This window comes from Panicum virgatum, chromosome 6N (genome assembly GCF_016808335.1).
Source record: "Panicum virgatum strain AP13 chromosome 6N, P.virgatum_v5, whole genome shotgun sequence".
Taxonomy (NCBI): Eukaryota; Viridiplantae; Streptophyta; class Magnoliopsida; order Poales; family Poaceae; genus Panicum; species Panicum virgatum.
This window is the reverse complement of record NC_053150.1, coordinates 10,540,426-10,611,235: the sequence shown is the minus strand read 5'-3', so window position 1 is coordinate 10,611,235 and position 70,810 is coordinate 10,540,426. Positions and strand designations below refer to the sequence as shown.

General features: G+C 44.5%; 5 protein-coding genes and 1 long non-coding RNA gene across 9 annotated transcripts in view; 2 read left to right on the top strand and 4 right to left on the bottom strand.

Annotated features, from left to right (window-relative positions):
• The first annotated feature begins 213 nt into the window (after positions 1-213).
• LOC120677902 (lactoylglutathione lyase-like) lies at positions 214-7,962 on the top strand. Its single transcript, XM_039959093.1, has 6 exons — positions 214-336; positions 2,638-2,758; positions 7,017-7,141; positions 7,355-7,419; positions 7,496-7,708; positions 7,834-7,962. Exons 2-6 carry the CDS (start codon positions 2,640-2,642, stop codon positions 7,960-7,962), a joined length of 651 nt encoding a protein of 216 aa, XP_039815027.1. The 5' UTR covers positions 214-336; positions 2,638-2,639.
• Positions 7,963-8,711: 749 nt separating this feature from the next.
• Positions 8,712-11,172, bottom strand: LOC120677820. The gene is made up of 3 exons (XR_005676460.1): positions 9,645-11,172; positions 9,178-9,254; positions 8,712-8,917 (listed from the first exon to the last, which is right to left on the bottom strand). It is a non-coding gene; the product is annotated as an uncharacterized LOC120677820 (long non-coding RNA).
• Positions 11,173-30,262: 19,090 nt separating this feature from the next.
• Positions 30,263-34,440, top strand: LOC120677817 (lactoylglutathione lyase). The gene is made up of 9 exons (XM_039959023.1): positions 30,263-30,470; positions 31,313-31,433; positions 31,515-31,639; positions 31,846-31,910; positions 31,990-32,202; positions 32,325-32,372; positions 32,496-32,603; positions 33,122-33,274; positions 34,068-34,440. Exons 2-9 carry the CDS (start codon positions 31,315-31,317, stop codon positions 34,107-34,109), a joined length of 873 nt encoding a protein of 290 aa, XP_039814957.1. The 5' UTR covers positions 30,263-30,470; positions 31,313-31,314; the 3' UTR covers positions 34,110-34,440.
• A 3,730-nt stretch (positions 34,441-38,170) lies between these two features.
• Positions 38,171-40,839, bottom strand: LOC120677819 (autophagy-related protein 8C). Its single transcript, XM_039959024.1, has 6 exons — positions 40,590-40,839; positions 40,415-40,497; positions 39,487-39,542; positions 39,350-39,402; positions 38,574-38,692; positions 38,171-38,486 (listed from the first exon to the last, which is right to left on the bottom strand). Exons 2-6 carry the CDS (start codon positions 40,449-40,451, stop codon positions 38,392-38,394), a joined length of 360 nt encoding a protein of 119 aa, XP_039814958.1. The 5' UTR covers positions 40,452-40,497; positions 40,590-40,839; the 3' UTR covers positions 38,171-38,391.
• A 778-nt stretch (positions 40,840-41,617) lies between these two features.
• LOC120677816 (DNA-directed RNA polymerases II, IV and V subunit 12) lies at positions 41,618-44,449 on the bottom strand. The gene is made up of 3 exons (XM_039959022.1): positions 44,265-44,449; positions 43,874-43,966; positions 41,618-41,945 (listed from the first exon to the last, which is right to left on the bottom strand). The coding sequence occupies exons 1-3, from the start codon at positions 44,305-44,307 to the stop codon at positions 41,923-41,925; spliced, it is 159 nt and encodes a 52-aa protein (XP_039814956.1). The 5' UTR covers positions 44,308-44,449; the 3' UTR covers positions 41,618-41,922.
• Positions 44,450-67,845: 23,396 nt separating this feature from the next.
• Positions 67,846-70,810, bottom strand: part of LOC120677815 (putative receptor-like protein kinase At4g00960) — an 8,949-nt gene continuing 5,984 nt past the window's right edge. For 3 of the 4 annotated variants that reach the window (XM_039959019.1, XM_039959017.1, XM_039959021.1), the window contains exons 7-9: positions 69,197-69,400; positions 68,433-68,708; positions 67,880-68,162 (exon numbers count right to left, since the gene is read on the bottom strand). In XM_039959019.1, the coding sequence (XP_039814953.1) occupies positions 68,469-68,708; positions 69,197-69,400 (444 nt within the window). In that variant the 3' untranslated portion in view covers positions 67,880-68,162; positions 68,433-68,468. Of the gene's footprint in view, positions 68,163-68,432; positions 68,709-69,196; positions 69,401-70,810 lie in introns of all 4 variants that reach the window. The other variant, XM_039959020.1, reaches the window with a different exon arrangement.

Here is a 70,810-nt window from a genome sequence, read left to right as displayed (position 1 = left end):
GAAGATGGAGCTTATTCTTTGTATTACTGTATCAGTCGTTTTTTTGGACTACTGAACTCTGTGCAAGCCTCCTATGGCCTGTAGCCTGTATATATATATATATATATATATATATATATATATATATATATATATATATATATATATATATATATATATATATATATATATATATATATATATATATATATATATATATATATATATATATGGGCCGTGCCTTCACAATCTCCTCGAGAGGAGGAAGAAACCAAGACGCTGGTTTAGTGAGAGCTCACTGCTGCGCTCTTGCTCCTTGATCGAATCGAGTCGAGACCGGCTCGAATCCAATCCAAGGTGAACATCCATCTCTAAGCCCCATCATTTCCTCTCCGCGCTGAACCCTAGCGTGCTCACGATTTTGCGCCCGTTTCCTTTTCTTGATTCATTCGGGTTCTTGCCCTAAAGATTCTTCATTTTTCACCGGGGGTTCATTCCAGTGCTCCCTCCTGACCTTCTCCCAAATGCTGAAATTGCAAAGGTGAAAGGACCAGTGGCGCGTTCTAGTCTAAGAGTAGGAGGGGGTGAATTATGAAAACTAAAAACTTAGACCTATGGCTCCAACTATTTGCACAATATTAAACTAAAACATGCTATCTAGATGTGTAACTATGGTTGTTCTAGTGCGAAACCCCTATCCCAAAAGAGTTTATCAACCTATAGCCTTTCCTATCAAGAAACTACTCTTGTGAAAGTAAAGGCACACAAATTGCTAGTATGAAATGCGGAAGCTTAAAGAGCGGGATAGGAGAAAGCAAACTCTCGACACGGGTGTTTATCCCGTGGTTCGGTTAGCCACAAAGGTACACCTACATCCATGTTGTTGTAGCACTCACTAAGAGTATTGCTACTCGGCCACCAAGTCTCTTCCGTGAACACAATCACAGTCACCTTGGCCCGGGTTCCACTAAGGAGCTTCTCCACAAAGGATGCGGGTCTCCACGTCCCCCGCACAAAGTTGTCGTCGCAGCTCCACACCAAGTCGGAGGGTCGATGACGTGCCGGCGAGCCTTCAAAGCTCCAAGGTGCCAGCGCACCAAAATCTTCTTTTGGTTCACTTAAGAACCACAGCACAAAGGCTCAAGGCCTTGCAATCTCACTCACTAAGAGCTAATCCTTTACACAACACTCTCAAAGTGTGCTAAGGGCTAAGAATATGATCACTATGCTCTTGTATGGCTTGGAGGTGTTCTTGAGTATGTGTGGGAAGTCCAGCAACTCCAGCAATCTTCAAATGGCCGGGGGATGCCATATATATAGGCCTCCATGTCGTGGAGCCGTTGCTCCAACGGTCAGCAAAAATCTCCGTACCATCGGATGAACCAATGCCTCTGCCTGCGGTAGCGTTAGTTCATCCGGTCACTCTCAGACCCGAAGTAGCCGTTGAGCTTCTGACACACTGTCTGCGACCCCACCGGTTCAACCGATGACATGGCGTCGGTTCAACCGGTCACTCACAGCACTCAACTAGCCGTTGGCCTCTTTCTCTCCTGCTGACGTCATTACACCGGTGCTTTGCTCCGATGCATCACCGGTTCAACCGGTGCTGAAGGATCTTCTCCTGAGCTCTTGACATCGTGTCTGGAACATAGTATGCCCAATGCACCGATGCCTGTCGTGAAGCCGTCGGTTCAACCGGTGCCTCACATGATCTTCACTTGAGCTTCAAAGACGCTCAGACTTGCATCAAACACCAGGGCGTCGGATCTTCTGACAACCATCGGATGAAGCATCGGTTCTTCCGGTGCTACTGATTTCTGGAGAACTCGTCCAATTCAACGTTTCTTTGAGTTATTTCTTCGTGTTTTGCTTTGCATGGCCTTTTTACTTCATCCCTAGGATCTAGAAATGTTCTCTTAACAAAATCATTAGTCCTATTGATTGCGTTGTCATTCGATCACCAAAATCACTCGAAATGACATAAATGGTGCCATGTTCGTTGCAAAAGGGAACTCGAGTTACTCGAGGACTAGTTGCGTTGCGTTTTTAGAGTTCTGCTCCTTCCGTTTCAAATTACTAGTCATTTTAGTTTTTCTAGGTGTATAATTTTTGGTATGCATCTAGACATATGTTATATCTAAATACATGGCAAAATTTTATGTATTTAAAAATACCAAAACGACTAACCACTTAGGACAAAGGGAGTATCTACGAAGGGGAGCATCGGGTCTCTGTGTATCTGATTTGGTTGAGCTGTGACTTTCTTTAGTGACCTTCTGAGAAAAAAAAAAGATTTGGTTTGGGACTGCGATTCAAAGATGGAGGGAAAAAAGGAATGTATCACTGTTTTTCTGTTTGATGAGAGGTTGAGATTTGCAGGCTTACAGCAGAGAGTACAATAGTATCGTAGTACTATATCCGATAAATATATGTTTTTTAAAAAGAAAATCACTGACCAATTGGATGTTTCTGTGCTGATAAGCTTATGAAGCACTACGATTTTCTTCCACAGTTCTGAACAAATGACACAACTGTCATAATTTCGAGCCTGGACTCCACGTGCTTGGTTCTCTTTGTTTTCATCAATTTATCTTTCTGTCCCACTTATTCTTAGGTCAATCTCAGTTCATGGTTTCATCGAACGTCTTTCTGTACCAGGGATGGCAACAGGGAGCGAAGCCGCGAAGCCGGCTGAGGCAGTGCTTGAGTGGAACAAACAGGACAACAAGAGGATGCTTCACGCTGTTTATCGAGTCGGGGACCTGGACTGCACAATCAAGCATGTTTCTGAGTTTTAAGCAACATTGTCAGTATGTAGAACTAGTCAAGGTTTTCTCTACCGGCCGAGAAATTCTGAAATTTCCGAAATCTCCCCGGTATTTTGCTGTTACCGCCCAAAATTTTCGACATTTTGAAACTGTGCGCGCTAAAAATTAGGCCAAAATATTGTGCGAGCCCGCCAAGCAATTGAAACCCAATAAAAACCCGTTTCTAACCCATTATGGTGCGCTTGTGTAACACCCCAGTGTTACGTTTTGGGTTAATCATATGCTTTAGTCGCTAATCCTCGCTTAAACATTGTCATTAATGTTAACCTTTCTCGCTTAGTGGCATTTCATGTCAGCTAAGCTTTAATCCTTATTTTCTGTCAAATCTAAAGCTCAAATCAGGTGTTGCCCAACATCAAAGTTGTAGATTTTTCCTTCCTCTACAACTTTTGTTTTGACAAAAATTCAAGTTTCAATGTGTAATTTTGAATGTTGGACGGTCAAAATTGAGCTGAGTTTCGTTGAACTATTTTTTTTTCTCTCTCTTTACCTCTCCTCACCGTCCCTATTTCGCCGTTCATCGCCGTTCGGCGTCCGTGCGCCGGCGCTGCCTCACGGCCGGCCACGCGCTGCGCCCCCGACCCAAACCGCCCTGGCGCCCCTGGTTTTGGCCGAAACCGCCCCCTCTGTCGCTCCTTGGCCTTGACACGCACCCCGGCCGTCCTCAGCTTGCGCCGTCATCGTCTCGACGTCGGTGCCGAGCCACATGTCGCCGCGCCGTCGTTCTCGTCACCGTTTAAGCCGTGCCTATCCATTCGCAAGCCAACTCCGATTTCTCCTCTCCTCCTCGCGCTAGAGCCAGAGCTCGAGCACCCCTGCCCTCTGCCCACGGTGCCCCGCCCTCTCTTTCCCCAAACAGACCTCCCAAACCAGGCCGCACCACCCCTTCGCCGCCGGAGTGACGCCGCCGCCAGCTGCCTGCTCCCGCGGAGCCCCACCCTCCGGCCTCCTTCTGTCCCAACGGAGCCCGGGAACGGGATCCACGCATCCCCGCGATGCTCACCGGCCCAAGCCCGCCAGAGCGTCGCCGTCATCGTGCGCCACCACCGCCGGCCGCTGGAGCTCGTGGAGCCGTCGCCTCGGACTGTCTCCCCGCGAGCCAAGTGCACCAATAGGTTGACCTCGTCGCCCTCTAGCTTTTCCCCAACTTCTCCCACGCCGCCGGCGAGCCCCCTCGCCGGAAACGGCCGGCGCCGCCCTCCCTGTGCGCCTCCTCTGTTTTATTTCGCCCAGGGACCTCGGGCAAGAATTGAAGCAAGTTCAGGGGTTATCTGCATAGCTATAGACTCAAATGAATAGTGCTGCGAAAGGTTGTTTTGCAATAATTGGCTGAAATTTTGAAAAATCATAGTAAATCGTAGAAAAATCAGAAAAATGCAAACTAAAATTTTTTCGATTCCTTGTTCTAAGATCTACAACTTTCCTTACAGGTTGATCTTCAGTTTCTAAATAGTTTTTGCTCTAGTTTAAATGTTAGTTTAAGTGGTTGAAAGCTTTGAAAATGCATAGTAAATAGTAGAAAAATGGAAAAAATGTAAAACTTGTTGGGTTAGCTTTGTTTCGACATGTATAACTTAGGAAATTTTTTTAACATGCTAGTTGTTTAATGTTTCTGTGATGTTTTGATTTAATCATGAATAATACTTGTTTTAGTTTGTTTATTTAATATCTGCAGTTTTGGTAGTCGAAAAATTATGAAATTTATGCAGTAGTGTACTCTTGGCATGCTTAGTTCACTGTAAAAATTTCATGTCCAAAAACTATGCACATGTATGTAAATCTATTTTTGTTCAGTTTGTCTTGTTTATGCTTTATGTTAGCAATAAATGTTGGTAAATTGTTTTTACACTCTTTATCAGTATCTTATCATGCTAATTAATTTGTGCTATCAGGTCCTTGCTGCATGTCAAGTTGTTGCCCTTGTTTGGTTCCTAAATATAGTTGTTGTCTTGTGTGTTGCTAACGGTGATTTCCTACATGTTAAATTCAGTTGATAATTCTTGTTTCCTGGGTAATCATGCTAACCATGCTAGATCCAGTTTGTTGCTTGTCTTTATGTACTTTGCTTGTGTTTGCTGGTTAGTAAATAAAGTCCAGAGCTTACTTTTTTTTTGCTCTAGGTTTATGCTTAGTCTTCCTAATCAAGTTAGTCACACTTTTTATAGGAAACACTTCAGGCTAAAATACTTGATTGAACTCTCGTGTTGTAGCACCAACCCAGTTGCCTTTTGAGTGTGTATGTGGTGCTTACTCGATAAATGATTGCCCAGTCATGTCTTTTCTTTAATTGCATTGAATTTGCATCGTTGCATATCATCTAGGTACGCTAAATGTGCGACACGTGGAACCGGAGGGCAATGTTGAAGCCGAGCCAGAAGATGGTGTACGGGTGGACCAATCCAGAAGACGGAAGGACCGACTGGAGTGCATGCTTGGACTGGGATGATGTCAAGCCGGTGCAAGACTACAAGCTAACTAACTGAGTTTGTGTCAAACCCAGGCAAGCCCCGGTGCATAACCCTTAATTTCAGTATTCAATATTTGTTATATAATTATTGTGCATTTAAGTTTCTAGGAGTTGATTGGAACCTTAGATGCATGATCCCAAGGTTTCCTCAGTCACTCTACTAGTATACAGGTCGTTAGTACTGCAATGCTTAATTAGGATTCGGTAGAAGTCGAGTGATTCCTGTCACTCGCGAGATATAGGTCTTGTTACTTATGGAAAAGTTACTGGAGAATGAAACATTGAGAAAAGAAAGGGAAAATGGAGACCGGGCGGAGGAAAGTTGGTTCTGGGCATGGAATGAATGGAAAGTGAGCCTCCGCCTGTATCGATTGAGGACCGTACCGTTGTTGGCTGTGCTGACCAAGTTTGAACAGTACTAACCACATACCGGAAGTAGGAGGTAGTCGAAACCGGTAAGCTCAGTACCATATGTGCACCGGTAGGCGGACTTGATACTGTCTTTACAAGTGGAGCTAGTATACAAACTCATGGCTGACCCTTCGTTGGTATCGGTGGGGCTAGCAGTCCCGGGTCGCAGGGCAGTTCGGCTATTCGGTGTGCATATGTGAAGGGTTGCCACGTAGGGTCCGACGGGGCCTATATGTGACGTGTGTGTTAGGTCCATCTTGCAAGGTTAAATCAGATCGATTCGCCGTCTCTCTCGGTTAAGAGAACCTTGGTCACTTCGTCACATCGTAGTAAAGAAGTGGAATGAGATTGAACTGAGAATGTTTGGCTGTGGTACTCTGAAAAGATAATGTGATCAACCATGCGTGCTCTAGATGTTTAGGCAAATCTAGTTTGTACTTGATAAACTTAAATTGAGCTAAAATATTGAAAGTAAGGATCCAGTATTAGTAGTTTTTCAGCAAAACAAACTCCAGAGCCAAAAAGCTTTTCATGTCTAGATAGTGGGCTAAGTATACCCGTGTCGGGTAAGTCTTGCTGAGTATTAGTATACTCAGGGTTTGTTGTTACCCTATTTTCAGGTAGCTGCTGCTGGTTAGAGCTAACCAGGGTTCACATTGGTGGGCTCGATGTGACATCCTCACGTCTTCGTAGTATCGTGATTTTTGAAGCAAACTTCTATTTAATTTCCGCTGATTTTTGAACTCTGATATTTTAGATAAACTCATTTTGTTAAGCTCTATTTTGTAATTTAAATTTGAGAAACTTCTGTTTGCATGTAATCATCTGTGCTCGCCTTCGGGTGAGACTTCCGGTGTTTTCGATCCTTAACCCAGCAGGCTGCCGGATTACACCGTTTTAAGTGCGCGGTGGCTTGATTAATACTTAAAATGATAGTTAGCGCACTTAAGCCGGTTTAATTTAGGCGGTTCTATTACAGCTTGTTGTATTTTGGATTGTGCATTGATATTATGTAATATTTGGCACTATGGTGAACTTTGTAATATTTAGGACTGGACTATTCATATAAATATCATTGAATCGGTAGTTTATAGTATGTGTACATTTGCTTTTTTATCTAAAATGATATAGAACTGATGTACATGATTTTTTGTACAAAAAGAATATTCTTTTTTTGTAAATTTTGTCCGAAAGTTTTTTTGTATCGCTGATAAATTCCAGATATATCCGATATTCCCGTTTACCAGTGACCACCGAGATTTTAAAAATACCGGTAGAGAAAACCTTGGAACTAGTATCATGCCTCTGAGGTATACTTTTGATTCTGGTAGGAACTACACGGAATGCTTTGGGATGAAGCTGCTGAGGAAAAGAGACGTGCCTGATGAGAAGTACACCAACACCTTCCTTGAGTTTGGACCAGAGGACACCAACTTTGCACTTGAATTGACATACAGTATGTTCACCAACCTGCCAAAAAAAATTTTGTGGCACAAAAACTATTTCAACATTCTAATTCATGTTTGCATGTGTGTCAACCTGATAATAAGAAACTTATTAATGGATATGATGCTTCTCTCTTCATATAAACTAATCAATTCTTGTCCTGGAAAAGCATTTTCATTTTCTTCGACATCCATGCGCTAACAAGTTCACTCTTGTTCAACAGACTATGGTGTTGACAAGTATGACATCGGAGAGGGCTTTGGGCATATCGGGATCGTTAATGAAGATGTAAGTATTGTCCATTTGCAGAACCACGCCGTCACTGCTGCAGACAGCCTTTGTGATATCATGGATGCAAATGCAGGTGTACAAGTTTGCTGAGAACATAAAATCCAAGGGTGGCAACATTACTCGTGAACCTGGTCCTGTCAAGGAAGGAACAACTGTTATTGCCTTTGCACAAGACCCTGATGGTTACTGGTTTGCGCTTATTCAGAGGGCTGAGACACCTGAGCCTCTTTGCCAAATCATGCTTCGTGTTGGTGACCTTGAGCGTTCTATCAAGTTCTATGAGAAGGTACTTTCTTTTCTTTTGTAAGGGTAGGCTATTACAGAAGTTATAAATGCTAAATATTTTTTTCTTTATGTCTCTTGAGCTGCAGTACCGTGCTCATACATGGTGCATGTTTTATTGTCATTCAGGCCCTTGGGATGAAGCTCCTAAGAATAAAGGATGTGCCCGATTATAAGGTACCTTCAATTATTTGGTGCGTAAAGAATGTTGCTAAATTTCACAGCGATGAGAGAATGTCATGCAATTTTTTCCTCTGATGTGATGTTCTTTCAATTTTAGACTGAATATATTTTGCAAAAGAATAGGCATCTTTAGCAAAATGTGGCAGAAACGTACAATCTTAATGCAAAATTGACACCATACCTATATTCATGAATGCTATCATTATCTCATTAAAACTTTAATGCAATCTGATTGATTTTATGCCTCTTTTATGGTTCTCCTCTTACCTCTTAACACTATAAAAAATCTGTTGATCCATGACGATTGAATTTCGTCACAGATCACTGAAAAACCGTCATAAAACAGCATCTATGACGATCTCAAATAACGTCATGTATTGAGCGTCACAGATCACACCTCGTGACGTTTCTTAAATTTTCGTCATAGATTACTTGATCCATGACGTTTTGAAACCGTCATAGAATTCTCCCGGGCCCCCAAAGCCCAACCCAAACCCAATTTTTGTGATGAAAATAAACGTCACAAATAATATAATTTTCGTCACGAATTCATTTGCCACGTCACACATTGATGACATGAAAAATGATGTGGCTAATGACATGGCAATGATGTGGATGGCAATAATAATGTGTAAATGACGTGGCTGCTGGCATGGAAAGTAGTGCTGATGTGGCAGCTGACATGGATAATGCGTTAGCAGCCCATTTGTTAATAGGCCCATTTTAGAGCTAGGGCCATTTTTTGCAGCCCAATTTTGAACTGAGCATCAAATTGGGCCCAATTCTCAACCCTTTTAATAGAATAGCTATTTTAGTCTAGAAGATATACTAAAATTTTCTGCCCATTTACCACAACATCAAATCAAATAGAATATCTCATATTTACATTGAGAAGCACATCAAAATAGCAAATTACATGCTGTCATCTTGCATCAAAAGCAATACACTAGAAACAAAAATAGCAAAGGTTCCAATATTTGCCTCGAATTTCCCATGTCTTCGCATTACTTGTTCCTTGTTCCATTTCATCCTAACATGGAAGAGCACATTGCCAAATATTAATCAAAAGGCAATATTTGTGATGGAAAATACTGAAACTAGCAGATTTTTTTAAGCATTCTGCAGGATTAGAAACCATGGAAGCACTCTGACACTAGAAGCACTCGAAGGAAAAAAAATCTGTACCATCTGTGCAAAGATGGATCGAATTCCTATCACTGCTGAAACATGCAAAGGAATAAAACTGAAAGCTCAACTAATCAGAAAAAATCCCTTAGGAGTTCAATTCACCTGAACACTCGTCCAGAACATGGTTATCTTTATCCGGATCAACTGCCCATGCACCTCTGTTTTTCTTCTGGCTGCAGCTGTACAATCCATAAAAAAACTTAGATAAGTAACTAAAAGAAAACCATTCAATCATGATGCAGATAACTGATAGGTCAGAGGACGCACACCTAAATCAGAGAACTTGGATAAGCATCTATGAGGAACACTCTATTCCTAGCAATTTTAAAGCTTGGCAGAACAATTTCCTTGAACAGAATCATATGCAAAAAGTGCTAGCTCCCATTACTTTTTAGCAAGAAACGTGTGTACTAGGCAGTAGCTAACTTGGTTTAACAGGTCCAAAACTGTGCAAAAAGCATGTCCAGCTTGAATGGAACAATATCCATATTCCCAGAGATGGCTAGTGATAACATGTTGTATAGGTAAACTTATTGAGCAGCTAGTGATATGGATTAAAAATACTCCACCTTTCGTTTTTAATCTTGGTCTTGGTGTCCTGTACCTTAGCCTGAATCTTTGTTTTGACACTGAAAGTTTTGAAGCTCTGTTGCCACACTAAAAATAAAGAACACATGTTACCAATAGAATAGAAGGACTGAACATATACCCAGACCATGGACATGCAGATAGATAATGTATACGATTCTATCAAATCTGAAGCACAGTAACCTTACCTCTGCTTGATGTTCAGTTCATTCTGCATCATATGGGCCCAAAAAAGGTGTCATATACAACATTAATTCCTTCCATAAGCATTAAGTTAAAGCAGATGCGTACCCAAACCCAAACGAAGGTATGGTTTGCTAAAGAAGAAAAAGGTGAAAGGACAAATATGCTTTCTTACCTTTATTTTGGGGTTCCAGAGGTATGTAGACAAAAAAAGCTAGCTTCATTTCTGAATACATTGGCATCCCGGAATGGTAAAAACTTATGCACAGATGAGAAATATACTTATGTATAAACTTTTAGGCACCTGGATGTCACAACTTTATTATGGCAGATTATACACTTCAGTTACAGGAATGATATAAAACTCTAACTGCAGTTCCAATACCAATTTCAAGAGGTGCAAAGCATGAACTCAAGTAATGAACAAATACTACTTGTTAATTGTTGGCAATAGCAAACCAAATAAAACAATGCAGATAACTGATGAACAGAATTGGTCACACTTAGCAAAGATTAGCAAAGAAGTGGGAAGAGGAGAGAGGGAGCTGGCCGCCGCATGAAGCTACCTTGATGCCAATTGGAATTGGTGTAGCTCCATGTCTGGGCAGTCGCCCAGTGTTGCCTCTGTGGCCGCGGCCGCCGCCTCCTCCGTGCCTTGCGCCGGGACCCGTGAGGGAGGCGGAGAGAGGGTGGGGTGGGGATCCAGCAGCTCCGACTCCGAAGAGGGGAATGGCTAGCTAGGGTTCGTTCCTGCGGGGTCGACTTAGCTTGCTGGCGGCGCGGCGAAGGAGGGGGGCGCGGCTCGCGTCGGTCAGGAGACTCGCGCGGCTCGCGGGCGGGTGGCATGACGGAGGAGGTAGGGCCCCGATAGCGCAGCGTAGGATGGGGGCCGCGGCCCGCGGAGGAGGAGGCGGAGGCGGAAGCCGACGGTCCGCGGTGCTGAGGGGCGGTGGGAAGTCGGCAGGAACGCCGGAGTTGAGCGAGGTCGCGAGCGCGCAGGGGTGCGTGTCCTCGCGCCGGCGTTCGGCCAGCGTGGGCCGGTGGGACGGCGTCGGCATCGGCGAGGCGGATGTGAGAGCAGCGGCGGTGGGAGCGGCCGTGGAGAGAGGGGACGAACCAACGCCGGCGCTCCTGCCCCCGGCCGCGCGTCCGGGATGCTCTGCACACGCAGCAACCCAACTCGGCCGCCTGGGGATGCGGGTTGGAGATCCGTAGTTGCCAGGGGAGGTGGAGATCCGTCGCCACTACCGGATCTTTGGAGGTGCAGGCGCGGGGTGCTCGGGAGGAGAGGGAGCGGCGCAGCGCACGGTGAGGGGAGGGGGGAATGGATGTGAGGATTTAGGGTTTCAGCTGATTTTATACTATGTGATCACGATTACCGCCGTTGGATCAAAAATGGATGGTCAGAAATAATTGGGTCAAGTAGGCCGAGCTACAAACAGCCCGTACCTACAATTTTCTTTTTTTTTCCATTTTATTGCACCATTGTAAAGTAACATATAAAACTAATTATCTTATATATACCAATATATTTTTTATATATAATACACTACCTATAATCTTTTCTGTAGGAGTTTCAAGAATTTTCGAACAGATTTGGTATTTTCTACCATTTAAATGAATTTTGCATGCTTGATGAAAGTAATTACTATTTGAACCACAAGTATCTTAAATAATATCTAAAAAATCTCGAAAAAATATATTTAAGTATATCCGTTTAATTATAGCTCATATCTTAAAAATGGAAGAAAAATTTAAATGTTTCCTAGGTATAATTCAAACTTCTATTTGCAACCTTGTAACAAAATAATGATAATAATACCTAAAACTTCAACAAAAATTCTATAAATTGGCATAGAATCATTTTAAGGATGCATAAGCTTGACAAAAAAGATTCATAAGATTTATGATAATTGGAGGATATATTGTTCACAAAATGGATAGATCTCTCACATTGTTTCCTACAACTCAAGTCAAACTTTGAAATTTGAATACATCATAACATTTTCGAACACGTATCCACATCAAATTTGGATACAACCTTACGTTTGCTATAATATAAGAAAATATTAAGCTACATTAGCAATTGTTATGTAAAAAACATGTTTTTTCAATTCACCATTTAGGTGGAAGAAAGCAAGCCATATGATTTTTTTTTGAAAATAGCAATTAACATGCAAACAAACACTATTAAATGAAAAATCATGACTTTAGAAAAATTTAGAAAAAAGAAACATCAAATTTGGAGATCATACAAGGAAGAAATACTAGTTACAAATTTTAATTCCGGATCAAAAAGAGAAAATGAACTTTATATGTGTTCTTCATCTCACTCGATATAAAACAATAAGACTAGAAATGGATGTCTGTCACAAGAGGAACGATGGTGCAGTGGTGAGTGCCACCATTTGTAGAGGAAAGTTCCAGGTTCGATTCCTGTATCCGCTGTTTTTTTTCTCTGGCCTTCCGGTATTCATAAAACATTTATTGCCCATGACCTTCACAAGCTAAGGTTTGGCGCACTGGCAGGGCGGTCGACTCTTGTCTTGGTGACCCCGGTTCGAATCCCCAATTGCGCCTTTTTTTTTTTGAATTAAAAACATGGGCTACATATGTATTAAATACTTAATACCTGGCACGTAGTTGCAAACATTGTTGTAGTGTAATGGAAAGGTGGGTGCCTCTTACGCTTTGTGACCAGGGTTCGAACCCCTCCCCCCCTTGTGCCATTTTTTTTTTCAAATTTAAGCCATACTAACTAAAAAAATAATGCATAGCATCCCATGAATGAGAGCATAACTCATTTATTTTCCTTTTAAGCCATACTGAAAATTTAACTAAAAAAATAACACCTAGCATACCATAGATGAGAGCATAGCTTGGATAAGAATCAAACAAGAGAAACAAAAACTTGAATAAAAATGATGAATGTCAAAATATATAGTCAAAATAACTATGACGATTTCTATGACATTAATGTTAAAATATGTGGGCTCAATTATGACGAATTCAATAAAACGTCACTAAGTTTTGGGCCTAGGGCCCATACCTTCAAATTCATGACGAAAATCTGAAAATTGTCATGGATTCTATGCAATTGTGACGCTCCATTAAAATGTTATAAAATTTTCGTCATAGATCACCATATTTTTTGTAGTGTAAGATATAAGACATAAATTCAAGCTGAACTGGTGACTAAGAAACGGCAGTGTTGACCAAATGAAACACCAGTAGAAACTAGCAGTCAAATCATTTTTTTATGTGAAACGATAATGGGCGTGAAGGGCAACACAACAATACAATTGATTTCAGCTTGTCTGTTTTCGGCTTTTTCGTCTTATTCTATCTTACAGAATACTATTAAATCAGTCGAAATGAGCCGACTTTTTTTCCTGCTGAATAGATAGTTCAGCTTCTTCCAGCTTATTCTCTCTCATAGGATACTAATGATCAATTAAAGGAACTAGCCAGGTTGGCACGCTATGCACGTCTATACCAAAAAATTGATCTAAAGTAATAATAGGAAACTAATATTCCTTCAAAGCAACATCACATCTCGATGTATTGAATCAAATCTAAAAATTACAGTAAATCGGCATAGTAGTTTAAAGTTTGGGAGCACGCCAATCCCAAGCTTTTTGGTACAAAGGTACATATATTTTTTTAGAAATTCACTATTTTTTTAGTGTCAGTAGGTATAGTTTATGCATTGGCTTACATTGGTTATTGATTTTAGTAGAAAAAAAGATAATATTAGCAATGAATGAATAATTCAATTATGTTTTGTGAGTTTGGGAAGTGAAAACAAAGTATAAAAAATAGTAGAGCTACCACATGTGAATATGATATACAAAATCCAGTTATTATTTTTATATATAGAGAATAGTTAAATATATTTTGTATTTTCAAATAATGGAAGAAGCACAATGTTTTTAAAATGATAAAGGGAACCACTCAAAAGAACTGTAGGCCCCACCAACATGCGTGGATTCCGCTTGAATAGTATGTAGGTCCCACGTAAATAGTACGTGGGTCCCACATAAACAGTTTGTGGGTCCCACGTGGGGCCACGGCTCACGCCGTTGCTCCAATCTTGGAGCTTTAGTATATGTAGTAATGAACAATGTTCAAATATTTCATGGCCATATTATAACTACTCAGATAATTGGATCTGAATCATGAACAAATTGGTTCAGATATCTGCCAAAAGAAAATATGTGTGACATACTCCTTTTATTTTCTTTTTATTTTTGAAGTTTGAGTAGCAGCACCGTATTAGTTTCCAAATCTTTCTTTTGAAATAAAGCAGTTGTCCAGAAAATGTGACATTTTTTATCCTTACAGGTTCTGGTTGACCACGCCGACTTCATCAAGGAACTCCAGTGAAGAGCGGACCCTCTGGTTCCGTGTTAGGATGTAGTAAAGCCCCGATGAACTGAATGAAATAAAACTGCCGCTGCAGAGGTTGTGGGATTGGCTATGTGGTTGTGCCTGTTATTACTAGTATGGAATTGCTACCTGCAGCAACCTGTTAGAGTGAATCAGTTTCGGGTGGTTTGAATGTTGGTTTGTTTACTGTGATCTGTTCTGCTTTCCTCCTACTGTTTTGTCGTGAATTTGCTTTTTGTAACGGCCCTATGTTAATTAACAGATTAAACATGTCATCATGTGCATCATTAAGCATTAAGCATAATTAGCTCGCAATTAAGGAGAGAATTAAACCTTAGGCTAATCCACTATTTTGGTAGTGGCGGACAGTCCGCCACTATAAGGCGGACGGTCCGCGACCTTGCCACGTGGCCGACCTTGGTCAACCTCGTACACATCGACTTTCCCTGCCACGTCACCCATCCGCGGACAGTCCGCGCCTCACTCGCGGACGGTCCGCTAGAGCCTCCCCGATGCGTGTCACGCGCGCAGAGTCTTGACGCCACGTACCCCTCTCGGGCCCACTCGTCATCCCGAGCTCTCCATCTCCCCAGCACCCTCTGCTCTCTCTCTCCCTCCCACTCTCCCTAAACACTTCTCTCTCTAGCCAAGCCATGGAGGAGCTCCCCTTCCTCCTCTCTTGCCATTGAAGCCCTACCTCACCGAAGCATCGCCGGAGGACGCCAAAGAACGACGCCGGCAAGCTACACTGCCCCGATCTCCTCTTCTTCCTTGGGGTGTAGCTTCCCCAACAAGCTTCTTCTTCAACCTCATCCGCCCCCTCAAACTCTCCAAGCAAGGAAGACGACCCCGAGCTATTCCAAGCCTTCCCCGTCGCCTTGAAGCCCTTGCCGTTATCCTACTCGACGCCGGTGAGTGTACCCCCTTCCCGATCCGTCCCCATTGCCCTAGGATTTGAAGCCAAGAACTCACCTAGAGCACAATCACCATTGTTGACCTAGAGCTTCGAAACCTTAATGCATGTGAGATTTAGTTACCAAAGTGAACTCCCTAGACTTCCAAGAACCTTTAGGAACAAACCCTACCCCAACCCGTGGCCGGAATCGCCGGCGGCGAACTCGCCGGCGAGCCTCGGCCGTGTCGCGGACGGTCCGCCCGACATGGCTGGACGGTCTGCCAGATCCCGACCAAACCAACAGAGCCTCTGCACGTTTTCCAGCCTTTCAAAATTGAGAGGCGGACGTCCGCTTAACCCACGCGGACGGTCTGCGATTTAGTTAGAGAGCATGTTTTCACCCCAACACGGTCCGCGACTGACCGGCGGACGGTCCGCTACTTGGTCCGCCGTAAAGACCGGACGGTCCGCTTCCCTAACCCGGACGATCTGCCCTTACCTGTTTAGCACCCTTTCACTCATTCATGTACAACCCATCCATGTACCTTATGTCCAGCCTCTATACCATAGTTTGGCTTTATTAATACATGTACTCTCATGTCATTTACACGTCATTGCATACATTCGCATGTTCATTTCTCAAGCATCATTGCATTCGTGTAGAGACCGTGACGCCGGAGCAAGAGGAGGGTGAACCGGAGCCCGTGGAAAATGACGCTTCTTTTGAGACTCAAGGCAGGCACCTATGCATTCTTTACTCCCTATTTTGGATCAATTAAATTAAGTATATGTGTCTTGTTTGCGCATGAGTTACCGTACATTATCTATATGTATTGATGTTTGATTAGAACCTAATTGATGCATTACCAACCTTGCTTAGGATGATCCCTAATAGTTGAGTATGTTTGTTAGGCGTCACGAATTATATGCTTAGCCTTGCATAGTTACGGTAGAAGTCGAGAGGTGGCAAGGTCACCATCACTCGCGAGTCATAGGATATAATGTTTGGTTCTACTTAGTTAGTCAATGATGAATAAAATTGAGCAACTATGAATGGTGATTCGGACTTGGGCAAGTGTGGTAGAGCCATGTTGAGAGTGGAACTCAAATGGCTAGACTTGTTTAAGTTGATTAAGGACCGATGCGTAATTGCTTTGATACTTGAGCACTTTTCCGTACGAACCACATGCTTAATAATGGGAAGGTAAGCCAAATAGCATGAGTCACACCGTGCCTTGATCAGAATTGGTGCAGGTCGGGATGGAGTGTGATCGGCAGTTCTGGTGCACTTATCCTTCCCGACCGTTCAGTCATAGTCGGTTGCGTTTGTGTGAAAGGTTGAGGCATGAATCAACACTTATCCTTGGCCATGGGTATGGTCGTTGGTCTTGTCCTCGTATGGGTAAAGTTGTACACCCCTGTAGGATTTTTGATCTATTGCAATAGCCGGCTCTCGGACATTGAGCACGCTCTTGTACTTTGACTTTAACGTAGAGTTACCGATGAAGTTGATGGAAGATTGAGCTTATGATACATGATCACTTATGCAATTTCATTGATGTATGCTTAGAGATTATAGATGTTTTGTCTTTTGCTTCTTACAACTTGATCAAAGTAGATGCTTTTATACAAAACTAAGTACCATGACCTAATCTTGCTACTAACCAAATGGATTCTCCTTGAGGTCGGGATATATATATATACCCATGTTGGATAAGTCCTGTGAGTACCCTTTGTACTCATGGTGCTATTGTTAAGTTGATGCAGGTGATGTGCCGCCGGAGGCCGTGTTCGGCTACTTCTACCCCGCGGACGGAGGTGCGGGTAAGGAGTAGATGGCCGGTGGCTAGGTGAAGGGCACTATCGGCATATAGTGTTACCTTCTATTTTGCGTATGCATGGAGTGCTTTTGTCGTAGACTTTCCGCTCCAACTCTGAAAAACTTATGTAATCTACATTGAACCCCTTTTGTAATATACACTTGTGTGTGGATGTGCTAATGTGATGGTATTACTATTGTGCTAGTGGAGTGTGTTTAAATTCTGGGCGGTGCTCATGACACATTCCAAAGACTACCAGGGTTGGTCCTTTCTAATCGAGTGGATCAATGGATGATAACTCGATTAGGCGGGATCAACTTGGGCTGGCTCCTCACACTTTCAGAGACAGCAGGATCCGTTTTCACTGATCCCCTTTTATTTTACTTTTGTCCTAAGTTAAAATTATTTTGAATTTGGATAAGTCTATTGATAAGAGCATCAATATTGTTAAGCTCTTGCTAACAACGTGAGGGTGGTCACCCACTACTAGAAAACGGGCCATCGGTCCAGCCCAAAGGTACATCGGTACCGGCTGCAACAGCAGCTGGTACCTTTGGCCTTGGACCAACCTAGTGGAGGACAATTGGCACCGGGTGGTGGTTCCAACCGGTTCCAATGCATCAGCATAGGCACCGGTTTGAACCACCACCCGGTACCAAATGATGGCGGCGCTATAGGCACCGGTTGATGGTAATAACCGGTTCCTATGGTGATGAAACGTGGCAGCTGCCAGGAGCTCGGGCCTTAGGCACCGGTTGGTGCCTTGACCCGGTGCTATTGAACAAAATTTAGCACCGGGTCAAGGCACCAACCGGTGCCTTTGGCACGAGCCTATAAATACCCCAGCCCCTCCCCCCCTCAAGCTGCCGTGAACTCACTGTTCATGGCAGCTGAGTGAGGTGAGGGGAGGAGAATTTTTGTTTTTTTTGAAAAAAAGGTTAGTTATTTTTCTTTATAACTTAGCAATTAATTTTTAGAAACAGTTATTACATGATTTAGTTTATACATGTGATAATTATTTTTATTTGTAGCATCTTATTGTAGTTATATGCGTTATCAATTTATTTGATATTTGAATACTATCAAATTATTGTATTTATATGTTTTATCCATTTATTTGATAAGTGAATAGTATCTATTTATTATAGTTATATGCATTATCAATTATATAAATGTATTGTTATAAATTGGTAGTATGAATGAACTATTTGTACAGTACAATGATGTATATAAATGTATTGTGGACCCAGATGAGTCGGCAATGGATGTACATGGCCGACCGGCGTTCAAAGGAGTTCATGGATGGCGTGCATGAATTCATAGAAGCAGCCGAGAAACACAAGTATGGCGGTTTTGTTCGTTGTCCATGCAAATTCTGTAAGAATGAGAAGGATTACTCATCATCAAGAACCATCCATAGTCACTTGTCCAATAGTGGTTTCATGCTGAACTACTATGTTTGGACCAAACATGGCGAAAGAGGAATTGTGCTGGATAATAATGTAGAAGAAGAGGACAGGATTCCTGACTTTTCAGCCAATTATAATTCCTTTTTCAATGACACTGCAATGGGTGAGCCTGAAGAAGATACTGAAGGATACGTTGTAGAAGATGATCTTGGTCAGATGCTGCGCGAAGCTGAGGAAGGTTGCGAAATAGAAAAGGAATCGAGAGATCTGAAGCGTATGTTGGAGGACTACAGAACATTGTTGTACCCTGATTGCAAACAAGACCAAAAGAAGTTGGGTACCACATTGGAATTATTGCAATGGAAGGCATCAAATGGTTTGTCTGACAAGGGATTCGAGGAGTTGCTGAAACTTATAAAAAACTTACTCCCTGAGGGTAACACCTTGCCGGAGACAACATACAAGGCAAAAAAGTTATTTATCCTTTAGGATTAGAGGCACAGAAGATACATGCTTGTCCCAATGACTGCATCCTATATCGAGGTGAGTATGAAAATTTGGATTCATGCCCTATATGCAACGCATGCCGGTATAAGATCCCTCGAGATGATCCAGGCGACGTTGAGGGGATGCGTGTCAAGAAGAGGGTGCATGCCAAGGTGATGTGGTATTTTCCTCTAATACCACGTCTGAAACGTTTGTTCATGAACAAAACGAATGCTAAATTGATGCGATGGCACAAAGAAGAACGTAAGCAAGACAATATGTTGAGACACCCCGCTGATGGGTCGCAGTGGAGAAAAGTGGACAGAACATTCCCAACATTTGCAAATGATGGCATGAATCCTTTCGGTGAGCAGAGCAGTGGCCATAGTACCTGGCCTGTGATACTCTGTATATACAACCTTCCTCCCTGGTTGTGTATGAAGCGGAAATTCATTATGATGCTGGTGCTTATCCCCGGCCCGAAGCAACCCGGTAACGATATAGATGTGTATCTGAAACCACTGATTGAGGATCTTCTATTGTTGTGGAAAGAGGAGGGTGTTCGTATGTGGGATGCGCACACAGAGGATCATTTTAACCTTCGTGCATTGCTTTTCGTAACCACCAACGATTGGCCAGCACTAAGTAACCTCTCTGGACAATCCAATAAGGGTTATAGGGCATGCACCCATTGTTTAGAAGAAACCGACAGCATGTACCTCAAGCACTGTAGGAAGATTGTGTATATGGGTCATCATCGATTTCTTCCGATCAAGCACCCATTAAGGAGGAGGCATGCTCACTACGATGGAAAGGCAGATCATCGTACCAAGCCTAGGCACCGTTGTGGGAAAATGGTGTTTGAAATGGTCAAAGATATAAAAGTAGTATTCGGAAAAGGACCCAACAGCAAATCAATGCAGAGTGATGACGAACGTGCACCTATGTGGAAGAAGAAGAGTATTTTTTGGGAGTTACCTTATTGGGAAGTCTTAGACGTCCGCCACGTAATTGATGTGATGCACCTAACAAAAAATCTTTGTGTGAACCTTCTAGGTTTCCTTAGTGTCTCCGGTAAGGCAAAGGATACATTGGAAGCGCGGCAAGATCTTCAACGTATGAAACAACGGGCCGCCCTACATCTAGAAAAAAGGGATAAAGGACGTCATTATCTAGGTCCTGCGTGCTACACTCTTAGTAAGGAAGAGAAGCAAAGTATGTTTGACTGTTTGAACAGTATCAAGGTCCCATCAGGCTACTCTTCGAATATAAAGAGGCTACTGAACTTGAAAGAGAAAAAATTCACACACGTAAAGTCCCATGACTGTCACGTGTTGATGACGCAATTGATTCCTATTGCACTTAGAGGTATTCTACCAGCTAATGTTCGAGCAACAATCATAAAGCTATGTGCCTTTCTCAACACAATTTCTCAGAAGGCAATCGATCCATCGAGTTTAAGCAGGCTACAAGAGGATGTTGTCCAAAGTTTAGTCAGTCTTGAAATGATATTTCCTCCATCATTCTTCAATATTATGACGCATCTTCTAGTTCACCTGGTCAAAGAGATTGGTATTCTCGGTCCTATTTTCCTTCATAATATGTTCCCTTTTGAACGATACTTTGCAGTCCTAAAGAAATACGTTCGTAATCGGGCTCGTCCAGAAGGAAGCATTGCGAAGGGTTACGTCACAGAGGAGGTCATTGAGTTTTGTGTTGACTATGTGGAAGAACTCTGCCCAATTGGGATTCCAGTATCATGTCATGAGGGGCGGCTGATTGGAAAGGGCACACTTGGAAGAAAATCAGTAAATGCCACAGACCATGCCACGTTGAGCAAAGCACATCTCACAGTTCTGCAACAATCAGCCTTGGTGGCTCCATACATGAAGGAGCACATGCAAATTGTGCGAAGCATATACCCTTTGAAGTCTGAGACATGGATTACAAAACATCATAACGATACATTCGCCACCTGGTTGCAGAAGGAAGTCATGGCTAACGATCAAATTCATGAGCAGCTAGCTTGGCTGGCCAGGGGTCCGGCAAATTCAATCTTGATGTACCAAGAATATGAATTAATGGTTACACATTTTATACAAGAGCCCAAGATAACAAGAGCACCAATCAAAATAATGGTGTCCGTATAGATGCCACCGACTCTAGTGGCCAAACGAACTCATATTTTGGTTACATTGAAGAGATCTGGGAACTCGACTATGGGCCGTTGAAAATACCTCTATTTCGTTGTCAATGGGTTAAACTCACAGGAAAAGGTGTCGATATCGACGAGTACGGAATGACAACGGTAGACCTCAAAGAGCTTGGCTATCGAGACGAACCATTCGTCCTAGCTAAAGATGTCACTCAAGTTTTCTATGTGCATGACATGTCTAGCAAACCGAGAAAGGACAAGTCCAGGAATAAATCAAGTTTTGTAGGTGCCGGAGATGAGCCAAAGCGCCATATTGTTCTGGCAGGAAAAAGGAAAATTGTGGGAGTCGACGATGTCATAGATGAAGAAGAATACAATAAGGTTGAAGATATGACTCCGTTCGCAGTGGACGTTGACACAAGTATTCTTTTAGCCGAAGAGGAGGCTCCGTACGCACGTCATGATCATAATGAAGGGATGATTGTAAAGCGAACCATCGTTAATATTCCCTTAGTTGAATGATTATGTCTTGTAATATTTTCTGTGAACATTATTAGATTTATTGGGCAATTAAATGAGTTTCTAGGCATTTATCAGATTTATTATTCAATTAACTAATTTATTAGATGATCAAATGATAAATTTGATAAATAATATAATTATTGGGAAATTAAATGATTTTCTAGCCATTTATCAGATTTATGAGGCAATTAAATGATTTATTAGGTTGTTAATAGATTTATTAAGAAATTAACAAATTTATTAGGCATTAATCAGAAGTATTATTGAATTAACTAATTTATTAGATCATTAAATGATTTTCTAGGCAATTATCAAATTTATTATGCAATTATTAGATTTATTATGAATTATCTAATTTATTAGATGATTAAATGATTTATTATGCAATTATCTAATTTATTATGAATTATCTAATTTATTAGATGATTAAATGATTTATTATGCAATTATCAGATTTATTATGAATTATCTAATTTATTAGACGATTAAATAATTTACTAGGCAATTATCAGATTTATTACTCAATTATCTAATTTATTAGATGATTAAATTATTTATTAGGCAATTATCAGATTTATTACTCAATTATCTAATTTATTATACGATTAAATGATTTACTACGCAATTAATATATTTATTGGGCAACTAAATGATTTTCTAGGTAATTAACTGATTTGTTTGTGAACTATTAAAAAAAGAATAGAAAAGGAGGCCTAAGGTACCGGTTGAAACCTTCACCGGTACCAAAGGTACCTTTTTGTGAAAAATGGTTGCGCGGCAAGAGTCGAACCCTGGCCGCAGCTTGCAAAGTGTGTAGTGTTGCCATTGAGCTACTCTGTGAATTCGAAACAACGGGCGGCAAAAATTCTAAAGACAACAGAATTTTCGGCCTTAGGTACCAGTTGGTATTAGTTAACCGGTACCTTAGGCCTTTTTAGTTTCCCGCCCGTTGGGAACTAAGGTACCGGGTGCAACTGGTACCTTTGCGGTGCCTAAGGTACCGGTTGGGTTTACAACCGGTGCCTTAGGCTTTTCTTAGGTACCGGGTTATATTTTCACCCGGTACCTAAGGGCCAGGGTACAAAGCCCTGTTCTTCTTCCTCCCACTATGCTTCCTCTCCAGTGCCCGATCGTCGACTTCCACGACGCACACTCCACGCCCGATCTTCCGCCGCCCCCCGTGCTTGGTCGTCCACCGCCGCGCCGTCTCGACGCCGCTACCCTCAACGCCGGCCGCCCTCGACGCCCCCGCCGTCGACGCCGGCCCCGCCTCGGCACCCCCAAGTGCCCCCGGCATCGGCCTCCACGCCGCGCCGACCTCGAGCGCCCCCGCCACCTCCACGCCGCGCCGACCTCGAGCGCCACGGCATTGGCCTCCACGCCCCCGCCCTCGACGCCCCCGGCGCGCCGCCGGCCTTCCCCCGTGCCCCTCCTCGACGCCGCGCGCGCGGCCCCCTCCACTGCGACGCCGCCCCCTCCTACGCGCCGCGCGCCGACTCGCCGGCCTCCTCCCCCGCGCCGCGCCGAGCTGCTCCCCCTCCACCACTGCCACCGACCTACCCCCATCGACGTAAGCAATGGTGCCACCGCCGCTGGCTCTTGCTTTTTTTCTTTTTTTCTTAATTATTATATCTAATGTTTTTCTACGATTTCTAGTATTTAATTATGTAGTGAATAATGTGTAATTTTCTAGTTTGTAATTTCTATTTGTACTATTTAATTATGTAGTGAATAATTTAGTATAGAGAGAAGAATTTAGATAGAGAGAATGTAGAGAATTTAGTATAATGAAAAGAAATAATTTCTATTTAATTTTTGAAGTGAATAATGTACATGTCAATGTCAATTATTTGTTACTTTTTTTTACAAGTGTAATTTAGATGTACATGTATTCAAAGACTTCAATTTATTGTAAATATACATGTATTTAAAGACTTAAATTTATTGTAAATGGACATGTATTCAAAGACTTCAATTTATCAAGCTCCTCTGTAACTCATTACATGTATTCCATGTGTAATTTAGATTGATTTAAATTAATTCTCGAGCCCGAACACCTCGACGTTTTAAATTTAGAGTGCGGCCCTCTAACGGGTTACTAACACACTCACTCTCTCTCTCACACACACACACTAACACACTCTCTCTCTCACACACACACACTCTCTCACACACACACACTAACACACTAACACACACAGACACACACACACACACACTAACACCTCGGCGCTTTAAATTTAGAGCGCGGCCCCCTAACACCGACGCTCTCTCGCTGTCTACTCACCGACGCTCTCTCGCTGTCTCCTCACCGACACTCGGTCTCTCGCTCACACACACACTCTCTCACACACACACACACACTCACTCACACACACTCACACTGACTCACACACACACACTAACTCTCTCTCTCTTTCTCTGTCCCACTAACACACACACATACTCACATACACGCGCACACACACACACACACTCACACACACTCTCTCTCTCACACACACTCACACTCACAAACACATACACTCTCTCTCTCTCCCTCTAACATATACACACACTCTCTCTCTTTCAAACACACATATTCGTTCAAAGAATTGAATTCTCCTGCTTCATTTAAGGATGGACACGTACTCTAACACAGTTTAACGGTTTCAGTTAAGGATGGACCCCCTCGGTGATGACGAGGCCGCCGGACAATACATGTTAGACGCAATAAACGAAGATACGAGGGCCAACACCACCTAGCCAATCGGTAAAGAAGATGCTCGGACAGCTGGTTCGTTCCTGAATATGTCTAGAGATGCCGATGAAGAAGATGATGACTTTGCGCCGCCGCCCAATCAACAGCAGCATGTTCCAGTACGAATCTTAAAACTATATGCATGGTGACTTCGATAGATTAGTTTTGCGATTAACATATCTTTTCTGTAATTTAGTCGACCTCCGCATCGACTTCGTTGAGCCAGTCAAAAGGGAGACGCCGGCCAACCAAGAAAATGGAGGGAAGACTGGTCGTCACAGAAGTGGACGCAGAGGGATGTCCAAGTGCTCCAGAGGCTGCTAGCACAAAAATTGTCAACCAATGTGGGGTTATTATTCGGGAAAGAATTCCGATCACCACAAGACTATGGAAAACGAGCAAACCCGAAGAACAGCAACACGCCGTGCCTGCACATCAGATGGAAATGCTATGGGCAGAACTCAAGGATATGTTCACTCTTTCTGAAGGAGTTGACCAAGAACTTGTGAAGAAATGTGCCTTGAAAAAGGTGGCCCCTGCCTTTGCAACTTTCAAGAAGAAGTTGTACATCAATTACATCAAGAAGGATAAGGAGCCGAACTGGGACGATCTTCCTCAGGTTAAACCATACTGGGAGGAGTTCAAACAATACAAACTATCAGAGGAAGCCCAAGAAAAATCCGAACAGGCCAAGGTGAATGCAGCAAATAAGAAGTACAGCCACCACCTTGGGGCTGCCGGGTACAAGAAGTCAATAAAAAAATGGCAGAAGATGGAGCAGGACCTTATGGATTGTGGCATAAGGCCGATGACTTGGGATTGGCTGGATAGATCCAAGTGGTGGTTATTTGCTAATGGTGTGACACTAAACCAGTTGGATGGAAATTTGGTCATGCCCGAGCATATGCAAGAAGTGTTCCGTGATCTAGTCACTGCAATAGATGAGACCCAACAAGGAACATTCCATCCTCAAATGGAGAATGATGAGCTGACAACGGCATTAAAGAATCCAGAACACCCTAGACGAGCCCGCGGCATCGGCGTTGTCCCATGGAAAGTTGCTTGGGACGGAGATTCCTCTTACAAGACTCACCGAAAGAGCAAAGCCGAACAGGAAGAGAAACTTCATGCCATGCAAGAAGAGATGACAAGGAAGGTTGCGTCCTTGGAATCTCAGATGGACGCCAGGGTCAATAAGGCAGTGCAGCTAGCTCTAAGCCAAAGGGGCACTGCTGGGTCGCACCCGGATGTTGTGATAAGCCCGGTCTCTCAGCGACGCAGCAGCTGTGCATCCGCAGCGGCGCCCGACGTACAAGCGGAACAGCAACCCCATATTGAGCCAACGGTGGTAGATGACCAGAGGTATCCAGTGGACGATGTCACCATGCCGACACCGTGCGAGCTTCATGTGCGAGCAAGAAATATATCCATTCATGTCGCATACGGGTTAGCCCTGCCCCTGAATCCTTCTACTAAATTCATGGAAGGCCGATACCCCCTGGCTACACCTCTGTCACAGTCGAGCAGATAGTTGAAAACAATGAGGATCTTGAGCTCGACTTCGTTGGAGGGGATGGAGAGAAGACATTGGGAGACGCACTGCACGGGGTCGTTCTATGGCGCAAGGCCGACATCAAACTTACTGCAAGCACAACGGCTCCCGTGCAGACCGATCGCCCGTCTCCGCGGTCTCCCTCACCGCCGTCCCCACAACCACCTCCTTCACCACCGTCTCCACCAGCGCAAAGGGCCACAAGTACTCCAACTCCTCCTGACCCAGAAAAAGGAAAGAAAAAGACAGCATCCGGCTTCCCAGCGGCTGGACCCTCAAAGAAGAAGCAGAAAACGGTCAAAAGAAAATTAACCTACGAGAAAACTGCTGAGGAGTTGGAAGAGGAGACTGCTCAATATATAAAAGAACAATTGAAGCCTAAAGTCCCCCCGCCGAGGGAAAAGGTACCTCTAGAACTAGGGAAAAAGCATCTCGCAAGCCTAGACAACCCACCAAAACCGAAAAGCTTACCCTCGGACTATGATCGTACTCTGACAAAAGCACACAAGGTGAGAAATATGAAGAAAAAATGTGGCAAGACCATTCCTCAGCTTGGCACACAACAAAAAGGACTCGAGCCCCTCCTGGTGCCAGGGTTGCCACTCCTACACCCGACGGACGTACAACTCCAGGCGGACCTACAGGCCGCGATATTTCTTTCTGAAACTGGATTAATGCTAGAGGAGGCAACGGGGCAAGTGGAGGCGGAAATCCCTGTCGCTCCCGTTCTTACTCCATTCCAGCATGGAAAACCTTTTGTCATTGAGGAAGAGGAGAAAAGTCTAGGCACGCAGATGTTCAATTTGCATAGATGGAACCTGCGAATGTCGAAGGACCATGGGAAAATGTTTGGAGTCAAGTATCGTGACCATGATTTCTTCCGCGGGGAGGAGGACTTCTGGGTGTACTTCGAAAATTTATATCACATTTACCATCGACAAGCCCTCGACGCCGCTATCATCACCATTTGGGTTTTGTAAGTATCACTTACCTCTACATTAATACTTTTTGTTAACAAGAACATAATTATATGTGTGCATTATAAAATTTCTATTGCATCGTTTAGACAGGAGACCCAAAGAAGCCGAAAACATGGATGGCACCATCAGATCGGCTTCATGTCTCCTTTGCTAGTCAACCAGAAAGTGCTCAACAAAAATTACAAGGAAACGTGCCAAAACATGTACGATTCGTTGACTAGGCAAAATTACAAATCCCATATATTCATACCATACAACTTTGGGTAAGCCTTGGTTGACTCAATCCTCTGTTATATTACTAAATAAATACTAAGTCGTTTAATGCATGTATGTATATATCCTATCTATATCCGCAGTTATCATTGGATTTTACTCATACTTCCCGTAGAGACCGGCAATCTTATAGTCTTTGACTCAATGAGAAATCCAAAGTCCGCAATCCAACATATCATAGACCCCTTGAACAGGTAAGTTCAGTTTGCACAATCAAATCTTTTTTCTATTATTAACAATTTCTGAATATCAAACTTAACTTTGAGCGCAGGGTTTGGAAAAATTTTGTGAAAAATAACAAAGGATGTGGTCAATGGAGGCCCGAATTGAACGTTAACATGGATTATCCGGTATGTTGATTCATAAAGATTTGTCTAGTTAAGTATATAATCCCAAATTGTTCTAAATTGAGTAATTTATTTGTTTCTCCTTAAGTGTGTGAGACAACAACAAGGAACTGATTGGTGCGGGTACTACGTATGCGACTACTTGCACATCATGACTCCATGCGGGAAGGTTACTGATGAAGACACGAGAGTACGTCCAAACCGTTCACTAGTATATTTTCATAATTGTACTAACACACATGATGTTAATCCTTTTTTTCTAAATGATAGATGTCTCAAATGGTGGATGAATGCTACTCTACTGATCGGATCAACGCCGTGTGCGAGCAGCTCGCCGGGTTTATTTTGAACGAGATCTTGGATCCTAGAGCCGAGTTCTACCACGACGGTCACATCGATAGAGGACTTCCATCTACCTCCTGAGGGGACCAGTAGTTGGACTATAAACATGACTTGTACATTTGTAAATATTTTTAAACATTATGTCTTGATGTTTGTAAATTTGTAAATATATTAGTTCATCTAATTAGCTTAATTATATACTCGCATTTCACTTTTAGTTAGTTTCAAATATTCTTTGAAAACGAACACGAACGACCAATGAACGTATAGTACTGTAGAACTTGAGTGCGTTTAGCAATTATAAAAGAATAAACAGTAATAAATATAACAAATAAAACTGGATTTGGGAAAAAAGGGAAAAGTTCATTGCTACCGGTTGGAAAGACCAACCGGTACCAAAGGGGCTGCCACCTTGCGTCAGCGTGGCAGCCTTTTTGGTACCGGTTGGACTTTCCAACCGGTACCAATGGGTGCCTAAGGCACCGGGTTAAATATCCGGTGTCTTAAGGCGAGGCCATTGGTCTCGGTTGGCGGGAACCGGTTGGAAAACCGGTGCCTAAGGCCATTTCCAACTGGTTCCCATGGCCCGTTTTCTAGTAGTGACCTGCCGCGTGTGCACTAAATATTTTCCAAATAGATATACATTAAAAAATTATTTTATGAGAAATATAATTATACTTATTTGATATTATATATATAGTTTTTTCTAAACAAATTCAGTTAAACTTTAGTTGGATTGACTTAAAGACAAAGCTAGGTAGAAGAATGAAAAATGCATCAAGTCTTAAACTATTAGCTGACCGTGTGCCATCTGATTATTTTTTTTTCACAGAGAGAGAGAGAGTACTAGTGGACTCTTGGCAACTTAATTTATGTCCTGCAACAGAAACACCTTTTTTTGATACACAAGCATACCAATGTATTACACTAACATATGTGAAAAGTATGTACACGCACTATGCCCATTGTGAAAAAAGAGATCGGGTTTATGTATATTGAAATTAGGATGAAAACAGATGAGATACGAATGGTATATACAAATACAAATGTATATATTTAATTTTTACAAGAATTTAGATATAAATAATGTTATATGTGCCGGATATTGATACCCACACTATCCGTATATCATATATCCCACGCATTTGAGTGTTTGGGTACGAATAATATACATATATTGAAGGATAAAGTCTATTTTTAACCATCCAACTCTTGTCTCGGTTTGATTTTGGCCATTGAATTCCAAAACCGGGTATCCTTAACCATCGAACTCTCAAAACCGTTCACATTTGACCATCTTGGTGGTTTTGAGTGTGGTTTTGCTGACGTGGCTGCCGCGTGTCAGTGGGACCCACCTGTCATGTTATTTTTTGATCTCTCTCCTATTTTCCTCTTTCTTCCCCCTCTCTCTCCTATTTCTCTCTCCGCCGGCCCCTCCCTCCTCTCCGGCGCGTGCGGCCCTCCGCCCCCTCCCTCCTCGCAGGCGCTGGCGGCGCTGATGGCGGCCCCCCGCGTGGCGAGCATGGCGGCGCTGGCGGCATGAGGCGCGCGCTCGGCCCCGCGCCACTGCTCCTCCTGCGCCCGCACCCTGCCGCGCGGCGGCCACGACGCCCTCTCCCCTGCTCCTCGCGCTGTTGCCCCGCCCCTGCCGCTCGCACGGCCACCTAGCCTCGGCACAGACCGCGGGAACTCGGCGGCGGAGGCCAGGGCACGGCATCCTCGGAGCTCCGCTGGCAGCAACAGCTCTCTCTCTCTCTCTCCCATGTCCGGCGACCCGATTCCGGCCTCAGCCGGCGGCGCCTCCCTCTCCCCCCTCTCCCTCTGTCGCAGCGCACGGCGGGCGAGCTCGGATGGAGCTCGCGCGCCGCTGCTAGGCGAGGATGGCGGCGCTACCGAGCCGTGCAACCGGCCCTCCGCCCCCTCGGCCTCCCTCTCCGGCGCGCGGTGGACTCCAGCGTAGCCTCCCTCTCCAGGTGCGTGTGGCAGCAGGCAGCAGGGGGCGGCGGCAGCGGCCGCCAGCCCCGCCACCCCGCCTTGCTCCGCCGGGAACGGCACCGCGGCCGGAGCCGCCATGGCCGCCGAACAGAGGGACCGGGAGAGAGAGGAGGGAGGGGAAGAAAGAGAGAAGAAATGGAGAAAGATAAAAAAAATGGACTTACATGTGGGCCCCATTGCCACGTGGTGTCCACGTCAGCGAAACCGGCCACCAAAACAACCCGATGGTAAAAAATGAATGGTTTTTATAGTTGAGCGGTCAAAGATACCCGGTTTTGGAGTTCAATGGTCAAAACTAAACCGAGGCAAGAGTTGAATGGTTAAAAATGGATTTTATCCTATATTGAATACTCGATTTAGATATATGATGATCTATTCTATTTACTTTCTAAATCCCTTCTATCCTGGGAAAATAGCCATCCATCCGTCTAATCGTTCCTAAGGAAAAGCAGCCGACTTTTCTGATATTAAAGTTACGATTCCAAATTTTAAAGTGAGTGCAGAGAGAAAATTATTAAAAAAAACTGAAGAACCTTCTAGCCGGCAGCACACTCTGCACTCCTCCTGTGGACTGTAGCCAGTATATAGGTACGGTGCCTTCACTCATCTCCTCGCGAGGAGGAAGAAGCCAAGACACTTGCGGTTGAGAGCTCACTGCTGCGCGCCTGTGCGTGCTTCTTGATCGAATCGAGCCGAGGCCGGTCGGAGTTCAGCCCGAGGTGAGCATCCGTCTCTAATCTCCTCTCCTCTAACCCCTCGCGTGCAAGATTCCCCGGTTCCTGGAGGCCCGATTTGGGGGTGGGGGTAGATTTCTGTTTCTTGATTCCGTCGGTTTCTCGCTCTGTGAGAGTTGGATCATCATCTCCTTCCACCTAAAGATTGTCCCTTTCTCCCCCAAAGATTGAAAGAACGCCTGTACGGGGAGGAGTTTGATTTCAGTGCTCCACTGCTCCCTTCTCCCTAATGGTGAAATAGGAAGGGGAACTCGAGGTTTAACAACCCTGTATAGACTGCACATAACCCGCTAGAAAAATCTAGGGATTAGGTTCGGTTCTTTTCTTGCCAGGGGTTTTGGAGGTCATGTGTCCATTGTAGATTGACTACTGGTAACTGGTGTGTAGATGACTAATTGCGTCTTCAGAGTTCAGAGTTCCACAATGTGGAGCCTTGGATCTCTGTATTCTTGTTTGGTGACTCTTTGAGGGAGCAAATATTCTACTTGGTTGGGATTGCCAATATGCGATTGAAAGGTGCCAGTGAAAAAAAAGAGATGTGTCACCTTGAGTTATGTTATGTTAGTACTATTTTTTTTTTGGATGAGAGATCGAGAGTTGCAGGCTTGCAGCAGACTAGTATTTCTGATAAATGCATTTTTTTAAAAAAGACCAATTGTATGTTCCTTACCAATAAGCTTCTGAACCACTACGATTGTCTGCCAGAATTCTGTAAAAATGCCACAACTTTCATAATCTGGAGCCCGTACTCCTTGTGCTTAATCCTCTATTTACTCAATATACCTTTTCCCTCTTGTTCTTATCAAATGTGTGACTTTTTGTACCAGGGATGGCAACTGGGAGCGAAGCCACAAAGCCAGCTGAGGCTGTGCTTGAATGGAACAAACAGGACAACAAGAGGATGCTTCATGCTGTTTACCGTGTTGGGGATTTGGACCGCACAATCAAGTATGTTTCTGTATTTTAAGCAACATTTTCAACATCTAGAGTTAATGTCATACTTCTGATGTCATCTTGTGATTCTGATAGGTACTACACGGAATGCTTTGGGATGAAGCTGCTGAGGAAAAGAGACGTTCCTGATGAGAAGTACACAAATGCCTTCCTTGGGTTTGGACCAGAGACCACCAACTTTGCGCTTGAATTGACATACAGTATGTTCAGTGACCTGCCAAATTTTTTCTGTGGCTCAGTTGTTTCAATATTCTACTTCACATTTGCATAATATGTGGCCAACCTGATAAGAAACTCAGCAATGGATATGCTTCTGTCTTCATATGAGCTGATCAGCTCTTTTCCTTGGAAAGTTACATTTTCTTCGACTTCCTCATGTGCTAACAAGTTCACTCTTGTCCAACAGACTATGGCGTCGACAAGTATGACATCGGAGAGGGCTTTGGGCATTTCGCTATCGCTAATGAGGATGTAAGTATTGTATGTTTGCAATGCCTACTGTTAGCGCTACAGAAATTATGCTTATATGATATCATGTATGCAAATTCAGGTGTACAAGTTGGCTGAGAATATTAAATCCAAGGGTGGCAAGATTACTCGTGAACCTGGTCCTGTCAAGGGAGGATCCACTGTTATTGCCTTTGCACAAGACCCTGATGGTTACCTGTTTGAGCTTATTCAGAGGGCCGAGACACCTGAGCCTCTTTGCCAAGTCATGCTTCGTGTTGGTGACCTTGAGCGTTCTATCAAGTTCTATGAGAAGGTATTTCCTTTCCTTATGTAAGGGTAGGCTATTCCAGAAGTTAGAAATGCTAAATATTTCTTCATTATATCCTTCGAGCAGCAGCCCGTCTCATACATGATATATTATTTGGTATCATGCAGGCCCTTGGGATGAAGCTCCTAAGAAAGAAGGATGTGCCTGATTATAAGGTACCTTCACATATTTGGGGTTGAAAGAATGCTTGCCAGATTTCTTGGTGATGAGAGAAATTCCATGAAAATTTTGGCGTTCTTTCAATTTTAGACTGAATATATATATTTGGCCTTGTGCAGTATACCATTGCCATGTTGGGCTACGCTGATGAGGACAAGACAACCGTTCTGGAGCTGACATACAACTATGGTCGCACAGAATATAGCAAGGGCAATGCATATGCTCAGGTATGTATGGAATCTGATGGATAATTTTGTATGCTTTTGAACATCACCTACATCAGGAGTAGCTGGTGCTCTCCATTTCTTGTGGCCATGCTCAGCTTGTCAAACATGACAGCTGCAGGCAGTAACAGTAGCAAGTTGTGGGAGTATGTTTCAGCTAGTGCTATTATAGAAGTATGGTCTAGTTAGTAGTAATTAATAGAGACATCATGTACCTTACTTTGTCTTGTGCCTTCCTTTGATTTATGGAAGAGATAGGAGCAGCTGCAGCTTACTTCAGCACCACCAAACAGATTGCTCTCTGTTCTCCCTTCTCTCCTCTCGGTGTGAGTGTATTTGTGTGCTTGAGGTGTTGCTCAGAGTGGTTGGGGGCCAACACAATCTTTTTTTCCTCGAAAGATGCAGGAGACTTGTGTGTCATTTAATTAAAAAGAGATCCAACAAAATCTTTTATATGCAGTATTTATCTAATAAATCTTGCCATTTCTTGATGATCCTCATTAGTCATTATGTAAGTGCAGGTTGCTATTGGAACCAATGATGTGTACAAGAGTGCCGAGGCTGTTGATCTTGCGACGAAAGAACTAGGTGGAAAGATTTTGCGGCAGCCAGGGCCGCTACCTGGGATCAACACAAAGATCGCCTCTTTTGTTGACCCAGATGGCTGGAAAGTGGTATGCCTTCTGTCTGTACTGTATTGTTAACCAGAAAATGACCTAATGCTTTCTTCAAGTCTATATTGTCAGTAATTTTTTTTTATCGTTGTCAGTAATTTTTTGGTAGAAACTAGTAAAACTTGTAGTTTCAAAGCTTTATTCTGATGCATATGTGGAGCTGAAGCCAAGCTATTACTTGTGAAACAGAATCCTGTTTCATGGGTTTACCTTGGGAGATTAATAAAGCAAAAGAATAGGCATCATTGGCAAAATGTGGTAGAAACGGTAGAATCTTAATGCGAAATTGAAGCCATTCCTTTATTCATGAAGATAGTCATTATCTCATCAAAATTTTCTTGCATTCTGATTTGTTTATTATGGCTCTTTTATGGTGCTCATCTTACGTCTTGAGAGTTAATTAAGACATAATTTCAGTCTGAACAGTTGGCTGAGAAAGGGCAGATTGACCAAATGAAATACCATTAGTAAGCAAACGGACAGTCAATTCAATTTATGCATGCAAACTTGCAAAGTGATAATGGGCATGGATCTGTTTATAGAAAAGAAAACAGAGGCAAATCATTGTTTAAAGGATGTGCAATGCTAACTTTTCATGGCCATATCATAGCTATTCAGATAATTGGATCTGGATAATGCACATATTGGTTCAAATATATTTCAAACCAAAATATTTGTGACACATGCCATTTTGTAAAAGTTTGAGCAACATGTTATGTATTAGTTTCTGAATCTTTCTTTTGAAGGAAAGTAATTTTCCAGAAAATGTTACATTTTATCCTTGACATTGTAGGTTCTGGTTGACCACGCCGACTTCCTCAAGGAACTCCAGTGAAGGCCAGACACCCAGGTGCCATGCTACATGTAGTAATGCTTCTCCGTGATGTAATAAATGGCAGTTGGTGCTTGGGTTTGCTCCTGCCATGATGAACTGAAAATAAAACTGCTGCAGAGTTGTGCTTTTGCTAGCGAGGATTGGGGTTGACTGTGTGCTTCTGCCTGTTACTAGTTTGCAATTGCTACCTGTAGCAATCTGTGAATCACTGGACCAGCACACCTGTGTTGAATGGTGTTGCTTCACTGATATGTGCTGGTTGACTGCTGCTGTTTCTTCGTGAATTTGCTTCCGTAGGTGCCAGGATACGCCGTTGCTGATCTTGCGCTTATTCGTACGTAATGATGCATCATGTCCTAACTGAATCTTCATTGGCAATTTATGCAACTTTGCATGAGCCATCTGATCGTGTCAATTTTTCAATGTCACTCCGATCGAGTTAATTTTTCGATGTTGCCTGGTTTCCTGATGAATCACCTTTCTGTTGGAGGCGGTGAACCTATCTACATTACCAGTTTATCGATACTGAACAAGGTGATTTCAAAGCTCTGAATGCCAATTGTGATGTCATGAATGGTTATTTGACTACTCTTCTCATTGAAAGCCAAGGGTGTAGGTGTTTGTTTCACGCACCCATTCAGATTGGATCAGTGCAAAAGGAGCCGGAAACTGCAGATTTTCAGACTGACCAGATGCAGCTCAGCTCAGGCTTGCCCCTCACACCGTATGCCCTGGCGAAAGCCGAGGTGACGGTTGACGACAAGGCCTCAGCATCCCTATCAGCCTGTATCTGGCAGCTTGTCCGGTTCATGCACAAAGTTGGATGCTGATTCTGCCGTCCTAGTTGGCGCGTTGCTGTTCGTCGTCGGAGCCAACAGCTCGATCCCCGGCCCTTGAACGCGTTGTCGGGCGCCCTGACGACCGTCAGAAGTCTTATCATTCAGGCATGATTGAACTGATACCGAGGAATTTAGCGTGCAGTTTGATTCTCTCTTCAGGCTGTGTGGTACCTGGTGCGGAATTGCAGAGGGATCCTTTGCAGTTTGCACATGACCTCCGTTGTCGGTTGTGCTGATAGCCCTCTAAGTGGGTGATCTCTGAAAGGCTGGAATGAAAACAAGAAAGGTGTTACTGCTGTGCAAGTGCCTTTTGATCATGTTGTTAACTGTTAAGCTGTTGTTGCTTTTGTTTGGCTGCAGTTTTTCCTGCAAGATTCTGCACCATTCCATGGTCACCTAGGGCCAGCGTGCCTGTACTTTTCTGACAGATACTCTTGACCACGGCATCTCCCCTGCTGGTGCCCCAAAAGGAAATATTCACAAAGGGTGCAGTAAAACTTGTACCAAGGCATTTGAGTGAGCCACATTTTCAGAAATCAGGGTCAGGAAAACGAATAGTTCTTTCCAGTTCTCCAATAAAAAAGAAAGCACACATACACAATGTGCAAATACACAACCACAACAACTTTACTGCAAGATGATTGATTTGGCGCGGAGCATCAAACATCAGAATCATGGATCAAGACTTCGCATTCATCTACAACGAAATCGAAATGGAGGTCAGGGAGGAGTGACATCCATGAAGGCTTATCACAATTGTCCTTTTTTGTAAAACATTTTCGGGGAAGCAAAAACAATTGTCCTTATGGATGCTCTCTCTATGATAGCTCCAATTACACACATACAAGGCTCTGCAGCGAGCATCAGCCGCCCCCGCACGAACACTTATGATCAGCTTTTCCTTGCCAGTAGTTTTCAGGCATTGCATAGTGTCCATCCATTTGTTTGATGTTTCCACCAAAAAGTTCCTCCCTGATTTGATCGCAGGCGCGGGCCGGGCATTAGGAGCTATCTTCCGTAGCGAGCATATACAGCAAAGCTTCACGGATCTTGACTCGGATTCCTTTCATGCAGTCTCTTGTTCTGCCTGCGTCACCTGATGAATAGGCCGGGACTTCATTGCATATCTTGCAAGCAAATCTAAATAGCTCGACGGACTAGGCAAGTGGCAGAGCTATTGCACCGTAATTCTCAGGTTTTCCCTTACTAGAATGTTCAGGTGTAACAAGTTAAACAACTTAGATCAATGAGTGAGTAGCACTTATTCACCTGTTTATATTTAGTAGTACAACAGTAGCAACTGCCAACTGATGGTGATGTTTTTCTTGTGAACCATCATCAGGGTTCCTCAAACAGGTGGGAACCGGTTCGGTTTGACCGGTTACCGGTCAGGCCCGGTTCCGGTTTGGGCCGGTACCAAACCGGCTCAAATTCAAAATTCAAATTTGAATTAAAAAAATAAAAAATTCCCAAAAAATTCCTAAAAATACTTCAAGGTGCGACGAATCTAATGGTGTCAAATTTTCTTAAAAATTCATTCATTTAGTATAGTTTGCGGGGATTTGAAGTTAAACAAAAAAACGTGCATATAAAAGTATACAAATACAATATAAAAATAGTACAAAAGAGGGTTGGAGGGTTCATTTAGGCTAAAATATGTTATACAAATATTTATTTAGTATATTTTGTGGGCATTTGAATTTAAACCAAAAAAGAAAAAAATTGAATTTGGACAGTTACCAGTCAAACCGGCCGGTAAACCGGTCCAACCGACCGGTATACTAGTCCGAACCAGTTGAACGGCGAAATTTGAATTCCACCGGTTCCGACCGGTAACCGGCCAAACCGGACCGGTATACCGGTACCGGAGCCCGGCGGTTTTGGCTGGACCGGTCGGAAATTAAAACCCTGACCATCATATCTTCATCAGGTAAAAATATAGCAAGGTGTACTAAAAGAAACCATGCATATCGTGTTTTTCATGTTGGCCGTGCATTGCAAAGAATAAAGCAGGTTTTTTTTTGGTTGAAAGAACAAAGAGTAAATGTGGAGTTTGAAAAGTAGCAGCCCAAAAAACTGGTGAGTGCAGCTGTGAAACTATATATACATACCCTGATGCAGATTCAATCATGCACTGTAAGCAGATAGAGAAGTGTTCTATTCGGCCTCAAGCCATGGCAGTAAAGGAACAGCATGACACATGCAAGAACAACAAATGAACCATGGCCGGCAAGCAGATTGAGTGAAGGGCGACGTGATATTGGCACGGCTCAATCGGAGAGGAGGGCCCCCATGGCCTCCCGGGGCGCAGGCTCTCGAATTGAACCGCGCCAACACCCCGTCGCCCCGCGCACTGCTGCGGGGAAGGAGATCGAAGCTCCATGGGCAGGCATCCATGGAGCAGACAGGCACTGTACCCTTTCGCATGGATCGGGAGGAGATGGGAGCAGACTGATGGGTGAAGCGCGAAGCTCCTCTGACCAGCGTCGGGAGGAGGAAGAAGAACCGAAGCAGCAGCAGCCGGAATATGCGAGCGTATCGGGTGAGGGCTGCGGGCTGCGGGCTGCGGGCTGCCTGCAACCGGGGGTGAAGGGTGCGGTATTTATTGGCAGCATAGAGAGTTGAATGTCTGAAGGGAGCAACTGCTGCGGCCACGGCATGGGATGTTTGCCGCATCTCTGAATGAATCTCAGGTGGGCTCCTCCCGTCCTCCGCTCTCTCAAATCCTCCCTACAAGATGCTTGTGATCTTCTTAAGTTTGGTACTACGAATTGGACTGTTTACTATCTTATTATTAGATGAAGTTTTGAACAAACTAGCGAGCACAAGTTTGATACAGTTTGGCTAAATTTTACTCGAGTGTCGCAACGTTGCAACGTCGCGTAGAATGGGCGTACAATTTGCTCTATTTATTTCAGTGTTGCGATAAACATTTCGCGCATTACGCATCGAGACTACTTTGCCGGCGGTGCGCAGGACCTGGTTTGCAACTCTTGCCCTGATTCGATGCACAACGCATGCCACAGTGGTGATTCACACTGCACGAATAGGCCAGGCCCCAGGCTACTGCACAGAGTTCCACCGGCGCCGGCGGCATTAGGGTGGTCGGCATGCCGGTGCTCTTCGCCACGCACCGGTGGCTTCGTCGGCAGGGCGGCCAGTCAACGACCAAACGCAACAGCAACCTGCCATCAAACCTGGCGTTACTTTGAGCAACCAAAGTTACTGACATCAGCGACGAACACTTCATAGAATTTCTGAAGCACCAGTTTAACCAGAGGGCTACATAAATGTGCCGAGCGTTTTACGCTTCAAAGGTCTTTTTTAATAGCAGAACACAGCTTAAGAGCTGCTAGCGACAAAGGCGGACCAGATTATGTACACAGGTTCTTGAGATGTATGTATTTACAGGAGGCATTTGCAACATTCGCGACGCCATGCGCTTAGAACAGCCCGAAGGTGTTCTCGCCGCTGTAGGTCATGTAGAGAAAGCCATCCTCATCCTTGTTCTCCTCGTAGATGGCGGACATCAGAGCGGCTGCAGGATCAAAGTGGAGGCGATGTTTAGGGACAGCACGGCTGTTTCGTACGATGGTGTGTGAGCAAAGGAAACATTTCTGTGTACCTGTTGGCGGGAGGGTGTTCTTTACGAAGATGAAGATCGCCTTCTCGGCACTGAGCTTGATCCGCTTCCGTACCACATAGACAAACTGTCCAACTGTGAGGTCGGCAGGAACAAGGTACCTGTATGCAGTCAGGCATTAGGAACCATACGTATTGTATGAGAAAAATAGAAAAAATTACAGTTGGTCTTGGCTTGTATTGGTAAACTAGGCTTCATTCTGAATTAGTTAATGTTGCAAGGTGGTACAAGCAAAGTATATGCTATTGGAGTAAGCAAACAATTTCCAGATGACAACTTGCAGAAGAAACAAATACTTGATTGGGACGTCTAGTCTCTGGGATTTATTTGAGTAAACAACTTTGAAGGCATGGTTGGCACAGGGATAATGCCCAAGGCAAAGCCAACAACCAACAAATTTCCACCATCAAGAGTATGAAAAAAAATCAATGACAAAAATTGCTACAAGCTATAACTTCAGAAGCAAATAAAAGTCTAATGTCAAGAAAACTATTCGAACAAATTCTTGACCGGGATGTTAAGGATCTGGGGCTTATTAGAGATATATACAACTCTGAAGGGATGATTGTCGCGGGTAATGCCCATGGCTGAGCCAAGAACCAATAGTTTTGCACTATCAAGAGTTTGAAATTGAACAACAAAAAATCTCTACAAGCTATTGTTTCTGAGGCACAAAAGTTATATTGTCAAGAAAGAAAACCATTCAAACAATAGAAATGCAGTGGAATTATTCTTAAAATGGATAAGAACGGACTGACTTTTTCTTGTCAATGTCTGGGATATCGCTTCTCTCAGCCTTCTCAACAATGACCTGTATGACAAGAAAGCCACTTTGAATGAGATCACATCGATCATGAAAAAATAGCTGAATATACCAACAAGAATAGAAGCTTACAGGGATTCTATCGGGGTACTTCTCCCTGATGCGGTTGGCCTCAGCCTGCCTCCTCTCTATGACAAATGGCAAATGTATAATGAGAATTCAGTAGCAATGGAAGAAAAGGATACAGATGTTTACAAAGAAAAACAGAGAATACGGAAGAGCCCACACACGAAGGGCAAACAGTGTCAAGATGGTAAAGCATCACGCGAAACGAACAGGCCCAGGCAGTATCCTGCCATGCCTGTTAATTTCTCCTGTCATGATGGTAAAGCATCACGCGAAACGAACAGGCCCAGGCAGTATCCTGTCATGCCTGTAGAAATTAACGATGGAACGATGCTATCCAACTAGCTGCAACAACCCTCAATAGGTGTATTGGGCAGGCATTTCAGAATCGTAGATTCAAACTAAACCTAAAAAACATGCAGAACAGCAAAAGCAGGAGCCCAACGACTTTGCAACGCCTCTGATAAAATCAACGACACAAGCCATCGCAGATGAAGACATGTTTACTAGTCGCTGGAACCGGTGCCGATCCCGCTGCGGGTAATCGGCAGTTAAGTCGCTAGAAGCTACTGGTAAACCATGGCCTAACTAATTGCCTAGCAATTTTACTAGGAACCCCCACCATCATCTTCCGATAGTCTGCCTAGCCCGCAGGCCAGCGAGGCGGCAACGGCGAAGCCGTGGGTCGTAGCCTAGGACCAGGTCCCCACGGTTGCGGGCAACCGTGGAACCCGTAGCGCACGGGCGGACGAGCCCCGCGGGCACAAACTCCCGCCGGAACGAAGGGGTCGATCCAGCCGATCGGCTCGTGGGGCGCCACCTACCACGACCGCAAACCGCAACGGCGGCGGCCCCGACGCACGGGCTCCCCACCACGAACAGAGACGACCAAGGGCGGGCGGGCGGGGGGGCCGGGGGTAAGGGGCGCACGAACCTAGCGGGTGCTCCAGCTTGAACGAGCTCCGCGCCATTGCTCCTCGACCGCACGCGGGCGCAGGCAGGCAGACAGCGGCAGACCTGCGAACACAACCAGACGGATCGGGGTCAGGGAGGTGCGGGGGCGGGGGGTCCCGGGGCCACCGAATCGACCGGGGGCGGCAGGCGCTCACGGGATCGATCGACGGACGGACGGACGGAGAGCAACTGCGTAGGCGGAGGCGGAGCGGACGGTATCGATCGCCGGCGGATGGGGGGGGGGGGGGGGGGGAATGTAGGCGAGGTGGGAGAGGGTAGGGGGAGGAGTGGGGATTGGGGGGGGGGGGGGGGGAATGTAGGCGAGGTGGGAGAGGGTAGGGGGAGGAGTGGGGATTGGGGGGAGTTGCGGTTGGTTAAATGCTACGCGCACGCAAGCGATGGCGTGCGCCGGGTTTCCCACGGGAGTCGGGGGGCGACGAGATGAGATGAGAATGAGGGAAGAGGCTTGGAGGGTAGAATAGGAATTGCCGGCGGATGATGGATAAGTCCGTCGCTCTCCTGTCTCGGCTTGGCTTGCGTGTCCCGGGTCTTCCGTGTCGCCGTCGCTCACCACTTGGGTCAAGCTGCCCTGCTTGCTTTGGATTCCACTAGTTAAACTTTTGATTTTATTTTAACTTTTAAAATTCACTAGTTAAACTTTTGATTTTGTTTTAACTTTTAAAATGGTTGTTCTCAAACTGAATGCGTTCTTTACTGTATTGACCAAGACTCGAGGACTGTGTTTTTGATTTATATCTTTTTTCACTAGTACGTCACTTGTAGCAACAAAACTGATGAAATGTGTAGTATTTTGTTTGGAATATGAATTTAACTATATGATGATTACACTACAAAACGTACTTATTGCATAGTATATCCGTTAAAATCGGACCTTTTGAAGCAAGACCCATACTTAAAAGTAGTTCCGCAAATTTTACATGCCATCTCTGCAGGTCCATAGGAAAGGGACCGATCGCGACCTGCGACCGAACGGAGGTTCCAGTTCCAGGATAGTATCATTTGGTCCGGAACCATGACGCGTGTTGCTCCAACAGGGAGCACACAAAAAAAAAACCCCACCATTTTCCCGGATAACACTCGAGATTTGCAAACTTGGATAAGGCATTTTTTCCACCCCGATCCGGCAACCACAAAAATAATAATAATGGCAATGCAACACGAATTCAAAACTCAAAAGCCTGACGGGTGCCGCAGCTGGTGTATGGCGAGACCAGCAGCTTAACAGCGCAAAGCAAGGCGCAAAAGACCCCCACTTATTAGGTTCCAAGCAATCATACTATTTCAATACTTATAGGGTATATCTGACACCCATCCACATTTCCGAGTGTTTCAACGCTTCCAGGTGCAGTACAGTGCACCGTTACAACCTAGTACACACGAGTTACCATACGAATCACCACGAGTCATTCATTCCCCCAGGCGGCCTGTTACACTGCTTGAGGCACAACCAACATGGCTCCCTTTTCTTCAGCGCGCTTCATATTGGACAACTGCCAAAAAAAAACAATAATGAGAACTAGTGATCAGGGCAAGCATATGGAATGCAGAGGGGATTCATTTTAAGCAGCGAGAATAATAAGGGGTAAAAACTACTAGCATCAAGTAGCATGCATGCTTTACAAATTACAGCGACTGCCAAAAGGAATGTGAATGTCCTGTTCAACACAGTGTCCTGTGGGAAAACTTTTATTGTGGAAAAGCAAGTGTTCCAATTTATGATCATTTTCATCGAACAAATGGTTAGGAGCAAGTACCATTGGGTAGCTTAATCATGAATATCCCCTATCTTTCATGCATTACCATGGTCATTAAGGAAGTAAGGTGCTTGAGGTGACGCATGACGACCCACACACTTCGTAAAGCCTAGGAGCTTAAGGTGATGCGAGGAAAAAAACCGACATATAAATTCTACTCTTGATGTTGTATATAATAATAGTTTCAATAGAGAACAGCCAAATTGCCAAAAAAAAAACATTCTGTGCAACATATATACAGGTGTCATTGAAGTAAAAGCAATGCCATCGAGCATATGTATGGGATTGTATTTAAGCATCAATGAACCACAACCTACAATCCCTTCTGGGAGTGTTAAGCAGCTTAATTACCAAGAATACGGTACATATGTAACAGCATATAAAGTCTGGTTGCCAGTCAAACATGAATTACTAAACTGAATTATGATTAGCAAATATTCTAGAACCAAACTGCTTTACAGTTCACACTCTTGGATGTACAAGCACCATGATGAAAAGCTAACTACTACATGGCAAATTCAATAAAGTCTAACCACGTCAAGGGACTGCTTCCAGCACTTGCCGAAATACATCAAAGGGGTAGGGGTTCAACTTTTTATCTTGGAGGACAAGGGCCCTAATCATCAAGAACTCAGAGCTCTAACCATAAGAATAAATCTACTCCAAGACCAAATAATTACAGAAAATGGATGAAAAGGTAGCTTAAACTTGCACATTCCATGCTTCCATGGATTTGCACCCCTGAGAATTCACATAACCTTTGAAGAGTTTCCATGGTTAGGCATCAATTTAGACAACGAATAGTAAGTGCATACAGAGATACTACCAAAAGTAACAGAGGAAACTTATGTACACAAATAATCTTCAGCAAAGCCAGCTACACCTTTTTGTGGACTAGCAAACAGGTTCTTATTAAAAAAAGTAAAAACAATGATGAATTATACAAACTGTGTTTTCTCACAATTCTAACTAATTTTTGAAAGTAGCCATTCCAGGTTAAATATGCTATATCTACATTGTAGAAAATATAGAAATACAATGGGAAAAAAAGTATCCAGCATCAGTTAGGATGGGCAGCAGCAGGGCAACTCCATGACAATGTGCTTGAACTACTTGAAACTGGTCTGTAAATGTATAAGAACTTAATGCCCAACCCTCCCTTCTGATAACAGGGCATCAGGCCTAGATGAGATTTTCCATGGCTAACTGACTTATTTCCACATGGACAGGGTTAGGGCTGGTAAAGGGCCTCAAATTTTTGCCTAGATAATCAAAGGGCCGGACCCTAGAAGGGCTGAGCTCTTATCTTATACAATTTTGAGCTAAAAATGTATAAAGGCCAAGTTGGATTGTGAAGAAAGCTTGTCGACGCGAAAGCAATTTGCTTGGCTTTACTTCCACGGTGCCTGTTTTTCCAATTATGAAGCATGCTCCCTGTGCTCTGATTGATTATTTTTCTTAATATCTCTCTAGGGTCATAATCAATTACCACCCCTACACATGGTAAACGTTTATGATATACCAAGGAAAAACGCAACAGCACATGCCTACCAACCAGCAACTACAATAGGATCTAAGCAGTCATTGGTGAGATCACAAGCCAACAATTCAGAGTTCAGACACTGGAACACAGGAATTCAAGAGAGGAGTAGGAGACATTATACTTCGGCGGGTCCGCTTCTTGTAGAGGATGCGGTAGCCGCACTCGCGGCACTGGATCACATCACCCGGCTTCAGCGTGTTCTCGGCTCCACAATCTGGAAACAAAAAAAAAGTCGTTGTTCCCGGTGAGAAAACGAAAGAGGAACTAAATGCTTCCCTATTCGCCGAACTGTGGGGAAACTACTGGAGATTAGTGAAACGAAGCGTCCCCCCTCATCTGTAAGCACGAGTCAGAGAGGTACTAAAGCTTGTAATCTCGATCCTTATTTCAGCCAGGCGCAAAAATCAGCCGTGGCGAGGTGTCAAGGCAACGAACCAGGCCCGGCCGGGAACCGCGGCGAGAAATCGAGACCGGATGGAGATTAGGAGAGAGGGAGAGGGATGAAGGATCACCTCCGCAGAGGTAGCTGACCGGTTCCGGCTGCTGAGGATCCATCCGGCGAGCCGCGAGCTAGGGTTTCTCTCTCTCTGGGGAGGGAGCACGGAGCAGCAGCCTGCGGGGAGAGAGATGGGCAGAGAGACTAGAGAGAGAAAGAAGGAGAGTAGGCTTTGACTGGGCCTCTGGGCCGACAACTAGCCCTCTCGGTCGGCTGGGCGGAGACGCGCCTTTTTCTTTTTTTATATTTAAAAAAAATCAAAATTTCAAAAATATATATCTGTTTTGAAATATTTCAAAACTACCCCCGGTCGCCCTACAGGGGCGACAGGACCCTAATGTAATTTTTTTGGGAATTTGCAAAGAGGTCCCTGGCCCGGGGGAGGGGGTCTGTCGCCCCCCAACGGGCGACAGGGGCCTGTCGCCCACCCCAGGGGCGACAGGGTCCTCCCTCCCTATATATAAGCCCTGGTCGACATTCTCTTGTCATTTAAGCCTAAAAATTCAGAAAAAAAGAGGGGTGAGGAGAAGAAAAGCGGCGAAGCTCTGCCGAATTCCGCACTTGTGATCTACCGGTAACTTCCGTTTGAATTCGTTGATATAGTATCTATAGAAACAAATGACAAGTAAACTACCACAATCATAAACATCGGATACAAATAAGCGGTCCACAGCTATCTCATTACAAATAAACATCAGAGATACAAACATCAGATATATCTAACCACCCCTAGGGCGTCGGACCCTCTTAGCCCTCTATTGGGCACGGACATGGCCCTCGGAGTAGGTGTGACGATCTGGAGACCTCACCTGTCGCTCAAGACGCAAAACGGTCTGCGATGTCTGTTGCTGAGAGATCCCAAGTGGTGCTCCTCCTAGCTGTGAATACCCCAAGACATCGGGGTCACCGTGCGCGCCACGTGAGTCTGGAGTCAAGCTGTCGAGTTCGTCTAAGGGGAAACCCTCGTTATCTGGAACGAACGTACTCGAAACAAACCCTGCGTAACATATAAACGTAAACCAACATATGTTGCGTGGTAAATTAGTGAGTGCATTGAGAGAGTGTTATGTACCAGGTCGAAAGGAGGAAGAAGAAGGTCCGGCGCCCGCATCGGGGTAGAATCCTATGCATAAAATGCGGATGTTAGCGTACGCTCGTGTCTTTCGTCATGACATGTAGAAACCGAAATACGAAACATAAACTAACCTGTGTAGGCCGGTATCTGTGGCCCCGGTACCATCCCTGGATACGGTCCGCCAACTTGAAACTGCATCTTGCTCGACATATCTGTATATCACAGAATACTTATCGAGTTATACTCTTTACTTCACTACCTTATTTAATAATCCATAAAAATTAAGTATGGAATTCAACTACAACGTATAAGTATTCATAACTACGTGATGACACTCAAATTCTATACTGCATATGCCAAATTCTATTCTAAATCGTAATTAATTTATAAACACGTCTCTAATAGTACTGCAATTGTAATAATAAATGCGTAGTACTAATTTTCTAAACTAATTTACTACTACGTAACTAAAAACTAAAGTATCATTAAACTCCTACTTAAATGGTTCTACTATACCACTAATTAAATTAAATTACTCTACAATACCAATGGAAAAATACATAAACTAAATGTACTAACCTGCAGATCACAAGTGCGGAATCCGGCAGGGCTTCGCCGCTTCCCTTCTCCTCACCCCTCTCTTTTTTTCAGGATTTTTGGTGGAATTTTTTGTCTCAAATGAGGAGGGAATGGGGTAGAATGCTTATATAGGGGAGGAAGCCCCTGTCGCCCGAGGGGGGGGGGGGCGACAGGCCCCCCTGTCGCCCGTTGGGGGGCGACAGGCCCCCCTTTCATTTTTTTTCGGCCAGGGACCTCGTTGCAAATTTGAAGAAAAAAATTACATCTAGAGCCTGTCGCCCCCTAGGGCGACCGGGGGTAGTTTTGAAATATTTCAAAACGGACATATATTTTTGAAATTTTGATTTTTTTTAAATATAAAAAAGAAAAAAGCGCGGGCGGAGACCCTGTGTCGGGGTGCGGGCCCAACTAGAGAGACGAAGCGATGGAATAAGATGCAGCCCAGATTCGAGTTCGCTTGTAGTGGGGGATAGTAGGGATCTCACCCGAGTGGTCAAACTTCCAATCGCAAATAATTTTTTTTACCGACCTGTGGGACCAAATTGCCGCCCATCGGTTACGGTAAACCCGTCCGGTTTGACCGGTTATCGGAAAAAAACCGGCCAAATTTAAATTTCAAACCAAAAACGGCGATTCAACCGGTTTCCACCGGTTAGCCGACCGGTTAGACCGGTAAACCGGTTCGGTTTGAGTGTAACCGGTCGGTTTGAGTGGTAACCTGCCAAATTCAATTTTTTTTCTTTTTTGGTTTAAATTCAAATGCCCGCAAAGTATACTAAATGAATGTTTGTATAATATATTTTAGCCTAAATGAACCCTCCAACCGCAAAGTATAACATGTTTTATATTATATTTGTATACTTTTGTATGCATGTTTTTTTGTTTAACTTCAAATGTTCGCGAAGTATACTAAATAAACAAATATTTGAAAAAATTTGACACCATTAGATTCGTCGCAACTTGAAGTATTTTTAGGAATTTTTTCAGAATTTTTCATTTTTTAAATTCAAATTTGAATTTTGAATTTGGGCCGGTTAATTTGAAACCGGCCGGAATCGGAATCGATCCAGACCGGTTTGACCGGTAACCGCGGTTTCCGGACCGGTTCCGGTCGGGATTTAAAACCCTAATCGCAAAGACCACAACCGCCAATTCAGTGTACATACATTGCATCTTGAGTTACAATATGTTATCACTAGCTAGCGAATTGAGAAGGAAGGAGGATGTAACAACACAAGAAAACAGCTACAATCCACTGTACACATTGAATGGATTACATCTGCTAATTAACTATCTTGCTTGCTTCACGCAAAAAATTGCAACCGGAGTTAACAGTTTACTAGAGCCACCTATTTAAGATGATCTAACTCCTTTTGCCTAAGCAATATGGGACTATTCCCCTTAGCTGCTGCTAGTGCATCCACAAGCACGAATATTGAACCTAGCCCAACAGCCACACGGGCTAGGCTGTTACAAAGGAGATGCAGGCTTTCCAGATATTCCATAGGATAGTGGTGGAAATTTTGGTATAGTTGACTTCTCCGAGTGCTGAATCTGTGGAGAGTGCTAAAGTTATTTTTTAAATGAACCGCACAAGACAGTGCGAGTTTCTATTAATATAGTAGAAAAAAAACAAAACTACAATCATGGGAGGCCCTATGCAGGAAAAATAAAATAAAAGAAAAAAAACAATATAACTCATCCGATTAGATTGGAACATCAAAGCGGGTACTACTCAACTCAAGATCGCCAGAGCCGACCAGTTGGATTGGGACCTCAACGCGGCCACACCAAACTACTCGACAACGGCAGCCGAAACAAGAAGCCTCAGCGCAATACCCACTAACAGACTTGCTCCAGTGTGGTCGAAAACCTCACAACGTGATCCTGCGACGACAATAACCCAAGAGAAACAGACCGCACGCACCAAGAAGGCCACCACTGCAACACCACACTCCATTGGATAGAGTGAAAATCACCAGATCCGAACCCATTGCAGGATGCCTCGCAGTCGCCACCACGATAACACAATGCGTGGGGGTCTCGCCATGTCCACCGTTTGACTCCACCTCGCTCTCGTCGCCTCAAAGAAACACCGCATGCGGGGTGCCACCACTATAACACAATGTGTGGGGGTCTCACCATGCCCGCCGTTTGACTCCACCTCGCTCGCGTCGCCTCGAAGAAACACCGCATGAGGGATCCTCACCACGTCCGCCATAGTACTCCATGCCACGGATGTGTCTCTATTATCACCATTAGAATGGGCAAAGTTGCACTGCTTCCAAGGTTCCCATCGAACAGTCGAACCGCTGTCGCAGGCCAACTTCGCCTCGTTGCTCCACTCACGTGCATAGCCATCACCGATGAGGCAGTAGCCGAAGAAGTCACTGGCGCCGACGGTGTACCACACCGGAGTAGCTTAGCAAAGCTGAACCATAGGTTATGTTTTCTAATATGTCAAGATTCAAACAATAGGATATCCGGTATAAGAAAACTGCCATGGGACACGATAATACAGGATATCCGGTATACACTACAAGAAACCATTTAATCCGTGACGGAACGTGTCGGTGTCCCGACCCAGGGGGCCCGGATCCCAACTAGTAAATGCGGCGTGCTTCCTCGTCCCAGATGATGATGCAAGAGGCAACACAGTAACGCACGGTTTATCCTGATTCCGGCCGCGGGGCCGTACGTCCAGCAAAGGGGGTGTGCGAGGGCACTGTATTATCTTGCACCCGGAGTGCTTGCAGTAGGGGGTACAAGCAAGGCGAGAGAGGGAGGGAAGCTCCCAAGTCTCTGCTAGAAGTGGAGTCGGCTGAGATGAGTCCTCAGTAGTCCCTGAACGTCCTCTTGGAAAAGAGAAGCCAGAGAGAGAGAGAGTCTAGCCAGCTAAAGGAAGCACACCTCCTCCTTTTATAGTCACAAGGAGGGGGTGGTGCACATGAGTGGGGGCATGGAAGTCGTCATTTTCCCCTGAATCGCGGGGTACAGTGGTCGGATACTGTAGGAAGTACACTGTGGGAAGGCGGCGCGCGGCGCTGTCGTCCTGGATTTCGTCCTTGGTTCTGCGAAGATCGCGCCGGTCGTCCTGCAGTGTACCTACAGGCGGCGTGGTCATGGCTGATGTATGGTTTTCCATATACGGCACGGCGGCGTTCGGTGGGCCCTGCGGACTAGGGTCCTGCATGCACCAGCGGCAGTGGGGTGCGTGGCGGCCACGGGCCCCCTAGTCGGAGTGCGGGCGTGCATACTAGGAGGTCCTAGGGACGTGCGGAGGTCCCGGACTCCACAAGGGGGGAGGTCCGGGGCTCCGCCCGTGCGTGCTAAGTGCCCCTCTCGGAAGGACATGTGACATCGCTGGACCCCTTCCCCAGTGGGAGGTGAGTCCGGATGGTCGGTGTCGGCAGAACAGTACGGGAGCAGTGCCGGGCTTGTCTTGTCCCGCATCACAGGTCCCACAGTGTTGCTACAGCAACTGGGGCGGCGGAGCGGTGACCGAAGTCAGCGGATGGGACCCCGGTCACATCCACTGTGGGAGTGGCAGTCTGACGCCGCCTGTCCTGGGTGCCGTGGCGGAGTGGCTGGCATTTAATGCCTTCGTACGGCGAGCGGTTGGGCGGCGGGGCCGTTTGTCCCTTGTGCCGAGAGACGGCCTCGAGCGAGGCGGAGATGAGTCACCCGCTCGAGGGTAGATCCGCTACCCTCGAGCGAGGCGGAGGTGTGTTGCGCGGTCGAGGGTCCCGAGGGGAGCCCTCGAGCGAGGTGGAAAATGAGTCACCCGTTCGAGGGTAGATCCGCTACCCTCGAGCGAGGCGGAGTTTGTCCAGCGGGCCCTAGAGGAACCCTCGAGCGAGGCGGAGATCGTTTTGCGGGTTCGAGGGGGATGCGAATGGGCCGCATGCTGGGCTTCTTTGAGTCCTTTCCTTTCTTCCGGATGGGAAGCAGGTCGTGGGCCTTTGTGGGCCCAGTTGCCTTAATAGGTGTTTGTGTTTTAAAGCGATCTTAGTACCCCGATTAGGGTGCCCCTAATCGTGGTACTCGACAGAACGAATTCGTCATGAATCACAAAAAAACCGTCATAAAGCAATGTCTGTGACAATTTCAGACAACGTCATGTATTGAGCGTCATAGATTAAATCGAGTGACGATTTTAGCAAAATCGTCACGGATTAGCACAATCCGTGATGTTTCTTAATCGTCATAGATTGCTCATGAGCCCATTCAGCTCAGCCCAGATCCAGTTATTGTGACGAAAAAAAACGTCATAGATGGTTGCCACATGGCCGCTGACGTGTCTATTGATGTGGATAATTTAGCTGACGTGGACAATGATGCAGTTGGTGACGTGGCAAACACCGATGACGTGGACAATGATGTGTGGCTGCTGATGTGGCACGCGGGTTTTTTAGGGTTACATGGCCCACTTGTTAATGGGTCCAATTTAGAACTGGGCCACTTTGATTGGCCATTTTTTCAGCCCATATACAAGCCAACAAGAAAAGCCCATTTATCAGAATGATCAATTCAGCCCACAAAATTTATCAACTAATTTGACTAGGATTATAAATTCAATTACCTAGAACTTCAGTACCAATTTGACAGAAATTCATACCACAGGACATACAAAAATTCGTAGTTGTACCAGCAACAACAGATTCACCATGGCACATGAGCCAACTACGTCACCAGAAACAATAGAGAGCACCACCAACAACAACAGACAGGTACCAGCAACCAAGGAAACCAACAACAACAGACAGGTACCAGCAACCAAGCAAAGATTTCTTCTCTGCGAGGCTTCTCTTCTATTCTAACTGCCAGTTCTTTAACCCTTTGAATCGCCTGCAAAAATTAATGTCAATGCATAGTTAACTTTTGATAATTGTAGGGAATCAAAAAGATTGGCTGCTCAAAAGAAAGATGGTAGTTATACATGTCTCTTCAAAGTAAATTGAAGACAAACATTTTTATTTGAAACTTCAAATATGCTAGATCAAATAAGCAGCTCTGGTTAATAAGCTTCAAACATTTTAATAGATGGGAAGCACACCCAACTGCATATCTCTGACAGAATTTGTGGCGCTTACCGTGCTAGGGACATTTCATCGAACACCTTACCAGCAGTGCAGGTGTGTTTGGCCATGGGCTTTGGTTGCTCGCAAGCCTCTCGTTCAAGCTCAATGACTGCAACACACAAAAGAATGGACCCAACTTTTTAATCAATGCCAGCTACAGCTACTCAACAGTCCACATGAAAAAAATATTGCAATCCTAAACGTGCTGCTCGTACACAAAATCAACTGCGAAAAATAGTGAGATTTCCTGGACTATCCAGCCCAACTACTCTAAAATGGAATACCAGACTTGGATTAACAAACGGAGTTGGAGGACACCTGAATCCCTCGATCCGAATAAACCACTAGATCGAGGGCATGGATGACGGCACAAGAAGGAATGAGGGGGGCGGAGGTAGGAAGGGCGGCACACCTATGGGCAGACTGGTGGTAGACGAAGCCACGGTAGATGGGGAGGAGGTCCGGCAAGACGGGCACACCGGCGACGAGGTACTTGTATATGAGCGCCTGGTGCTCCAGCTCCTCGTATTGTGCTGCGGCGAAGGACGCCGGCCTCGCCGCCCACCTCACGCCACTCATCGTGTGCTGCTGGTGGTGGTGGTGGTGCTGCTGTGCCGTCAGCCTCGCCCACCCTGCAAATGGAAAAGCAAAGCTTGCCGCATTATATGCCTGCACACCCCGCGAGCATAAAGAGATAAAGAGGCGAGCGAATAACAAGAGGGGAGCTTTCCTGCCTCCACCCCTGTCGGCGCTCACGGAAGAAGAGCTTGAGCACCTTCTCCGTCTCCACCGCTGCTGGATCTAGCGCCAGCAAGCCATCCATGGCCGGGCACAAAGCTACAGTGGGTCAGCGGAGGGTCACTTCGATGCGAGACAGAGGGCGGGACGGGGTGCAGTACGGTGGTGGCGGCTTACACGGGGGTGGTGCGTCGAGCCAAATGGGAGCGACGCGAGGATGGGAGGAGCTAGCGGCGCATGGATCTGAGGGGAACGGAGCTGGCGGATGGATCTGAGGGGAGCTGGTAGGGAAGGGAGGGAGACGGGATCTGGCGTGGTGGCAGAGGGGGTGGACGAGCGGCTGCGGCGGCGTGATGGCGGAGGCGGTGGCCGAACGGCCCGTTGAAGGGGCCATGGAGGAGGGTGACGGGGGATTAGAGGTGGGCGAGAGAGGCGACGACCGGAGGGAGAAGGGAGCGGCTAGGGTTTGAGTGGGGTGGCGGCCGGCACAATTTTTATACACCTTAGGCGATTGATCTGGATCGTTGTTTCAGAGGTGAGTGTCTAGCAGGAGTTGGGCCTTAGCAAAAAATGGCCCGAGATAGGATTTTGGCCTAGTTGACACAATCATTCATAGTTTGTATTCATTTAAATAGAAATACATTTAAATTCAAACTTTGTGAAGTAACATGCAAATTAAGTTATGTCATATACCCAAAGTATTTTTACATGAAACAGACTACATATACGTTGTTCTTTAGGAGTTTCAAAATTTTGGAGTTGATTCACTATTTTCTATAGTTTAAATGAATTTCCGTGTGTTTGTTGAAAGTAATTCAAAATTGAACTCCATGTATCTCGAATAAGATTTGAAAAATTATATAAAAGCATATCTAGCCTCGTATGTTCCGTTATAACCTCATATTATAGAGGTAGATAAAAAATTCAATTGTTTCCTATGTATAATTCGTACTTCTATCTTCAAGTTACCATGCAATAATTATAATAATATCTTAATATTGTCAAAAAAAATCTACAAATTGAAGTGACAACATATTTTTGGTCAATTAGCTTGCTATAAAAAATTCAAGTTGGTCTATTACTATCGAACTATACATTGTTCATAAATGGAAACCTCTATCAACTAATCTCATTTAACTCAAGTCAAACTTTGAGATTTGAATACCACATAATATTTTTTGAACTCGTATGCACCTAAATTTTGGAAAACAACCTTAAATTAACCATAATATTAGAAAATATGAAGTTACGTCACAAATTGTCATGCATAAACATATTGTTGTATTCTATATTTGGGTGGAAGAAAACAAGGCATAAGGATATGATAAAAAAAAACAGCAATTAACATACAAACAAATGCCATTAAATGAAACACCATGATTTTAGAAAAATTCTATGAAAAAAATCATCAAATTTGAAGTTCATATGAGGGAGAAATACTAATTATGAAATTTAATTACGGATTAAAAAGGGAAAGATGAACCGTACATGTGTTCATCAAGTAAATCTAGTAAGTGACAGATCTATATATTTTGTTACTTTAGCTTTCAAACATAGCTGCAGCCCAGTGGTTAATGCCATCCATGATGAGCACAGGGTTGCGGGTTCGAATCCCCGTTACCCGGTCTTTTTGGTCAGCCGTGTGTCATGGTTTTAATGTGCAGAAATAAAAGAACTGGGAAAAAATATGTCGCCCTCCAAGGATCGAACCCGCGCCGAGCACTCTCAGGACCAGCACCACAACCATCACGCTACTGATTTTATTCTGATTTGTTGAGATAAACAATTCTATTTTAACAATAATTCAAGTAACCAATGTCTAATGGGCCGAAATTACTAACTGTAGCCCACCAGCACCATAGTGGCCACGGGCTCAGCCCACAAAAAAGTTGGAGCAGGCCAAAAATGATTTGCAAATAATAGAGAATATGTATAAAAAGAATTATTCCAAAGATTTTTCCGTTTGTTTCTATTTTTTCTAGGGAACACATTTTTTTCTTTTTCTATCTATTTTTGATTTCTCACCTTGTGCTATGAAAATAATTCTAAATTTATTAATTGCGATGGATTTGGTAAAACGTCACAGGTTTAGGGCTGGTTCATGACGAAATTGATAAACTGTGACTATGTTATGGGCCTTATATCCATAGTTGCAGACCCATGACGATATCCGAAAACGTCACGAAAATTTCGTCAAAAATCGTCAAGGATTAAATGGTTTCTTGTAATGAAAAGAAAACTGTAGTGAGGACACAATAATAATACAGAGATAAGTAATATTTAGGATGACCTTCTATGTAAAGATACAGAGAGTAAGAGATTAGAATTTAAGAATTCTTTTAGTGATGCTCTTATTTTCTATTTTTTTGATACATATATGTTGTATATGTATATAATTTTTTTGGTCAAAAATTTGGGTATTCAATTGAATACCCTTGAATCTATAGTAGGCCCGCCCTTGCTATCAAGCTCTAGGTCTAGCGACCCCCACTAAACAATCTTCTACCTCGGGGTATCCCCTCGGTAGATTGGCGGTAAAAACAACGACAACTGGCGTCCACCATGGAGACACTACTACATTTGTGAGGCGGGCATTTTGGTTTCTCAGAGATGGTTATAGCAAACGCCTCAAACCAAAGGTAACAGGAAATAAGACATTTTCAAAGGCGGTTTTGATGCCCACCTCTGTTAATCAAATAAAAAAATAAAAAAACAGTCGAACCTACTGAGCCCATCTAGGCCTGCCAAGCCCATCTGAGCTGTCGCCGCCGGCCGCTGCCCGCCGCACCACCGCCGAGGCCACTGCTCATAGGGCCGCCACCGCTTGCACCGCGGGGGTTGGATCCGCTATGTGGCGATAATGGCATCTCATGCCATATTTCAATATAATGTTTTGGTGATTGATATAGACAACACAACACTTGGAGTAATATGATTGTTAAGATGACCATTCTCAGGCTTTTAGGTTCAAGTGATGACAAAGAGAAGATAGGCGAAGCTAGGCCCGAAGGGCTGCCCCTAGGTCCAAAGGACAAAGAATTGAAGAGACCGTGAAGATATCCAAGTCAAAGAAATCAAGACAGAGATACTTTAGTATCACCGGTTAAACCGACGCTGAGAAAATTACATACGTTGGTGCATTGACTTGGAGCACACCAGGAATTCTGGTTTCACCGGTTGAACAGACGTTAGGAAAGTTGAATACGTCGGTGCAATGGACCCAGAAGCTGAGGCAAGGTCTATACACCGGATGAACCGACGATAGGGTCTTGGTGAACGTCAGTGCAGTTGTCTAGAGAGTTTGTTTTCAGAGTTGACAGGACAACTACACTTACCGGTTAAACCGACGCAGCATCGGTTGATTGCCCGTACACGTAACGGCTAGTTTTTGAGGCGGGCAGTTCAGTATCACCGGTTGAACCGACGATGGCTTATGGAGGTGCGTCGGATTAACCGGCGTTAAGTGATTTTCTGGCAGCTTTTCTCCAACGGCTATATTTGCTTGGGCTACCTATATATACCCCCAAGGCTGGGTCATTTGAGGTTGCTGGAGACTATGGAAGCATAAAAGAGTCAAAGATCATCTCCAACCATCTTAGAGCTTCATTGTACATTATATAGGCTTAAGCACACTTGTGAGAGTGCTTAGTGCTTGTTTAGGCTTAGTTCTTGAGAGAACTAGATTGAGAGAAAGTCTTGTTGTGGCAAGCATCTTGTGTACTCGTCGTGTGACCCTCCGACTTGGTGTGGAGCGGCAACGACACTTTGTGCGGGGAAGGAGACCCCTCTTGGTGAGAAGCTCCAATAGTGAAGACGGTGCCGTTGGTGACGCTTCGAGAGAGACGGTGGCGGTGGCCTTGTCTTGGTGACTTGGGGTCACTTAGCCTTTGCTTGCGGGAGCCTTGGTGGCGAAGGCAAGACGGTGATCAAGCGAAGAGACTTGGCATCACACTTGTTCTTGTTGGACAAGTGGCCGTGGACGTAGGGAGGGACTTGGTGTCCTAACCGAACTAAGTTAAATCGTGTGTCTTGGTGTCTTCACGGGAGTTTGCATATTCTCTCCCTTACCTCTTTACTTACCGTATTACGTTTCCGCATTTGCTCTTACTTGCTTGCCTTTACTTTCCTAGTTAGTTTGATTAGGATTGGCTATAGGTTGCAAGTCTTTTAAGGGTAAGTAGAGAGTAGCATAGATAAATCTTAGTCATAACTAGCATGTGTAGGACGTGTTAGGTTTATCTTATGCAAATAGATTGAGCCCTAGGATAGAAAGCGATTAGCGATCATATTCACCCCCTTCCCCTCTAGGGTCGGACACCCTGTTGATCCTTACAGTGGTGCCGCCCCGACCGCCACCAGCCGCCCGGTCCGCCGCGGCCCCGCCCCGTGGCGCTGCCCCGACCGCCGCCATCTGCTGCGGCCACCCCGGCCTGGGTGGAGCAGAGCAAGGGGCGGCGGCTTGAGAGGAGCGGAGGGAGGGAGAGAGGAGAGAGAGAGATTGGAGTTAGTGTTCAGCTCGAGTATATGGGCTTTATTGGGCTCGGCCCATTAACTGAGGCGGTTTCTTATAAGAAGTCTGCCTTCGAAAATAGGAGTATTAACAGAGGCGGACATCGTAATAGTGACCACCTCAGTTAATAGATTTTGCGAGTCGGTTCTGTTAACCGTCTCGGTTAATAAGAAATGATCGCCTCAGGCAGTCAATTTTTGTGCCCGCCTCAGAGCTGCTTAAAAATATTGTTGTTAATCAATTTTTGTAGTAGTGAGAACCCAAAAATGTGAGCCAAGTCACAGCTTATTGCTGGATCAAGACGACTTTGGACGAAGGTGCTCTTGTCGTAGTTGATGTGTAAGCCAGTGAAGGAGGATAATTGGTCGAGGATGTTCTTCAGCAGGGAAAGTTGAGTAGCATCGACTTTGATGATGAGCAAAGTATCATCTGCATACTGTAGGACCAGGCACGACATGCATTATGGTTTTCTCTTTGTGCCTTGCCCAGGGTTAGCAAGGGGCATTATTCTGATCGTTTTTCCTCTCATCTAGGTTCCAATGCCGCTGTCCGGTCTTCCTGCAGCTCACCGTGGCCATGTAGCATACTCCATCATTTTCTTTCCAGAGCTCGTGCCACCTTCGAATTCATCATGCTTCTGGTCCCTGTTGGATTTGTTTTGGTTGACCTTGGTCACAACCAGAACCGAGAGAGAAAAAGGGGGAACTCACCCCATGAGGCTCGGAATCGGTTCTGTGGATCCAGTCCACGATTGCCGTGATCGGGAGGCAAACCAAAGCCTATTGGGCTTCGGCCCTAGGCCTACAGCGCTTATAAATAACAGAGGTGAAACCCTAGGGTTGATCGACTCATCATTTTCCACCACCACCGATCGCTAAGAGCGCTGGAAGGCTCAGAAGCTCGAGTTCCTCGCCCGGGGCAGTGCCGGTGGCGACCTGAACGCCGCCGCTACCCCGAGAGGACGCTGAAGGAGCATCTGCGCTATGTCCCCGACAACGTTGACGCAATCGACGACGTGACAACTACACCTACTTCCACCGGCGCCATGGACACCATGACTGCCGGTATAGACCGAACTCTATCATTCCGCATTAGTTCATGTACTAGGTGTACTTTGGATTTGTGATTCTGGTTAAGTAAGTTTGTTCTAAGTTTTGTTAGATCAATACTAACAATTGGTATCAGTCGCCTCTGCTAATCCGATCTAGATTTCCTAGACAAAACCCTAAGTTTTAGGCTCAGTTCAAGGTGTAGATCTATCTGTGCATGATCCATTTCATGTTTTAATCTATTCAGTTAAGTCAGTGATTGTAACAGCCCATAGGCCAGATGGGCCGGGCCAAACGCGGGAGTTACTGTAGCACCGATTTCGGGTTACTGTAGCATCGCGGACACTATTCATCCGCGGGAATTGTCCCATACTAGAAGTTGATTGAGAGCTAGACCAATTTAAATACCAGGCCCAGGGAGGCTAAATAACTCCGGTTCGAACTTTTTGCGCGAAGCGAGGATGAAAGCGCAAGAGAGTTATTTAGCAGGTGTGTTTTACTCAACGTGCAGAGTAGATCTTAGCCGTTCTCCCGGGCTGAGTCATTATAGTGGTATCAGAGCCGACTCTCGAAGGTTTCACGCCACATGCGGGCAGAAGTGCTCGGGCATGAGCACGGGCGCGTGGGGCGCAGATGCCAAGGCATGTGGACGGGCGCATGCGAGGCATGGACGTCGCACAGGGACTATTGGCACTGGATGCACGGACGTGGCACATGGGACCGTTAGCACTAGACATATGGGACGTGGCCAAGAGAGGAGATCTTGGTATTTAGGTTGGTCTGGTACTCGACGGGGACGTCGAGTCCTAAGGGGGGGTCATTGTAACAGCCCATAGGCCAGATGGGCCGGGCCAAATGCGTGAGGTATTGTAGCACCAGTTTCGGGGGTACTGTAGCATCGTGGACACTGTTCATCCACGGAAATTGTCCCATACTGGAAGTTGATTGAGAGCCAGACCAATTTAAATACCAGGCCCAGGGAGGCTAAATAACTCCGGTTCGAACTTTTTGCGCGAAGCGAGGACGAAAGCGCAAGAGAGTTATTTAGTAGGTGTGTTTTACTCAACGTGCAGAGTAGATCTTAGCCGTTCTCCCGGGCCGGGTCGTTACAGTGGTATCAGAGCCGATTCTCGCGGTTTCACGCCACATGCGGGCAGAAGTGCGCGGGCATGAGCACGGGCGCGTGGGGGCGCAGATGCCAAGGCATGTGGACGGGCGCATGCGAGGCATGGACGTCGCACAGGGACTGTTGGCACTGGACGCACGGACGTGGCACATGAGACTGTTAGCACTAGATGTATGGGACGTGGCCAAGAGAGGAGATCCTGGTATTTAGGTTGGTCTGGTACTCGATGGGGACATCGAGTCCTAAGGGGGGGGGGGGTGATTGTAACAGCCCATAGGCCAGATGGGCCGGTCCAAATGCGTGAGTTACTGTAGCACCGGTTTCGGGTTACTGTACCATCACGGACACTGTTCATCCGCGGGAATTGTCCCATACTGGAAGTTGATTGAGAGCTAGACCAATTTAAATACCAGGCCCAGGAAGGCTAAATAACTCCGGTTCGAACGTTTTGCGCGAAGCGAGGACGAAAACGCAAGAGAGTTATTTAGCAGGTGTGTTTTACACAACGTGCAAAGTAGATCTTAGCTGTTCTCCCGGGCCGTGTTGTTACAGTGATGTTTTAGTTAGTTTTTACTTAAGTCAGTGATGTTTTGATGCCTAGAACATTAGATCTATTAAGTTTACTAGGTGTTCCTCATGTTTTAGTTCAAGATCTTAGGGTTTCCTTCAAGTCCGTGGCCTAATCCCTCTCGGTTTGGGTCAAATTCATGCATAAGTTAGTACTCAGTGAGATTAGAAGGAGGGGAATGCAATCTCATATCAAACCAAAGCTCAAAGTCCACCGAATCCCCAAACCCTAACCCTAGATCAGTCTGAGATAAGGAAAGGGGACTTACCTCAGTGTCGCTGGCCGCGCGTGGTAGGAGTTGTCACTGCGCGTCGACGCCGGCGTGCCTCCAGGAGCCGCAGGCCCCTGCACCGACCGCCTCGGCGCGGCGGTGCCGGCTCCCATGGCCACATGCACAGCCTAAGTCGCATCTGCTCGCGTCTCGCCGGCCATCATCTCATTCCCCGCCGGCCATCAGCCCTCCTTTGTGGTGCATGAGCTCGCACCGCCGCCGGCCATGGAGCCCCAGCGGGCCCCTCTTCGGCCCGCGCGCGAGACGCACGCGGAGCTCCCGCCCATCAAATTCCGCAGAGAGGCGCGTAGGGGGCTGAACTTCAGACGTGTGGCAGGCGACGAACGGCGGCACCGCCGGCGCTGCCCTGACCCGAGAAGCTCGTGGGGGAGGGAAGGAAATGAGTTAGGGTTTCCACTCCCCCTGATTTTTTAGCTATTTAAGCACACCCATAAGCGTTTTTAGCCGTCGGATCTGAACCAATGGTCTAGATCGATCCCGGGGTTGGGGAGGAGCACGCCGCTGCGGGCCGAAATGCCGGCCTGCTCGTCGGTTGCTGGGCCTGAATGCCTGATGGGCCACCTAAGCCGCTGCCGTCGCCCTGAGCCGCTGAGCCGAGCCCCCGCCTAAGCTAAGCCGAGCGCGCGCTAAGCCGAGCCCGCGCCGAGCCGCGCGCACGCACCTGAGCCGCGCATCCACTGAGCTGGGCCGCGCCCTTGCTGGGCCCCCCGCGCGCGCAAAAAGGGGCCGCTACTGGGCACGCCTGCGGGTTAGGGGCGCCGTGCGTCTGCGGGCGGCCAGCGGGCTATTTTCGTTTTCGGGCCAAATTTTCAGTTCTCCTTTTATTTCAGTTTTTCAATTCATTTTCAGTATTAAGTTCATATTAATTCCTGCATTAATTTCAGTTAAGTTATCGCATGAGCAAATTTAAGTAGTTGATGTTTTCTTTCATGTTTATAAGTTTATTCCACCACTATACTTTGAGATGCCTCTAAATAAATGGAACCACCGAGAAATTTATTTAGAGTAAACTTGTGATTATTTCTGACCACCGTTGTTTAATCATGAGTATTAAGACAAAATTTTGTTTATTTTCCCCACCGGTGATGCAATTTGAAATTTTAATTGCGTGATGTTATTCAGACCACCGTAGGATTATTATCATGCTTTTGTTTGCATTTCATTGTATAGGATTATCAAGATAAGCTTTCTTTGATTTTCAGTGACAAATGTCAATGTTGTGGCCTCCTACCTGAACAACATTTAGCCGCTCAATGGAGTGAATTTTCCTGACGGGAAGGCAAGGTCATGACATGCTTGGCTTGGAATGATCTTGATTTGGCATTAAGGGAGGATAAGCCTGATGTTGCTGCAGGACAGACTTCAGTTGCTCTGGAAAAGTGGGCAAGGTTAGACCGTATGGCGCTTATGGTCATGTCTCAGACCATCAGTGCTGGCATTAAGGGCACCATCCCCACTAAGGATGCACAGGGAGCAGATCTGAGTGCTAAGACCTTTCTGGCAAAGATTGTGGAGAACTTCAAGAGCTCATCTAAGACTTATGCAAGTACTCTCATGTAGCATGAGTCAGGTAGCAGCAAGTAAGGCCAGAAGAAGTATAAGAAGAAAGGGAACCAGAACTTTGGTCCTAGGAACAACAACAAGTTCAGGCAAGGCAAGCAGTCCCATGGTGGAAAGATGCTGTGTTCATTCTGTGCTTCACCCAAGCATCTTCAGAAAGGCTGCCCAAGCTTTAAGGAATGGCTGAAACAGCAAGGTAATATTAAGTTTGATGTTGTTTCTTTCATTGATGAGTTATTCTTAGCACATTTATCCCCTAATACTTGGTTAATTGATTCAGGTGCCACTGTGCACATTTCTAATTCATTACAGGTATTCCGTTCGATCTGAACTATAAGAAGGGGGGAGCGAAGCCTAAGAGTGGCTGATGGGAACATAGTTGAAGTTGAAGGCGTTGGAAGCTTCTCCTTAGAGTTGCCAGGCGGCTTTCAGCTTAATTTAGATGATGTCCTTTATGTTCCTAGTTTAAAGAGAAACATTATTTCCGTTTCGTGTTTAGATAAATCTGGACATGTGTGTGAGTTAGGCAACTCGGTTTGCAACATTAAATTTCATAATATTAGTGTCGGCCTTAGTCATTTGCAAGGCGATCTTTATTTGCTCTCTCTTGATGATAATTATTCTGTAATGAATGTTTGTGATGCGATGCATAAGCGTAAGCGCGATAATGAGTCTTCTTCGAAATTGTGGCATTGTCTCCTTGGCCACATTTTGAGGGGGAGAATGGAGCGTCTCAATAAAGATGAGATACTTCAGGAATTAGACTTTTCAGATTCAGAGCAGTGCATCGACTGCATTAAGGGAAAATATGCTAAGACTATTAAGAAAACTAGGAGTACGGGCGCATTAGAAATAATTCACATAGATATCTGTGGCCCTCTCTCAGTAACATCGGTAGACGGTTATGATTCTTTTATTATATTTACTGATGATTATTCCCGTTATGGACACATTTACCCCATCCAAAAGCGTTCAGATGCTTTAGAAATATTTAAGATTTATAAGGCGGAAGTTGAGAAACAACACAACACTTCCATTAAAATTGTGAGATCAGACCGGGGAGGTGAATATTATGAGAAACATGCTCAATATGGTCAGATTAGGGGACCATTCACTAAGTACTTAGAAGAAAATGGCATAAGAGCGCAATACTCTATGCCAGGCGAATCACAACAAAATGGAGTTGCTGAGCGATGAAACCGTACGCTGCTTGATATGGTACGGAGCATGCTCAGTTATTCTAGCTTGCCCGTGGAGCTGTGGATGGAAGCATTAAAAACAGCTGCTTACATACTTAATCGGGTTCTGTCTAAGTCAGTTCCCAAGACACCTTTTGAGCTGTGGAATGGGAGGAAACTGTCCTTTAATTATTTAAAAGTGTGGGGCTGTCCTGCTGAGGCTAAATTATTTGATCCACAGCAAAAGAAATTAGATTCTAAGATGGTAAGCTGCCACTTCATTGGATACCCAGAAAAGTCTAAGGGGTACCGATTCTACTGTCCTGGTCATCACACTAAGTTCGTAGAAACCAGACATGTTGTGTTCCTTGAGGACTCAGGAGTTAGTGGGAGTTTTCCAAGGAGGGAAGTGAGTCTTGAAGAACTATGGATTGAGCTTCCTAATCCGGTGGTCGAAGTGCCCACAGAGGTATATCAGTTTGTACTACCACCAGTCATCCCTCCTATTCAGGTAAGTGGCGCCATGCCATCTACTGCTACTCAGCAGGTGAACATGGAGCAAATGGTTGAGGATCAGGCGCAACCTGCACCACAAAATCAAATTCCTCAACCAATTCCTCAACCAGTTGCGATTGAACCAGTAAGAAGGTCGCAACGGGAAAAGAGATCAGCTATTTCTAATTATTATGAGACATACTTAAGTGAGGATATATATGATATCGGGAATATAAGTGACCCTACTACATTCAGACAGGCAGTGTTAAGTGAGAATTCCACTAAATGGATTGAGGCCATGGAAGATGAGTTAAGATCTATGAGTACTAATAAAGTATGAGATTTAGTAGAAATTCCCGATGGAGTCAAACTAGTAGGCTATAAATGGGTCTACAAAACCAAACGTGATTCCAAAGGGAAGGTCGATTGATTCAAAGCTAGGCTCGTAGCAAAAGTATTTACACAGAAGGAAAGAATTGATTATAATGAGACCTTTTCTCCTGTGTTTACTAAAGATTCATTTAGAATCGTCATGGCATTAGTAGCCCATTTTGATATGGAGCTACATCAGATGGATGTTAAGACTGCATTCATAAATGGAGACTTAATCTTTATGGCACAGCTAGAAGGTTTTGCCATAAAGGGTAAAGAACATATGGGATGCAAATTAAAGAAATCCATTTATGGACTTAAGCAAGCGTCCATACAGTGGAACCTTAAATTCGATGAGGTTATTAAGAAATTCGGATTTAAGGAGAATGATGTGGATAGTTGTATCTATGTCAAAGTTAAGGGTGGAAAATTAATAATTCTAGTACTGTATGTGGATGACATACTATTAGCGTGCAACGATAAGAACATGTTGCATGAGACTAAGAATTTTCTTTCATCCAACTTCGATATGAAGGATCTCGGTGAAGCCTCATATGTCCTTGGCATTGAGATACACCGAGATAGAGCCCAAGGAGTACTAAGGTTATCTCAGAAAGCTTATATTTGAGAAAATGCTTAAGAGATATAACATGGATAAGTGCAACACTTCACCTGTTCCTATTCATGCGATAAATTTAATCAAGCGCAATGCCCTAAGAATGACTTAGAAAGAGAAAAGATGAACAATGTTCCTTATGCATCAGCTGTCGGAAGTCTGATGTATGCACAAGTCTGTACGTGTCTAGATTTGGCATTTGCAACCGGAGTTTTTAGTAGATATTAGTCAAATCCAGGATGGGCTCACTGGGTAGGTGTCAAGAAGGCGTTAAGATATTGCCAAGGCACTAAAGACTACATGCTCACATATAAGAGGGCAGACAATCTTGAGGTTGTATGTTACACTAATGCTGATCTTGCTGGTGATGAAGATGATAGAAAATCCACTTCTGGATATATCTTCACTCTGGCAGGGGGAGCAATTTCATGGAGAAGTGGTAAGTAAGGTGTAACTGCTGCATCTACGATGCAAGCTGAATTTGTGGCATGTTATGATGCAACAGGACAGGCAGTGTGGTTTAAGAATTTTATTCCGGCATTAAGAGTTGTGGATAGTATCTCGAGACCTATCACAATGCACTGCGATAACCAATCTGCAGTATTCTTTTGCGCAAACAATAAGTTGTCTGGTGCTTCTAAGCAGATTGACCTGAAGTATCGTGTCGTGAAAGATAGAAACCAGGACCGCACAATTAAGATTGAGCATATAAGTACTACAGCAAATATTGCGGATCCGCCAAATTAAAACTCTAATTAAGCGTAATGGCCGTCATTTGAATACATCGGGCGCATTAGCTTGACAGCTTAATTTGGCGATCCATTCTCAATCCACAGTCCGATCGAAACAACACCGGTAGTCTCACACGAAGGTGAGCGCAGACGGTACGAGCACCACACAATACTTAAAAATACAAACACCATGCTATGAAACATTTAAATTACAAACCGTACGACATGACAATACTTGAAAATATATGCGAGTGACATACGATAACAACAAAGAGTTTTACAAACCGAGTTCGAAATACCTAATATTATACGAGTGTATCTGCCTTTTATACAAAGTTTAATAAACATGGAATCTGCCCACTACAATATATAAGAACGGAAATGAATTACACACTCAGGCCACGAGTGTGCAATTTCAACACTCCAAAGCTACGCGCCTGGGTCCTCGACGTTCCACCCATCCGCATCCAGTCGAACAAACTTGGCGCAACACGGACAGAAGTCTGCATGTGCGGGTCCTGAAATCATTTTTCCAACAAAACTCTGAGTATACTAATACTCAGCAAGACTTACCCGTCTAATGGGTATACTTAGCCCACATATCTAGACATGCAAGGCTTTCTGGCTGGTAGGTTGTTTTGCAGAAAAAGCACCTAAAAGTAGATCCTTGATTTCAAAATTTTAGCTCCAAATTAAAGCAATAGATTTGCTAAATATCTATGGTTTGCATGTATATGACAACCAACGTGAAAACACAATTGATTAAGAAATATCAACATTTATCATATCATTCCGTTTCACTTCCTTACTACGATGTGACTCGAAGATCAAGGTGCTCATGTCCGAGAGCGACTGACGGCGAATCGATCCGATTTAACCTTGCAAGGTGGACCTAACCAACACGGCACGCATTTGCCCCGTCGGACTATACATGCCAACCATTCCTCTCCCCGCCTCGAACTACAGAACCGCCCCACCTGCATATAGTCAGTCGAGCCCTACGAGAGACCACCAAAAGTAAACTTATGCATCCCAATTCTCCGCGGCCACTCGACTCGCCCTAAGGGGTGGGTAGAAGTTCTGTACTTTCGAAGCAAGGCAGTACTCGGCTTATCAGTTTCGACTACCTCCTACTCCCGGCATGCGGTTAGTACAATTCAAACATGATCAGCAGGGCCTACAACGGTACGGTCCTTAACCGACATAGACGGGACTAAGACACCCAGGAACCCTATCCTGCCACCATACCTATATATCATCTTCACTTCCCATCTGGTCTTAAGCTTCCTTTTATATCAAATTCATTAACTCGGAACTGGATTATAAAATATTATATATCTCGTGAGTAACCGGAAATTACTCGACTTCTAATCATCCTATTTCTCGCGAGTGACCAGAGATCACTCGTCTTCTACCGGGAACCATTAAGCCTAGCATTTCTATCGTCCTACACATACTAGTATAACTCAAGGGAACCTAGGGATCATGCAACTAGTGTTCCAAACCATTTCTAAACCTAATGCACACATAATAGAGACATATAAAGGTGTCATAATTTAAAATAATAGGATGTGCACCGGGGCTTGCCTTCGGGCTACTGCTCGACACTGGGCTCGGCTGGGCCTTGGGCCGGGTGCTCACAATTCTCCTGCTGAACTTGCCCCCACTGCTCCTGTGGCCCGGTGATCACCTCGTACACGGCTCCTTCGGCGGCGGCGTCTACACGTATGCATATGATATGAGAATGCATAAATGGGTTGCAACCTTAAAATAGCCAATGACTAGATGCAACTACTAGTAATTTACACAAAAATTGCACTCCCTGGCCCAAAACATTCCGCAAAAATCCGGAGTATCCGGACTCCCAAGTCCGGAGTTTCCGGGCCTATACCCGGAGTTTCCCCCGGAGTGTTCCAAATCCGGAGTATCCGGGCTTATACCCGGAGTCTCCGGGTTTCCTACCATTTTCGCCCCCAAAAACTGAAATCTTGATTTTTGGCAAAACCAACCCACAAAATTTGAAACCCTTTCAGGCCCTAATAGAATGGTTCATAAGGAGATGATTGACCCAAAAGAAATCTCTTTAAACACCTTAGATCAATCAATCCCTTTTTGCCCTAGCTCTTAGTACCTTGAGCAAGCTCTCCTTGCAAGAAAAACTCAAAAACAAAGTCACCCCATGGTGGAATACCTAGAGAAGATGATCCCCTGCGCCGATTTGAGCTTCTTTGGCCTTGGAAATGGATTTGGAGGGAAGGATTTGGAGTTTAGGGCTAAGGGGAAAGGGAGAGCTCTTGAGGGAGAGAAAAAGAACCTGTGGCTGGTGTTTTAACATTTGGAAACAGAAAAAGGACCCTAGCACGTGTTATAGGATTGCAAGTCTGGACAATCCGGAGTATCCGGGTTAATCCGGAGTTTCCGGATTTAACCCCGGAGTATCCGGGATCACCCCGACTCCAGGAAATGAAAGTGAGTTTGAGCAGAATTTTGACTTGATTTGCGACGGATTAACTTAGGTCACTAATTAATTAGTTAAGCCCAGTTTTAACATTCGGGTGTTACAATCCGCTCACGAAAGGTTTATCACCATCCCTTTTTAGACATGTCCTAGGTATGGGTTTGGTTGGTAAGGTTTATCACCATCCCTTTTTAGACATGTCCTAGGTATGGGTTTGGTTGGTACCTTTTGATCAGGTCCTGGTTTAGGGCCATTAAAATTTCCCTAGATAAGAATAAGAATCCTGACAAAGTTTTTCAGTAAGGCTATGGGTAATGTTATCCCAGTATGCCGTTGTGCTGCTGACGATGCATTGGTCTGGTGCTTGTTGATTTATGGAGGATGGGTTTTAGTTTAAGTTAAGTATAAGTTAGTAACAGAATAAATATTGAGTTTAAGTTAAGAATAAGTGTTTGACCTTCCGTCAAGGTGGAGAATGTTGGATTTGTTTTGGTTGACCTTGGTCACCAACAGAACCGAGAGAGAAAAAGGGGGAACTCACCCCGTGAGGCTCGGAATCGGTTCTATGGATCCAGTCCGTGATTGCCGTGATCGGAAGGCAAACCTAAGTCTATTGGGCTCGGCCCTGGGCCTACAACGCTTATAAATAAGAGAAATCCCGGGGTTGATCGACTCATCATTTTCCACCACTACCGATCGCTAAGAGTGCTGGAAGGCTCAGAAGCTCGAGTTCCTCGCCCGGGGCAGTGCCGGTGGCGAGCTGAAGGCCGCCGCTACCCCGAGAGGACGCTGAAGGAGCGTCTGCGCTACGTCCCCGATAGCGTTGACGCCATCGACGACATGACAACTACACCTACTTCCACCGGCGCCATGGACACCACAACTGTCGGTATAGACCGAACTCTATCATTCCGCATTAGTTCATGTACTAGGTGTAATCTACTTTGGATTAGTGATTCTGGTTAAGTAAGTTTGGTCTAAGTTTTATTAGATCAATACTAACAGTCCCGTCACCGTATTCGTCGTCTTTCGTGAGAAGTGGGCATGATCTCACTTCTCAGAACCATCGCCATCACGGTGCCTGCTTGGAGCTGGTCGGGCTTGGCGATTGCTTATAAGTGGCCTTGCCAGGATCGAGCAAAGGCAGTGATCCTGGACCCTGTACTATATTCACATCACATATCGATACCAATTTTACCCACGCTCAATAATGCTTGTTTTGATTCTCTAACAAGTTCCTGTAGCTACACATGACAAGAAACACTGCAGTAGTAGTGTGTTTTTGTGCTGCCTTCACGATGGACAGCGTATGTAGTATTTTCTGCATTTATTGGCTACAGAAATAATTAATTTATTACAATCAGAAGATTGCGACTGGCCTCCTGATGATGATGATGATCAGTCGTGCGCCATCTCCCACGTCCAACTCATTCAACACCTGCACATTACGAAAAAGAGCGTCGATTGACCGATGAAACTGAAAGAGCTGGAGTGCAGTGAGAACAAAAATGATAAGTATGTACGGCCTGTGTCTTTAGATTTAAAAATAATTTCATAATATATAATATAACTCGGCCCTCAAAAATATATATAATATAACTCGTGTGGTTGTGAAGAAACTATATACTGATTTTTATGAATTGATGGTTAAAAATATAAATATTTGACTTAGGACAAATCTACACTGACAACTACATTCTGAAACGAAGAGAGTATTCAACAGAACTATTGGCTAATTTCGAAGCCAAACTCTCACCAGAATAATAAGCACGGATCTCCGCATCTGTTATTTTCATGGATGAACATAGATGCCGATCGCGTTAAGAAACTGTTTCGAACGTGCGTAGAAACCCACGATATGGCCATTATTATCCACAGGAATCCGGAAAGGATTTCCTATGGGTTCACCAAAAGAATGCTCTTTATCAAAATTGGTGAAAATAGTAAGTGATCTTATAACGTCTCTTTCTCTTCTGTAATCGGCATATGTACCAGAAATTTCCTGTACAATCTCATCAGGGCCCAAGATAATCTGCAAGAGCAAAAACGTGGATGCATATTATTAGGTGTGTGCGGTATACATATGAGAAGCATATGGTTTATTTGTATCTTTAATTTATGTCCTATAATTTCCTGCCTTTGTGCACCGTGACTCAAAGGAATTATATACAAACTAGGTTCGTGCCCGTGCGTTACAACAGGCAGCAAAAATATACTCCTATAACGAATTTCATAGAATATCACAAAAAACAATAATTCAATGCTATATTTTTACTAAAAAACAAAACAACCTGCTCTATAATATATTTAGACCCATGATGCGATTAAGATAATGTTTTATATTGGTTGAAAGCATCTTCCAATATCAATTCGCTTTATGTGCCAAGACATGAATAAACCAGTTTATAAGAAAAAGTAATAATATTCTGAATGTCAAATGAGAATAATAAGATCAATTAAGAAATATAGTTTTATAACTTATTTATTTGACGTGTTAGGTGTTAATATTCTTCTTTATACCTTTCTAGGGGCTTCTCCATAAGTACCACCCCACCGGCCGGACACATGCTCTTTCAAATCCACACCAATGTAAGAAAATTCAATTGAATCAATAGCTTCTCCACAGCGAACTGTCATAGTTAGTAGGCGTCGAGGCATCACACTAAGGTCATGATATCTTCCCTCATTTCCACCCCACATTCCAAGCTTGACAACTGGCAGGCTCTGCATAGACATGGGTAAATAAAATTTAGTTTAGAGCTAGTACATAAACTAATTGGTATACCTTTAGGATTTTTTTAGGGAAACAGTCCATTGTCACAGATCAATTATTAGTGTAATTAGTTTTGACCTCCAACATAACATAGATAATAGTTATTTAACAAAACTATAAATCACCAGTGAACTTTGCCTTGGTCTTCAATTTATGCACATTGAACTATAAATTTTGCAATACTGTTCATATAATCCCGTAGGTGGTTTTGCTTACATGGAAATAGGAGTGCATGCTAATGTTTTTGATTTGGCTCAGCTTGTTTTAGATGGTGCCCTAGATGCATTCTGATTGGATCATGTGGGCGCCAATTATTGTAACATTTTAATTAACATTTGCTTCAAAAAAAATTTAATTAACATTTACTATCTTAAGATTTATGTTCAATTTAAGTTATATATATTTGTAACCTAATAAAAACAATCAGTGTTGCTATGTTTGAAGCCTGTAGCAAAATCAGGTAAAAAATAGTATTATACAAGATCATTTGGATCTTCTCAGAAATCAGATATTCAAGATCCATTCACTCTCCAAACTTGAAGCCACTGGCCCCAAGAAAAGCTTGACTCCATGGCACCACCTTGGTGCTATGCGGAGCCAGCCCCTTTTGGCCCCATACAGCCTCATTTTAACTCCAAGTAACCTAAAAACAATATGCCTTCGCGGACGTACTCTAGAATGAGGAGAGGCACGGCCCCCTAAGGAGGAGTTAGGGGCGCAACACCTCGAATTTTCAGTTTCTTAGTTTATAACTTATTGACTTCAATTATTTTCTATTATGTACCCTACTACAGAAAGGATCTTTGATCCTCTACATTTATTCCAGCCAATATTGGACCTGGGACAAATGTGGATACTAGTCCTGGTTCCAACGGTTAGGGGATGAAAAACTCTTTAATCCCGGTTAGAGCCTCCAACCGGAACCAAAGGTCTATCTTTAGTCCCATTGGTGTTGCAATCCAGGACTAAAGGTTCAAAGCTTTTAGTCCCGGTTGGAGGCTCCAACCAGGACTAAAGAGTCTTTATTTAGTCTCGATTGGAGGCTCCAACCGGGACCAAAGAACCATTTTGTCCCGGTTGGTAACACCAATTGAACTAAAGCGAGTGCTACGAATAGTTTTAAAAGGAAGACAATCTAAATAGTGTCACATGGGTTGTCTAGGTAGGGTGGTAAGGAAGCTATATGCGGGCTAAAAGATCACGGGTTCGAATCCTGCTGGGTGCATGTTAAATTTTTTGCATTGCACATGCCCTTTAGTCCCGGTTCCAAAACCAGGACAAAAGGCTGAATCTATACTAGTGGTCCCTTTCTGGCTTGAAATATAAAATATTTTGCTTTGTCCTAAGTTAAAGCAGTGTAA

Excerpts from the sequence above, each read along its gene's own strand:
- LOC120677902 (XM_039959093.1), top strand. The coding sequence starts at position 2,640 with ATGGCAACAGGGAGCGAAGCCGCGAAGCCGGCTGAGGCAGTGCTTGAG. Across the intron at positions 2,759-7,016 it reads GACCTGGACTGCACAATCAA|GAACTACACGGAATGCTTTG; the intron begins GCATGTTTCTGA and ends TGATTCTGGTAG. Across the intron at positions 7,709-7,833 it reads CTATCAAGTTCTATGAGAAG|GCCCTTGGGATGAAGCTCCT; the intron begins GTACTTTCTTTT and ends ATTGTCATTCAG.
- LOC120677817 (XM_039959023.1), top strand. The coding sequence starts at position 31,315 with ATGGCAACTGGGAGCGAAGCCACAAAGCCAGCTGAGGCTGTGCTTGAA. Across the intron at positions 31,911-31,989 it reads TCGCTATCGCTAATGAGGAT|GTGTACAAGTTGGCTGAGAA; the intron begins GTAAGTATTGTA and ends ATGCAAATTCAG. Across the intron at positions 32,604-33,121 it reads AGGGCAATGCATATGCTCAG|GTTGCTATTGGAACCAATGA; the intron begins GTATGTATGGAA and ends ATGTAAGTGCAG.
- LOC120677819 (XM_039959024.1), bottom strand. The coding sequence starts at position 40,451 with ATGGCGCGGAGCTCGTTCAAGCTGGAGCACCCGCTAG. Across the intron at positions 39,543-40,414 it reads CAAGCTGGAGCACCCGCTAG|AGAGGAGGCAGGCTGAGGCC; the intron begins GTTCGTGCGCCC and ends CATTTGTCATAG. Across the intron at positions 39,403-39,486 it reads AGTACCCCGATAGAATCCCT|GTCATTGTTGAGAAGGCTGA; the intron begins GTAAGCTTCTAT and ends CTTGTCATACAG.
- LOC120677816 (XM_039959022.1), bottom strand. The coding sequence starts at position 44,307 with ATGGATCCTCAGCAGCCGGAACCGGTCAGCTACCTCTGCGGAG. Across the intron at positions 43,967-44,264 it reads GGTCAGCTACCTCTGCGGAG|ATTGTGGAGCCGAGAACACG; the intron begins GTGATCCTTCAT and ends TTTTGTTTCCAG. Across the intron at positions 41,946-43,873 it reads CAAGAAGCGGACCCGCCGAA|TTGTCCAATATGAAGCGCGC; the intron begins GTATAATGTCTC and ends TTTTTTTGGCAG.